This window comes from Sander vitreus, chromosome 20, assembly GCF_031162955.1.
Source record: "Sander vitreus isolate 19-12246 chromosome 20, sanVit1, whole genome shotgun sequence".
In the NCBI taxonomy this organism is placed as follows: Eukaryota; Metazoa; Chordata; class Actinopteri; order Perciformes; family Percidae; genus Sander; species Sander vitreus.
The window spans coordinates 1,407,441-1,468,388 of record NC_135874.1 but is presented as its reverse complement, the minus strand read 5'-3'; the positions used below and the strand labels follow the sequence as shown (position 1 = coordinate 1,468,388).

Below are 60,948 nucleotides of genomic sequence, written 5' to 3'. Positions count from 1 at the left end.
GCCATTGTTAGCAATACCAGACGATAACAACGCAATAGAATGTTTTTGTGCATACATACAGCGTAACACTGTCCACAGATAGAAGTTAGTAAAGTAGTGTGTGTACGACTGATTTAGTGAGACAATATAAGGACAAAAGAGCTAATCAACGGTTTGTTTCTACGGCTTTCACTACGGTTGATGCATGGAGCAGCCATCTTGGATTTTGAGGTTGGGGTACTGTGAGGTTCCCCTCACTTTCCGAGTCGGAAATCCGCTTTTAGGGGGCGTTCCAGATGACATTTTCGACTTGGGAACTCAGAAATTCCGACTTCGAATTTATGGGTGTTTGTTTTGAAAGCCCATCGCTGTCTCCTGTACCACTCTCTGCCTGAAATGTTATGCCCAGCGGGGATGCGGTTTTACTAAAATGCAAATATCACTAAAACCAATACTGAGGGGGAATGATAAAAATAATATTTTAATGAAAAGTGACAACACTTCACAATTGCGTGTCATCCTTGCATGCAGCGTGGTTTTTGATTGACATATGTCAACTGGGTATTGTGAATGATGAATGGTAGACAGAAGACAGTGACACAAGCTAGTTAATTATCAGAGCAACACGGTTTAAACATTTTTTCTTACGTACTTAAATGATAAATGGCAATTTTGTGTTGTGCATGATGAATGGAAGACATAGTCAGTCACATCACGACTGTTTGAATCAAATCGGCTTTAATTAGATCACTTAATCATTTATCACTCCATTTTTGTATGTTATTTCCACCCCTCATAGCACACAACCTCTCTGTTTGACAACACAGGCCTGTGTGACGAACGGTGTATTTCTGTCCGACAGGGTTCAGAGGTGCCACAGAACTAAATGAAAGGAGGATTGTTCTAGTCGGGAAGACCGGAGTGGGAAAGAGCGCAGCAGGAAACACCATCCTGGGAAGAGAAGCGTTTGAGTCTGAGCTGTCTCCGTCTTCCATGATGTCTGAATGCCAGAAAGCTAAGGGGAATGTCAGCGGTCGAAACGTCGCCGTCATTGACACTCCAGGGCTGTTCGACACGAATTTCACTCAAGAAGAAGTGTTGAAGAGGATCAAGATGTGCATCTCTCGGTCTGCTCCTGGTCCTCACGCCTTCCTGGTGGTTCTCCAGCTTGGCAGGTTCACCCAGGAGGAGAAGGAAACCGTCCAGAGGATTCAGACCACTTTTGGTGAAGATGCGGCTAAATACACGATGGTGTTGTTCACACACGGAGACCAGCTAAGGAAGCAAAGCATTGAGGGCTTTGAGTCCTGAACTGCAAGCCATCACTCAGAAGTGCTACCATCGATACCATGTCCTTAACAATCAAATCAAAAGACCCTAAACAAACCAGTAAGCTTCTGGACAAAATTGACAAGATGTCTATGGCCAACAGTGGTAGCTACTACACCAATGAAATGTTCGTTAGAGCAGAGGCAGCCATAGAAAAGGAGAAAATGTGACTCCTGACAGTTAGAAGCAAAGAGGCAGAAAGAGCTGGACGAACTGAGAGCCAAATATGTGGGAGAGACCTACCGTAAGGAGGAGAACCGGGTAAATATAAGATACAAGTATGAAGCCAGAGCTCAAGCTGAAAGATCAAACAACTTCATATCTGCTCCAGTAATCGCTATAGCAACAGCCTGTGGTGCTGCTGTCGGAGGTCTGCTTGGAGCTGCAGGAGGTCCAATCGGTATAGTAGTTGGAGTCGCAGCTGTTGGAGCCACCGTTGGTGTCATATCAGTGAAAGTTTCAGAGCATTGCCATGTGCAATAAGGACTGTAGATCACACAGTCAAATAATGTATGTAAATATGTTTATATATGATTATTTTCTAGGATAAATCTAGCCCTCTAGTCTTATGTAATCTCGTTGCACATATAATTTGCATTAAAGATAACTCTCGTATTCACTTTTTGTTGATAACTGAAATATTTTGTACCTGAAATAGGAGTTAATTGACTTGTATTATGCCGCACATTGAAAGGTATCTTGACTGTAGGCTATTATATTTGTGTAACATAATTCAAATTATTAATGTACTTACCATGATGTATTGTGACTGAATGATATGCAGCATCTAAATAAATAGTGGTAAACTGTATATGCTAGATGCTATTTGAGGGAGGATGCTATGCACCTTAATAGCAAAATGACCAAAATGTATGCTCCTTGTTAACCTGCCATCTCCCAGGTATAGGGGGGGCGAGGGGTTGTTTAGGTAAATACGTTAGTCTAGTCTGCCTGACTCATTGATACATTAGCTGTATGAGATTTGTTCAAGTTCAGTCTATGGCCCCAACCATGGCTCTGAAATATCATCAGACTAAAGGATTGCACACCAAGTCTGTATTTTTCTAAAACTTTCTTCCGTTTTCGGGACAGGTTTGATTTTCTGCTGGTTTTTTTCCGCATCCGGGGATCGAGGATGGTAGGTTCCGATTGCAAAACTTCTTCTATGTAAAGATATATAGGAGTAATGGAGTCATGAGAGAATGAAGTCACACTCCCTCTCTGTGTGTTGTAATCCGAGCTTCTCTGCTTTGGTTTCGATAGGCTGCGAGTGCATGTTACTGCATGTGGCCGTGAAAAAACATAGGTATTTTACGTAATGGGGAACGGTCTGTGAGAGCCATGTGGAGGATATTTGGAGAACAGCCCCTTAAAACTACAAAACTACATTTTATGCTTACTGTGCTTTTGTCAGCTTTGAATTGAATGTTTTTTTTTGTCTGCTCTAGAAATATTTCTATATTCTAGATGTGTTATTCTCATTATTATAGTGTATCCCCTGTATATTGTATAGACTTGGGAACACAGATTAGCTCAAACTCTGATTACCATATAAATTCAGGAATCTGAGTGTGTATAAGACTCATGAAACACACAGAAAGTTAGCATAAGATTTGAGTACCATATAAGTCCAGGAATTTGAGTGTATGCATTACTGTACCATATGATGAAGTTGAACGGGAAAAGAGATGGAGCATCTGCCTGGAAGACAGGGGGGAGAGAGGAGGGAAAGAGGAGGGAGGCGCTTTTAAGCAAAGAGAATAAAAGATTAGCAGTTTGGTCAGGTGGGGTGCACATTTGGACAGAGCCTGAGTGAACCTGTACCCCGTATACTTTTAATTTCACATTTTTTATTTCAGCGCTAAAACATTACAAGCAAAACATTAAACCATATTGAAACAACCCTTTAATTCCATACAAAACAGTGTAACATTGTTCACAATTATACCCGACAGCAAATGGCAAGGGTACATGTATTATGCTACATTATGTGCGCATTTGTTATCTTAATTCTTGTGTAAAACCTTTAAAAAAAAATCTAATCTATATTTAGCCCACTTAAGTGTTAATAAATTAAATTGATCACAATATTCACAGCGTGGTTTAAATCATTCTTTTGCAGTTTAAGGGTCTGTACTTGAAACCGTCAACAAAACAGCAGGATGGGATTGCCTCCACACTGCTCTCCCAGACCGTTCCCCAGTACGTGAAATACTAACGTACAAGTGCAGCCGGACCGGCTATCAAAACAAAAAGCAGAGAAGCGAGGGAGCGTGACTTCATTCTCTGCTCAGGACGCCATTACTCCACTACATCTTTACATAATAAAGCTTTTGTATTTATGTTCTGGATGTCGAGTTCAGCCCCTTTAGATCACTATTCTGCCACCACAGCAAAGTTATCAAACTGAGCCAGTTCAAATGAGTGTGTTCCTATGGCTGCCCAGCCATTCTTTGGTGTCTCAACCATAGCCTTCTTCCACAGTGGGTATCCATTTAGCAGCCCTGACGCATACGGACCCTAAAGGAGAGAGGGATCAAAGTGACAAGTTACAGGAAATGGGTTTACTACGTACACTTACCAACTTTATTAGACACAGTATGACTTTATAGACTATCTGCTTGCTCATGCTGATGGTCAGTCACATGGATGTGACAAAAAAAAAGCGTGCAAATGTGGCTGAGGGGTTCTGCTACCATGTGATTACATCGTAACCCACATTAACAAGTTAGCCTGGAAACCAGCTGAATCTGCAAGCCCATGTTTCATTTGCTATGGCCCCCCCTCCCATTCAAACAGAATTCCAGCCAAAGAGAAACTGGACGGACCAATTACAACCATTTATCTCGCATTGGGCGGGTTTAAGACAATGACAAAAGAGCGTGTTGATGGAATGATGCAACTGCCATTCTCTGTCCAGTGCAACACGGCAGGCTCACTAAACTCAGGTCAAACTGTCAAAGTAGGCGCTGCTGATCGACTATCAATCAAGATTCTGCTACTCTATTGCATATTTCTCGCCTTAATTCTCTCAGAAACACATTTTAGTGTACCGAAATTTTGAAAAAGTTTGTGACCCAGGTGTCATTTTTTTTCCTGCTTCAAAAACGGGCCGAGCACCGCCCCAAATTGCATGCACCACTCAGCGCCACGTTGTTTGCGATGCCCTGATTGGCTGTAGGTCATGTTCGTTGCTCCGATTGGCTGTAGGAAACCACCCTGACACTCCACCTTCACGCCACTGGTCTCTCTCTGCTGTAATGCTCTTTGCTCTTTATTTTTTATTTATATCTTTATTTTTAACTTAATAGATACTGTGTACATATAATTATACTTATATTGTTTATACCTATACTTATATTGTTTAATATTCCATCTAAAGAATGTGTGACGTGCACCAACACCACCAAAACAAATTCCTTGTATGTGTTAAAAAACGTACTTGGCAATAAAACCCTTTCTGATTCTGAGGTCACGTGCGTTGCTCTGATTGGCTGTAGGTCATGTTCGTTGCTCTGATTGGCTGTAGGTCACTTTCGTTGCTCTGATTGGCTGTAGGTCACGTTCGCTGCTCGTTGATTGGAGTGTCAGTACAAAACCTTTCCAAACATTAAGAAGCTAAAGTCTCCACTTACTTCCACAGTCAGTGATAAGGTGTTCCAACCATATGCTAGGGTACCAGACTGTCCCTCTGCAAGTACTGTCTGTCCAGCTGTTGACAAAAGAAAAGAACAAAACAGTCTATTTTTAGGAAGTCAGAAAGTATTGAGAGACGGACTAACACTTGGCTGTTTTTTTGTCTTTCCACGGCATTTTTTGACAATAACAAACACAGAATATTGCCTGCCTTATTTTTTAAATGTCTACCCAAAAATCGGAGAACATTTTTCTATTGAAAGATTTCCTCATTATTGGTCTCCATAATAAAAATGTGTACTACTGACCGAGATCATTGGTAACTTTGTATGTGCCATCTGCAAACACCCAGAAGAAGACTCCTTTAGCGCTGCGGACTGACTGGCCTCCTTTATCCACCCTGGCTGCTATGAACACACCACCGGTCTTAACGCTCTCCATGAAGACATCACATACAACCGTCAGATTCTGCCTGTAACAGAACAGTGAGTTGGTACATTGGATAGAAATCTGGCACACTCCTGGATTTTAGACCGTTAAGTTAGCATATGTATATGCCAAGTTATATTCTCACTGGGACACCAGCGCTGAAAATGAACACTATGAGGTCAGTATTTTCCCTGGGTTCGTCAAAGACTTTTGCATATTTTGCGGAGGGGTTAAGGGGTCCTCCCTCAATTTTTTTTTTGTGATTTTCAATAGAAATAAATCATCAATTTCACATCCTTTTGGAGCATTATTATCACCATATCTGTGTCTCAAACGCTGGAAAAGCTAGAGCAGATAGTAAATAAATAACACTCAAAAAGCTTAAAGACAACAGTCGCTGAAGAAGTCCACTGTAGACCAAACTACAACCATTAGATCTGAGCGTCATTTAGTTAGTATTGATGCTCACACTGATTTGAAATTTAATTTGGCTTAGGTGGTGCCAAAATCAGCATTGGCTGCACCTAAGCCTTATAATGGTGGGATAAACTCTGGAGGTACTTAAAGGTACATCCCCTCACCACTGATAGTCTCCTATTACACTGATGGTCTGGTCAGCATCAGCCACCCATGTGATGGGTCTCTCAGTCAGAACCTGTCGTAAGGTGAAGACGTGAGGCCCAGGGTCGGTCATGTTGATGTAGTACTCAAACACTCCCGTCTGGTCAGCAAAGTCTGGAGCTTCTGAGAAGGAAGGGGTTGCTACATGAGGTTGGATACACAGATGGAGAAGATGGAGACTATTAAGGCCTTGTTTCTTCCATTTTTTTCCCCAAAGATAACAGTACAGAGTTCAAGAATAATATAAAACATTGACAAAAATAAATTTGAGAAAGCTCAGTTTGAACTATGGCCCTGTCTTAATATGTACTAACTTTTCACAAATAAGAGCTTTTCTGTATTAAACATATATACATACTTTATTAATACAAATCTTTCCAAATGATTTAACTCTCTGGTTTCACTTTAGTAAGCCAACAAAACCTCATCTATTGCACTTAATGTGTAATATAAGTGAGGTTGTAGTTTGATCCTGTACAATTATTATTTTTCCTTAAAGTGCCCATATTATGCTCATTTTCAGGTTCATAATTGTATTTTAAAGGTTGTACCAGAACAGGTTTACATGGTTTAATTTTCAATAAACATCATATTGTTGTTGTACTGCACAGCTCTCTCACTGCTGCAGATCCTCTTTTCACCTGGTCTCTGTTTTAGCTACAGAGTGAGACCTCTTTTCTTCTTCTGTACTACCTTTGATTGCACTTGCACATGCTCAGTAGCTCAGATGTAGATCATGTCAGCTAGCTAGCTCCATAGACAGTAAAAGAAAGGCTGTTTCTCCACCTTCAGTCAGTTACAAGGCAGGATTAGCTGGGAGACTTCTTCTAAATGAGGGCGCACATGGAAGTAGTTCTTTTGGAGATTATGGTGAACTAATGTGTGTTGTAGCAGTGCTTTGCTACTGAGAATGAGGTAGCATGCTAGCATTAGCATTAGCGTTAGAATGCTGACGCTAACGCTACGAGCTAACGGTTGCAGTTAGCCAGCTTGTTTCAGCTTGTGACGTCACAAGCCGTGTCGATTTTGACCAGCTGACCCAGAGACTGAAGACAGGACACATTCAGAAACTGTATCTCACTCAGAACAGCATGGATGGATTTTTTTCAAAGTTTGTATGCGTGGGGAAGCACCAGAGACACAAAAGAACACCCCAAATCCCAGAAAAAGTGTTTTTTTCATAATATGGGCACTTTAAAGAAATGTCCTTATCATTTCCTTATCTGGTATATCAGAATTGCATGATATCGCAAGAGTTCAATGACCAAACTTGTAAATAATTGGGGTTGTGTATATGCCATACTTACGAACATTAAAGTTGTCCTTGTAGAGTTTAGGGAAGCGAGCAGAGGGAGGGCAGTCAGGGTAACTGCCTTTCTGTCCAGTTGTAATTGTGGTTAATGTGTAAACCTCATCTTCAGCAAGGTTTAGGGTCAATGATCCATCTAAAAGCTGAAAGCATCATAAAGACGTAAAAACTGTGTTAAAGTTGTTGCGTGGTGCCAACATGTCTTGTACGAAGAATCTTCCCTCTTGAATCTCTGAACTGCCTCTTTTACCTTCAGTGGAGTTAGTTTCTCAAAGAAGAAGGGCTTTTTTGTCTTGAAGTTAAACTGTGATCGCCATACTTGGAGTTCCTTAATGGAGGCCTAGGAAAAATAAATAACCTAGAATGAGACAAACACATCACTCACTAATTTTAAACAGTGTGATGACGACCTCAGAGGAACTTACAAAGGACCCCTTCAGCTGGAAAGTTGCATTCTGGGATGTCACATTGAAGGGAAGGAGTGGAGGTCGTATGCACACTGAATGATCACGAGTCTGTAAAGGAAAAGGGGAAAAACATTGAGAAATTTCAGTGGTTTAGTGTAACCGTATTTAATGCATCTGCTACTTTGTGAGCATATGAAACAAAAATAATACAAGAGGCTCCACAGCAGCTTAAACATGACAGCGACGCTTGATTTCAACACTGAAAACTAAAAATATTCTGTACAGCTACACCCTTAAGAACTTTATAAGATCTTTTTTTTTTTTAAATACGGATTTCAAAGTATACAACCAGAAGATGAAAACATTGGAAGCAAAAAGGAAAAAACCAAAACAGGACAGCCCAACTTGCCATGGTTTCTATGACAACAGTGAGGTTTCCTTTCCCGTCAGTCAGGGCTACATAGCTTCCACCTTGGGCCAGATGTCCAACAGTTTGCAGGTAGGTCCATCCTGGCTGGGTGAACTGAGTGGTGTGGGCTATAAGGAAAACAATACAGTGCAAAATTGTAACATTTGCTAATTCAACCGTTTCGGATAACAAAGAGTAAAAACAAAACAGCTGTTTGACATGATATTCTTTCACAACCAAAGAGTCATCTCTTTAAGAGCCACAACAATCAGTCAGAGAGCCCCCATAATTGTCAACTATCAATCTAAATCACTCACTCTAACAAAAAAATATAAACTCAAAAGTTAGCTTTTCATATCACTTCTCTATAGGTTCAATTTAAATGAGGTCATTTCTGTGTCACGTCAAACATGTGGCCCATCCCACATGGGTTCCCAAAACACACGTCAAACAGAAAACCTGTACAGAAAGGCACTTTCTTGCAACATATACTGAGCCAAAAGAAAGACACCAAACAAAGAAATGGTCCTGCAATTGTGCAGAATAGCAGAAAGAACCCTTTTTCTAAAATCCTAAATTTGTTTCCCAATAAAAGGGTTTGACTTCCATGTTTTGTATGGGAATATCTAACTCAACCTTGTACAGTGACCATGTGTTAGTAAGTAAACCCTTAAATTCTGCTAGTAGAAACCCCATTTATTTCATAAAAGGTAACAGGGGAGTGGCAGGTAGGTGGAAGGCTAAACATCTGTGTGCAGTGTGGCCTTGTGGCTACATGGTGTGTGATGACGCATGAGCCGTTGAGACACAGGGGACACTGACTGACAGTAATCACTGAGTGTAAACATGGGAGAGCAACATGCATTCCCACAGTGCTGGTAGTCACTTGTATGCATTATCAAATCATTTGACAGAAGTCAAAGCAGAAAGTGACAGAAAATGAGGGAAGAGAGACAGGCAATAACATGCGACAAAGGTTCCCCAGCCATGTTTTGTGCCTTAACCCAAAAGCCACATGGACGCCTCTCTGTTAAGGCTTGTTAATAGCTACGTTACTGTTACAAGCCAGGCTGCATTTCCTTAGAACCAGAGGTTTGCGAACCACCATTCAGAGCCACAGTTCTGGCAAACTGACAGTACAAAAGCAACTCAAAACTCTCCTGCTCATAATTTGATATGCGTGACAATTGAAAATTGAGAGCATTGCATCATGATCTTGTAAATTCACAGCTTTATTTTTTAAATGAGCCGCACATCTGAAAGTTCTCCTTGTTGTTTGCTGCATTTGTAAGCACACTTCTTGTATTTGTATTTGAAATACAGTAAATGTGTTTTACCTGTGATCCAGATAGGAGACTCCACCACATAGTTGCCGCTCCAGGGCTCCTCTGCTGTCATCAACCCGTCTCTGCCGAAAGGCAGCTCGTCGTAGTAGCTGGCCACCAGGTTCCAGGAGATGGTACTGGAGGAAGAACACCAGACATCAAGCAGACAGCTGCACACAGAGGCTTCACCCAGGCTTTCCCTGCATAGTTACAGTCACTTCTATACTCACCATGGTATCCGATTCTTGATTTTTACACCTTAAACATGAAGTATTTTCTCTTTTGTTTGCTTTAAACTGATAAATAAAATAAACGGATTCAAAACTATAAAAAGTTCAAACTTTTGGTAAGACATGGCTGAGGCCATGTCTATAATGCATTATAATCTGCTTAGAGCAATTTTATAATTATAGTTATAAGCACTCATAAATATTTATACTGCTTTATAACAATAATCATAACACATTATTCAATATTTTATAATGACTTCTAAGGGCAACTGTATCACAATACTTCATAACTGTTGATCATTCGCTGACTTTTTTGGCGTCACCAGCATAGCTACACTGACACCTATGTCGTTATCATAGCAACCCATGAAGATAGGTTGGTGATGTCTGGACACACAAATCCGATCTGATTATTTGCTTATAAAGGAGGAGTTGCAGAGTTCGCCTAGACCGGCGGGGGAGGGTGTGTATCCACAGTCACGGCATGCCCCCTCCCTATCTCTGCAGCTCTTAGCTATGCTGTTATAGTTTAAGACTGCCAGGGACTTCCTTTGACACACTGAGCTCCTCTCTCGTCTCACTTTTCATCTGTGTGCAAATGCTTGTTACTAACCTAGCTCTGGGAGCTTATTCCCCGGAGCCCTTATGTTTTCTCGCCCCACAGTTTTCCATGGATTAGAGTGCCACCTAAATCATGGTTGCAGCTGTCGCCGTGGTCCTGCTAGGTGCCCTGCTATGCCCTGATACGTCCTGCTATGCGCTGCTACGCCGTGCAGTGTCCTGCTACGCTGTGCAACGTCCAGCTACGCCCTGCAGTGCCCTGCTACGCCATGATTACAACTACTACCATTTCTAGTCACTGTTCCATTATCTTTATTGTGACTATTATTGCCACTATCCATCACACCCCCAACCAGCACCGTCAGACACCGCCTACCAAGAGCCTGGGTCTGTCCCAGGTTTCTTCCTAAAAGGAAGTTTTTCCTCGCCACTGTCACACTAAATGCTTGCTCTTGGGGGAATTACTGGAATTGTTGGGTCTTTGTAAATTATAGAGTGTGGTCTAGACCTACTCTATCTGTAAAGTGTCTTGAGATAACTCTTGTTATGATTTGATACTATAAATAAAATTGAATTTGAATTATAACAGGGCAGACAGTCTGTCTTAACGATCCAATTTAAGAAACAAATTAAGTTAATGTAGCCTTAAAATAGCCTTATAATCACATTACAATGCATTAAAATAGTGATAGTGCATTATACAATGATTACAATGTATAATAACTGAGAATTATATGATCCTTGCAAAATAAGTATCAGTGAGTGACCAGCTATTATGAAGTGTTATGATCTTGTGATTACAAGTCCTTGTAAAATGCTGTAAAGTGTGTTATGTTGATTGTATAACATTATGAATATTTAGGAGTGCTTATTACTATAATGATACAGTGCTATAAGCAGATTATAACACACATTGTAAACATGGGCTTCATAGAAAGTGTTTCCGAACTTTATTTTTTAATTTTCTTGCATAGGTTAAAAATGAATGGCTGGAGGAATTGAAGTTATAATCCATCCTAATGAAATAAACACATTTGGTCAGAAATGCTCATTTCTTTACAACAATGTATTGCTTTTGTATTTACTTACGAAGTCATGAGTCCGTTGACGTAGTTCTGGTTGAGGATGCGAGCCCAGCAGCCTCCTCCCACCTCATCGTTGAAAGTGCTGTAGTCCTCCGACGACCACAGCTTCTTCTTAGTCTTTACAGCCTCCATCACTGTGTTGGTGCCTGGGTAGTGGGCCCTGCATGACACACATACAACCCACAAGGAAGTTCAGAAAACATCTGGCTCTCAAAAGTTATGAGATAACACATCAGTGACTGAGCATAAACTAGCATGTAGTCAGATGGTTTAAATAAAACCTATAGGAACGAGTAGTGCAGCTACACTGTGCAATGTACTGAAGCTTTACATACGGTCACTTACTGTACTGTCTGGCTAATATTAGAGGTGATAAGAAATCAATACTTTCTGTCCAACATATCAAAGAAGTAGTAAGTATCAAAAGTACTGAAAGTTGGCAATAATGCTTTGTCGTATTATTTTGTCTCGTTTGATTTGATTATACACCATCGTAATTAATGAAATATCATTTCATTTAGCCAAGTGCCTATTTTGTTAAATGAAGACAGGTATCCAAAAATTGAAATACTGAGGTCAATACTGTTAGAGATGTTTGAAAATTAAAAAAAGAAGAAGCTAGTAATATATCTGCCTATATTTGTCTAACATAAATAAGCATTTGTGATAAGAATCCCTTGAATTTGGTTACTAAAGAATTTTGATCCAGATATGTAGTGATATACAGTTATACACATTTATACAGTTGACAAAAACATGTGCTCTCTGGTGAACAAACCATGTAACAGAGACACTGTTTCAGAATTATTTTAAACATATCTTTGATATTTCGATATGGACATGCAACTGATCAGAAATCTGTCACAGAAAATATGATTGGTGCTTCTCTAGTAGCTTACAAAACACAAAACAGATGGAAGAATACGAGCAGATCCTCATGCACACACATACAAAACAGAAGTGCTGTGACAATAGGCATATCAGTTTTATTAGAACTGTATCATACCATGCAGGTGAAGACTAATGACTACAGATTCAGTACTTGCGTATTAACCGTTGAGTATTTCAATCAAGTTAGAGACAGATTCTACAAGCTAATGTTACGCCGACTGGCAACAGAGGCTGTGTATGCAAAGGCCACGCGAGGAGGAGGAGGAGGATGATGATCCTACCCTATCACATCTACAGCTCTGCTGAGCTCTGGGTCTAGCAGCAGAGACAGGGCAATGGGCTCCCACAGGTTGTCACTGGCTATGATCCTGACACTCCCCAGACCACTCTTATCCAGAGTGTACCGCAGCAGCTGGTACAGCCAGTGACAGTCACACAGGAAGACAGAGAGCAGAGGAAGACAGTATTTCACTTTAGAGTATTTGCTGCGACCATGTAAAACTAAAAAACTTTGGAAATAAAGAAAACTGACTTTAAAGCTGATTTAATGGATTTGGCCACTTGTGGGCAGCCAGACGAGCTGAAAACACAGCATCTGAAATATTATCTTTTTAAGTTGATATGGCTAATAGGGCTGCACAATGAGGAAAATGTGTGATATGGTTGTTGAATATCCCGATAACGATATTACTTGTGATAAATCGATATTAAAAGTGTACACAGCTCTGCATTTCTGTTGATTTCAGTATTCTGCTAAAATACAACACATTGCTTGTTGAATTTAAAACAAAGGAAAGGAAATAATTTCCAACTCTTTTATTGAACATTGAATTGAATATAAAAGTCAGCACTGAGTTACATTTTAAAGTACAGTTTTCTACTGATATTCTCTTTCAACTAACACAAAAAGGGTTAGTCTTTCGCGACATGTCGCAGCCTTTCATGATGCCTTTATGGCGCCAGCTGATATTGCAATGACGATAAAAAAACATATCGTGCAGCCCTAATGGCCAACCGGTTTGAAAACTGTTGACTATTTAAACATCTTGCAGACACAGAGCAACAATTGTATTTATTCATTCATTCATTCATTCATTCATTCATTCATTTCTAGTGATCTTTCTGGGCAACTGACAAAAGTCCAATATTCACTCAGAGAACTATCCACCAACTCCTGAGAACATTTAAAATGTAGCTGCTAAATGCTGCTCTATGTTCACCAGCTAGTCTCTAACTGTGTCTGCCATCTGGGCAGGTGGTGTACGATGGGTTTATCAAAGCTTTTTGCAGAAAACGGCTGCTTGCTGCGACAGGAAATTAGGTTCATGAGAACAGAGCTTGTGGGCTGAAAATCAAAAAACAATGACCTAAGGAATGTAGCCAGCTATCATGTGATTTACATTTTGAAATTACTAGATTTCCACGATTCTGCAGTAGCATTTAGAACACCTAACGACAGCCTACATGTAACATGATACACAAATCAGGCATATGATTGGCAAAGGTCCAAAAAGCAGGAAAATATACTGAGCGCCTGCATCTAACCGCGCACAATTACTACCACGCCCTGCGTCCGCTCTGTGTGTCTGCCTGGCAGACTGTGTATAAAATGGCCAATTTAACATGCCAGTCCTCAATGAAACAGTGGCATGTGTCAACTTGCGTGTGCTAAGTTTGCACTAGCAGATTTTACAATGTTCCGAACACTGGTTTCAACAGTTTTTTCTACTTCTATATATGTATATATATGTGTATATGTATATCTGCTTCAGGCAGGCACGGTACTGCAGTGTTTACATTGCATACACTGCTACATGCTAATACCAGAGAAAGCTGTAATCTTGGCTGCAAATGTTTGTTATTTTCTCCCCACTTTCGGATCACATGTCTGGTTGTGTAATAATTGGTTAAGAAGCTTTTATTGGTGATTTTTCACAGTATAAAGTCCTGCAGTATACTCTGTTGCGATCAGTCTCCACCTGCAATGAACTGTAGACAGGCAGTGACAGCAGAGCACAGATGCAGAGACTCCCGAGAGCCAGAAACGCTGCAACAGAGCGTCTTAGACACAGTGGGAATACAGGGGCAGCAGCCATGGCCAGTATGAGAAAAATAAAGTGTCATACAGTATTTTCTGAGAGCAGAGATGCAGAGGTGGATGTTGCGATTTTAGGAATCAATACTGGATAATCAATCTAAAAAAATATGAATCAGATAATTGATTTTTCTGCCCAACCCTAGTGATTGTCTGCGGATTTGTCACTATGAGCGACACCTTTCACCGTACACATACTGTAGTAAAACATCAAAATAACCAGCTTTAAAATCTTAAGACAAAAAGCAACATTGTCTTATTTTTTTCTACATGATAGCAGCAATATACTGTACAGTTAAATACATCAAAATGTTTAGTGGTAAAAATGTCATGCTTAAGAGGAAAAGACTTTTCCATGCATATGGTACTAATTAGGTGCGGCACAGATGTAGCTTACCAATCTTCAAATCCAACAGAAAAAAAACAGCCACAAACATTCATTTTCGTCAGTAAACTCACAGCACATGGTTGAAACCCCAAACCTTTACATTGTAATTTCACTGACATTGGGTAAAATGCAGTGCCTGACTTGGACCAAAAATGTATTATAATATTTTGTTACATTATTATTGCTCCGGCCATGGGCTGCACACTGGATCTGGAGACTGGATGTGAAAGACGCACTTACGGAGCTGACGGTACTCAATAAGAAGTAAGGGTACTCATGTGGAAATAAATCAGAAGTGACTCAGTACCGGCCCATTTCCGGCACTGGTCAAATGAGTGATTATGCAGTAAGCATTTGTAAATTGTGCCACCTCTGTGTGTGACCTCAAGTCAACTGTACTTACCCAATCACCTCAACAGAAGCATTTAGGTATGGGTCAACCATTATAGAATTAGCGATGCTCCAATCACCATCTGCTGCGATGATGCCAACACCAGTGAGACCAACTTTATCCAGTGTGTCCCGGAGCACCTTGGCAACAAAGAAATGTTCTCAGAGGAACCCAGCTAAAACGTAAAATCCTCTCAACCACTCAGATTCAAATGTTGGGACACAACTCCATGTTGGTGGCTGTTTTTCTCCTTTAATTTACTGTTTAGGCCAAGCTTACCCATAATGCTCATTTGTCGATCAAATAAATGACAAGACATTTCAAGATAGGAGGTTAGACTTACCTTGATGTACTTGTTGTCATAGTTTCGCTCATTCCATATCTGAATAGATGAAAAGTGAATTTTAGTTACACAGCAAACCTGGCCAGGTTCATTTGGAATCTGCAGCTGAAACAAATCCCTTAAGCAGCACTAGTTCAATTTCTTCATGCAAAAGGGTTAAATGCCAATTCATTTTGTTGCATTGTGTAACTGCACCCGGATATTTACCCGGAACATTGTCACCAAGTTACAACTTGCGCAGTATTTTCATAGCTGGCCATTATTCCTATTTGTTATTTGTTTTCAACCGGTCTGACCCTCTGACTGCTTACGCTGGTCACGGTGTTTATGGAGCTCAGCTATTAACCTGATCACAGATTAATCTCGGTTGTTAGTTATTACATACATTACACAGGCCCCAAATATACACACATGCTCAAACAGGACCTATACATGCACTGATGGAGAGATGTCAGAGAGTGAGGGGGGGGGGGGTGTGCCCATTAAAGGCGAGCAGTTAGGGGTTCAATGCGTTGCTCAAGTGCACAAGTCCACACTCCATACTTGGTCCAGCCATCCTCCGGTTCCCAAGCCAAGTCCCTATGGACTGAGCTACTGCCACCCAATGTTGGTCTACTTATTAAAATAAAACCCAAGTTGTACCTTAGCCACACAACCGCAGTCTAAACAGGGTAAAACGCAACAGAGAACACAAGAGACAGTAAACAAGGAAACGGGGACTAAATTAACACAATAAAACAGGAAAAAAAACAGGAAAAAAAACAACCCAGGGAGGGCGGAGGGCGGAGGGGGTCCGGATGGGGAACGAACAAAAGTCAACCCAGGGAGGGCGAAGGGAGGACAGGGGAGGAAAAACAGGAGCGCTGGAACAGGCAACAGCGGGGCTCGGGAGCTGAGGGCAGCTGGGCTCGGGGACCAGAGGCTGAGGGCAGCGGCAAAGGAGGAACCCCTCTGGCGGCCGAGCAGGACGGCCAGGGCTGAGTGTCACTGGAGGCTGGACAGGCAAAGGATCAGCGGGACTGGAGCCAGGCGATGGGACAGCTGGGCTGGAGCCAAGCTAAGGCTGCCCAAACGTGGGATGGGACTGCAAAGATTAACTTGTTAGGTAGCCAGCAGCAGCGCTGGGTCTAACCTGTGTAACCTGATCCGTTGGGGATGCCGAGCTGTCCTTGGTAAGTGCGTTGTGCAACAGTAATAATCATCCGTGCAAAACACACTGCACTGTATATAGTTACATGGATTTAAAAAAATGTAGTAAGCGAGTTACTCGTTTCAGCCGGAGCATAGAGCTTGAACAAGAATGAGATTCAAAGTAAATGAGTACACACCCCAACATAGTGAATGTCCAGGTCATGGTACTGCTTGGCACCAAGGATCCAGTTCACCACGTATGCCGCAGTGATGTCTGGGTAATCATAGGGCCAGTTCTTACCATGGCCCACCCAACCAGGAAATGCCCAGGGCAAACCTACATGAAGACACACAACAGACAGACACATGCAAGGGTGAAGATGCATTGTTTACCACCAACATAATATCAATGTCAAACTAACGGCCTCAACAACGCAGTGCCGTTTTTATTCTGGATGCCCAGTAATACCATGGTGACAGTGGCGCATGCAGATGCGGTGGCTAGTAGCTCCCATGAACTTTACTACATTTTTGCTTAGTTGTCTTTTCGCCTGTTACTGAAGAACATAACATATAGCTTATATGGTAAATCCAACTGGGTGTTGTATATTTGCATAGGTAATTAAGTCATAGTTCGACATTAATCAATGTCAGTTTAAACAGCTGCTTGTTTGAGCTTACAGAATACTTTCTTACCTATAAGTGTGATATTTGGGTTCCTCTTCTTGGCCTCTTTCATTAGCCACCACTCATACCCTCGGAAGTAGTTCTCATCATTCTCATAGTGCATGTGTGAGGGCTCCGTTCCATCTTGGAAAAGATAACAAGACAACAACATTTTTTGAAACTCAACCGCAATAAGTGAGTTAATCATTGGCCTAGACTCTATTACCCACCACACCCACGATTTCACACTCAACATTGATGGCTCCATCGTCACCCCCTCTACCCAAATCCGCAAACTTAGAATCATCTTTGACCCCACACTTTCGTTCCTGCCCCACGTCAACCAAAACTGCCTTCTTTCACCTCCGTAACCTTGCCCGCCTCCGACCCTCACTGTTACTTACTGCTGCAGAAACACTCAGGCATGCATTTGCAACATCCAGGCTTGACTACTGCAACAATATCCTCTACCACAAACAAAGTCCTCAATAAACTTCAGGATGTACAGAACTCTGCTGCCCACCTACTTACCGGCGCCGAGTACCCTCACATGACCACATCACCCCAGTCCTCCATGAGTTCCACTGGTTCCCAGTTCAACACAGGATAAACTTTAAGAGTCTACTCCATACCTACAAAGCCCTCAACAACCTGGCATTTCCCACTATTTTCTAGCAATTAATAGGTTGACATATTAATCAATTAATATATATATATTTAAGTTGTGGAGTTAGGCTACCACATAACACTCACCAGTAGTCTGGGCATCTCCTCCAATCTCCACCTTCAGTATGTGCAAAGAGGCTCCGAAGTGTGGCTGAAGACGGGAAAAAGGCTTTACAGTTAGCTAGTTCCCAAGTCCTAACTTAACGTCACTTTAAATGAAACTGTATGAATGACTTGCATCGTATCATACCTTAAAAAGGTAGTCCAATATCTGGCTGCGGTAAGGCTCTGCATAATTTACTAGTAAACGAGACGTCGCCTAAAGGAAGTAGACGAAATGTTAACGTACAGGCTTACGTGCAGTTTAGTGTCACAAATTATTTTCCAAAAACTGAGTGTACCAAATGATGAGGGTCTTATTTGAGACAGGTTAAGGTTACCCAGACAGCAAGCCAACATTGAATAAATATTGATTTTCCATCTGAATCATCATTATGGTTGATATTGAAATTTCAATGCAAAATAAATGTTGAATCACCATTACCATATCGATGAAACCTGACGTTATTAATGTTGATGGCAACAACATTGGAACAACATTGATCTATTGTTATCTTTATGATTGATTAAGCATTGATATTTGGTTTACCGGGCGATATTGCCAATGTGTTGAAGGGTCATTGATTTAGAGTTGACCGTGAGATCATCAGGTGGTAGTACCAATGTACTGCACCGGACACATCTCATTTCTGGACTCTTGGGACCCATACGATCAGGTAAGCTTGTAATGTTAAATATGAATGAATTGTACCAAATCAAATACTGTTACTTGTTAACATGATGGTTAGTGTCCATCATGCGTTTGGATTATGCAAAAGACAACTTTTAAAAATAGCTAATGTTAACTAGCGTTAGCCACCATTAGCTAGCGTAAACTAGCAGTAACTAGTCTTAGAATATGATACAGATGAAGTTGGAAATGTTTTGGCAAGGAAGTGATTGGATATGACTGAATTTCCATTTGTAGTTGCATTATAGCTTTTGGATTTTGCTGAGGACAACTTTTAGAATTAGGTCATGTTAGCTAATGCTAGCTAACCTTAGCTAGCGCTAGTCTTAGCATAAAAATCTATTTTGAACTGATGACGTGACAGTATTTGTTGCTCTAATGGTGTTGTAATGTGTTTGTAGAGAAGAAAATGCCATGCCGAGAGGGAAAAAAAGATCACTTGCAGGAGGGACTGAAGCAAGTAAAAAGGTAACCTTCGTGTGTGTGTGTGTGTCCTGGGGGGGGAGGCCTCAGAAATTTTCCTCATAAAAGGTGTTACTGCAAGCTGATCCTTTTTGCCTCCCTTTAATTCGAATAAACCCATGCACATATTCTTGGGCAATTTTGAAAAGTGATTTGAATGTAGGGAGAACATGATAGGCTAGCCTACAACACTGGACAAATTGCCTTATCCTAAGCCTAGGCTACTGAATTTGTTTCCAAGTGTGCATATGTGGGTGTTCTGTTTAACTTAAAGGCTCATTTTTTTTCACCCAATTTACTTTTGCCCAGGCTGTGCAACAGTTGCTGCACTATGCGCCAGACAGGGCAGGTAGGACTGGACGGCAAACCAGTCAGACGTGAGAGGACCGTGAACTGTAAATATGCTAAAGAGGACAAATAATGAAATAAGTGGCTAATAAAATTAATTTGTTTTTACCTTAAACAGTGTGGTGTGGTCAGTGTTTTAGGCTAGGCTATAGGCATACAAGCTTTCAAATGTTCCGTCACTTTTTAACATCCTGGCCGTAGATAAAGCAGGATATTCATTACAGGCTATTTCATTTAGGGCATTACATTTTCGTATGCCTAGCAATACTTTTCTGTGGCTTAATAATGATTGAAATTCCACTGAAATCATATTGATCCTTAGTTCAGTTGAAATTTCAACATTGTTTCAATATTCCTGATAATTGAAATACCATTGAAATTCCGTTGATCTATGGACAGGATTTCAACGTTGTTTCAACATTAAAACAGGGTGCACAATTATGGAGCTATAACAGTGACAGTAACCTGTGGTATTGAAAATAAAAATTGGCACTGAAACAACAAATATTGGCACTGAAAAATGTTGAACTGAAATATAAAACCCAAACATTAAAAAGATATAATCTCACAATGCTATTCTTAGGGGTCCAAGCCCGAGTCTGCAAGAACGGGCAATAGCAAAGCTATGCAGTTCTTACAGCAGGGCTGTAGAACCCTATTGTTTTTCATTATTCTATCTATGAAAACACCAACTTTGCCATATCTCGGCCAAAATAAATGCTATCAACGCCAAACTTTAGATTCTTGTTTAGAAGGTCACCCACGCGTTTTACAAAAATTGGCCACTAGGGAGCGCTACAAGTACAAAAAGTTTATATCTCAAGAACCCCTCATCCGATTTTTACAAAATTTGTTGGGTACCATCTAGGGCCACTGAGGTCAACCCTAGAGTGGGGTACTGAGGGTCAAAGTGGGCGTGGCCTATGGGACCCACGTCTAAATTTACTACTTACGTTAACAACTTTAAATTTACAGGGTAGATATACAATGGGTCATGGACCACACCTACCAAAAAATACACATGTAGACCACTAGGTGGCGCTATAATGGTTTTTTTGCCTTTAACTCCCACATTACACATTAAAAATTCTTACATCGACGTGTTCCTTGAATCAAGCTGAATCACATGATATAGGCCACAAACCGCAAAACCAACTTTTTCGAACTCGTCCTAGGCCGTGTTCCAGATGGACGTGACCAAAACATCAGAGTTTGATGTTGATTCAATGACTTAATGACAATGGAGTGTTGATTTAACATAGTGTCAAAGACTGTTTGAAATCTGGGTGGGATTAAGGGTTGGGTAGCACAGGTGGTTCAGCAGGTTCATAATTAATTAAGAACATTGTATGACTATTTCAGGCAGCTAACTTTAACGTACGTTACGTCCTCCTGGAACATAACACCGTAAAGTTACCAGGAAGTAACGTTAGCCTAGATAAAAACTGACTGAACTCACCCCTCCGCCGCTCAAACCTCCAATTCCGTCAAAGACTCTCCCCAGACCTTCTTTATCATTCAGGAGATAAGTCTGAGACAAGCAGAAACTCAAAGACAAGCCGAGAAATAACACAGTCACCACCATCACTCGGTGCTCCATGCTGGTGAACTGGGAGTAGCGACTGTAATGCACGCTCACGCCTTCTGTAAGTCACATGACAATGCTGAGCAGTCACGTGGTCGCAAAAGAAATCACTGTTTTAATATTTCTTTTAAGATGTATATAAAACACCTTGTCCTTCCTTTAATTGACACCAAATAATGAAACTGTATAGTTTGGCAACTACCAATTACATTAATACAATACATTAATGTAATTGGTAGTTTGGCAACTATCATTTCCATTAATACAATGACAGTTTGCCCTTTGTGTGTATGTGAAAGCCCACTACAACATTTGAGATTTTCTCTAATACTCATTAAATAAATAAATATGCCTATGACATACATCCTCAAAATAAATAAACGAGGCAATACATATTTAAATGAATGTTTTCTTATTTAAAAACGGGCGTCTTTTAAATTATTACTTTTATTTATTTCAGGGCACTCTTATTTCATGAATCCACATATTTATTTATTTATTTATTGAATAACATTGACTTGTATTTATATAATTATATTTACATTTATTTATATATTTTTGCCTCATTTATTTATTTCAGGATGTATTTCATTGGCATCTTAAAATACATCCTGAAATAAATAAATGACGCAATAAATTTATAAATGAATAGGTTTTAATTATTATTTTTAAAAGATTATTTAGTTCAATTTCCTTCTCTTATTTATTTCAGGGGACTTTTATTTCTTAAGTCCGCATTTATGTATTTCAGGGGCCTGGAATGTCATAGCTCCACATTTATTTAATTATTTATCTATTTCATAATGCCACATTTATTTTACTCTGACTGTGTTCGAAACTTACGTGGTCTGTACATACTTCTACAGGTACAATCATAGACTGTTAATATTATGGGATGTAGCCATAGACTGTATAATACTAATAATATAGTCTATGGATGTAGCTAGTCTTCAGCACCCAACATTCTGGTGAGTTATGCTGCTTACATTTGTGCAACTAGCAGTGTATGTTGAATGTTATGTGTTGTGATACTACATGGAGGCTACATATTGTATATCAGTTTATCTACCTCTACCCGATAAAAACAGTTTAAATGGCTTTATTGGCCAATCTACCGTGCGTTTGTTTGTAATCTCTCAGTGCGGACTACCACACACTTCCGTTCCGTTGCGCGAAGATGCTCGTGTCGCTGGCGCGAGAGGGCCAACTCCATGGCAACGGGACACCAACAACACCTGCTGTAGACAGGCTAATATGGAGGAGCCGAGGATTGAGAAACTCAAACTGTCACCTAAAAAAGTTTTTATCAACAACATAGACTCATACGCTTCTAAATATATTGCCAAGGTAAATATACTTCAATGTGGAATATATGAATAGAGTTAGTTAAGCTGTAGCTAACGTTAATGTGAGTCAGCACTGCAGTTATTTTAACGTTAACGTTAGCTACGTGGGTTGTAGAGTAAAGATGATGAAATGCAGCTAACGTTAACGTTAGCACACACACTGATAACATGTTTGTGGACAACTCTGGTCAGCAACATAAACGAGTATACGAATTTATCTTTTCTGCAGTTGTTGTGCGCATGTGTGGCCGAAGCACCTGTTGATTCTGATGGAGAGATAAAGACCGAGGAAGAGGAGAAGAGGGAGACATCAAACCGCGGCGGGGAAGCAGCTTTTCACGTTGTTGGAACAGTTTCCGACAAATCTGACGACAACAGGCCATATGTCCTGGAGGAGTATTTAGTAAGTACTTAATCAATCAAAAGCTCTCCAATAGTTGTGTATGCCTACTGCAACGCTGCAACGCATTCTCATCAACGGATTCGTGCAAAATCAGTATGAACATATTAATCTACTTAATACGGTGGCCCTGAAGTGCAAACCACGACAGCAAATCCCACAACATGATGGCATTGGTGAGACTGAAATGGAAAAGGTAGGTACACATTATATTGCTTGTGTGGCACATAGTATATTTTGGGGTATTTTACACTGTTATTTTTTATTTTATGTATTATTAAATACAAAAATGAACGATACCGCCATTTAACTTATTTCTTATCAAGGCACGAGTTTGTCCCAGCCACTGAAGATCAGCTGGACTGACCGTTTTTTAATTATTTCTTTCAGGTGGGTAAATGTCTCCAAAGCACTTTTACATGCGTTTTAGTAAAGTAATGTTAGTCCGTCTGTTGTGTTTAATCTACTATTGTGCTTCGTTAAAGGAAATGCCTGTCATTCATTATACTAGTGTAGCTAGTTCCCTGGGGATTTGGGATTAAATAACACATAAAAAAAAAAAAAAAAAAATCACGGTGTCAAATAACCCCAAAAATATACTGTGTGCCACACAACCAATCAGGAAGAGAATCAGTGTCCAAAACGTACCTATCCTTTCCGTTTCAGGCTCACTAATGCTGTCGTGTTGTGGGATTTGCTTTTGGGTTGTGTGATTTGCTGTCATGGTTTGCACGTCAGGGCCTCCGTAACTTAAGGGTCAACTTAAATCCAGGAATTCTGACATTTCTTTTTGACGTTTTGTACGTATGCAAGCAACTTGACAGGGAGGAGCTCCTTTCAAAGCTGATGGACTGTGATGTTATCATCTACAACATTAGCCAGCACGCTGATCAGCTGGAGGAAGCCCTCTGGGCTGTTTCAGGTAAGGACTTCTCTATTGGCTGGTTGATAGCTTTACAGGCTGTTCATTCTAAGTTTTCTCAACACTGTTTACACCTGTTCTATTGAATGTCTACAACTGCATTTACAGTATGTAGGCTGACATAGGTTTGATGTTTAATATTCAATCAGAAATCAATATTATCTGTCCTGTAATGATTACTTGAGGTGCTGGAATGGTACCCATTACTCTTATTTTTAATTGCCTGTAGTGTCACATTACTATTTTTTCATAATGTTGCTCACAGATACAGTCCCTTGGGGGACTATCCGTCTGTTCTCAGAAATACTACTACAATCACTAATAATATCAAAACATAAGTCCCATCAACCACATCTGTGTCTGATGTCGTACCATGTTGTACCGACTCCAAGTTCCAGAAACTGACCTAAAGTGCTGTCTAATATATCGTTGCTGATACCTTTAAATATCTTATCTGTAGATAAGTTTTGAAAATAATATGTAACTTTTCAAGTATGTCTGAATTCATGTTTTTTTTTCTTTAACCAAACAATAGGGAGAGATTGGCTGCAGCCTACACCTCAGCAGAATCTGAAATGCATTGAATTTGTAGAAAATAATTAGATATAATAATATTAATAATAATAATTGAATTAATGAATCAGGTAATGACTCCTCTTGTATTGTGTCTGTAAGCTCTCCACAATGAAATGGGCCATTTTTCTGGACCAAAGATGTTCATCCTCGTCTCCACGGTGATGACCTGGGCCTGCAGCAAGCCACTCAGTCCTGTAAGTGGACACATACAGCACCTTTGGCTAGCCTAACATGTCATTTTTGTGTATAACATGAGGCCTTTTTTTTTTTTTTATTCCTCGTGACATATTGTAATATAAGCTGGCTGGAACCTATTTGTGCATTAATGAATTTTAATTGTATCCCTGATGGTTAAAAGCATGCACTATGTAGTCTATAACATGTATAAAATAAATAATAAAAACTAAACTGCCCATCACAGAGTATTTTCCTTTAATTGACCCCTTTTCTGACCAACAGCCTTAAAGCCCCAATATGTTCACCTTACAATGATAGTGTGAAACACAGAAAAGCCACAAATCTGATTCCTCACACTAGATAACAGCGATACATTGATTATCAAAATTGTAAAACACATTGATTCATTTTCTGTCAACAATATTAGCTATGATTATTCTTTGTTTTATGGGAATTGAAAATATTTTTTAACTTCATACATGTGAGTACCTGCTATGTGTCATTTATCTATCACAATATGTCATTTGTTTTCACTGTAACCCAATGAATTACTGTTCATTTTTACAATGTCCCCACTCTGTTTACTCACTAACTCTGGTCCTATCAGATGTATATTTAAGTATAAGTGTAAAGGATACTGTTGTTGTAAGTAGCATCCCTCTTGTTGTCTGTGTTGTGTAACAGGATGCCACTTTCACTGACGAGGAATTCAGGAAAAGAAGAGCACATCCCAACTTCATACAACACATTGACCTGGAGAGGAGGGTGGTCAAGATGGGCAAAACTGTGAGTTTTTAAATTCCTTTACATTCGGTATAAGAGAGACACATGATTCATACGTCTGGCTCTGTCACATGGCTGTTGCTTTTAGAACAGGACATTGTTCTCGACATACGTAGTGGCCTCAGGACTTCAGTACGGGATGGGAGAGCAGGTCTTCCACTTCTTTTTCAAGGTGAGATTTTCAAAACAACTGTTGCTGTTCTCATTTACGTGTCTGTCTATTTATAACTGAAACCGAAAGTCTGAATTGGAGATCCACTTGGTTCCTAATAACTCAAACCTAATCGAGGGCCGAGTCAGGCCGAGTCCAAACTATTCTAACTGTAGGGGACAAACACACTGAGGCAACATCTCCACCGCTAAGTTTTGTTTTTTTAGCGGAGTTTCGAGCCAAAAGCGATCTCTGTGCACACAAGTGTTTTTAGCTCCAGTAGAAGAACTAATCTCTGTTTAAACTAACACGCCCAAACCTCATATCTCATCAACATTCTCTTATACTGGGCATGGACAGGAGGCAGTGTGGAGGCTCCGCCCGTTGCTGGTAGTTGCCATGGTAATGTTAGTAGCTTAGGCTCAGAGAACTAGACGTCATGAGCGATAAGACCCAATCAGGCAGCGAAATGTTGGCGTTTATTAATACTAAAATAGTCACGCACTATAGCTTTAAGTACACATTTCACACTACAAACAGTGTGTAATGTGTGAATTTGCTTCCCACGTGTCACTAATTGAACTAATCTGTATCATTAGACAGCATGGCTGGGACAGGAACATGAAATACCTGTTTTTGGAGACGGCAACAACATCGTCCCCACGATTCACGTCACTGACCTGGCAAGGTTGGACACACCCGCATGATTCTTCTTAATAGCTTCTGAACAACAAAAGGCGTTAAATAATCTGACCTTACGACTTCGATTTATGACATAGACATGAGATATACAGTCATTATTTATATGCTAAAAACAATATGATTTCTTTGGGATACAGTGTGATTCAGAATGTGATTGAACATCAGCCCAAGAAGTATTACCTGCTAGCTGTGGACTATTCCAACAATACCATGGAGGAGATTGTGAAGGTGTGTGTACCAACTGATCAAGAAATCTTTTGTCTAAATTAGACATGTGTAGGCCTGTAACAATTATTACATTATTGTCTAATTGTCCATTTTTTTGACATAATCGCCGTTTTTTTGTTTAACCACAATTAATTGCTAACATTAGCTAAGGTCTTAAGGTGTGTGACTGGTAATTGTAGATTTTGTTTAGATATGCCAAATTGTATATATATATGTGATTATTGGTCGGACTTTATCTTTTTATTATTATTTCAATTGTCAGTTGTTGGCACTTGACCGTTTACAGGTCATAGCAACAAAAATGACAAGGGGGGGGGATACAGTTAGAAAAAATGTTTAATGATAATAAAGAGGTGTGGTTTACCTCATAGGCTGTGTATCTGTGTTATTATATTATCTGGCTCACATGACAGTGATATACCCATAAGATGTATCCTGGGATTCATTCAAAACTTTATTTGTTTGAAAAAGTATTAAATAAATAAACGTTTTTAAATTTGACTGAAAGAGACAATTACAGCATATTGTTAATCGCAATTCTTTCTGAGACAATTAATTGTACAGCAAAACTTGGAATTGTTACAGCTCAAGACACATGTCCCTATCACTGGATTGAAAATGTAATAAAGCCTGTTATGTAAAAACAAATATTTGAATCTGTTAGAATAACTGATCAATATAGAACTTTATTATAATATACAAACGAAACAATGTATCAGGTTTTATTACATTTGGGACACAGTGATACAGTATACTCAGCTATATTTATATAAATGCTTGATACAGTATGTTTCCTATATACAGATACAATGATATGTGCGTTCTCTGTCCACCAGGCAGTTGCCTCTGTACTTGGACCAGGGAAGATCCAGAAAAGGCCATTTGAGGAAGCCTTCCTCACACAGGACCTGAGTGTATGTTGTACCTCTTTAAATGACAATTACTTTACTGCAGTGCTCAGGAGGTATGCTCAGGTTTGTTTTTATGTGTTGTATGGCTGAAATAATCATGATCTTGCTCCAGTATTGCTATTGAACTAGAAATGAAGGCTGACTTCCTCCTAGCTCAAAATTTCCAGAGCTTTAAGAACATAGTGCAGCATATTTTAGAAACACACTTATTTGCTTTCTTTCTGAGAGTGAGAGGATATATTTATATTTATATATATATATATATATATATATCTTATGTTTGCGTGTTGCTGAAATCAGGACATGGTTAGTTTAGCTTAGCATTAAGACTTGAAGCAGTGTTAGGGAAAACCTGGCTCTGTTCAAAGTCAAAAATACACCACCGACCCACCAATAACTCTAAAGTTACTGAATAGACATTATATCTGGTGTGTTTAATCTGTACAGTAAAGGAAATGTAAAAATGCCTGTGTGCAGCTTCCTGGAGTCTCGTCATCACAGCGAGATGGCCAGGTTTGGTGTTGTTGCGTCTGTACAGAGACAAAAAAAATCCAAAACCTGTGCTCTCTGACCAAATGTGGCAACCCGTCCTACAGCAAGAGGTGCTGCAGAGAGTTGCCTGACAGATGATAAACTGCTGTTATTAATAAAATAGTTCCAGCCCAAAAACCTCAATTTGTTGTTGTTTTTGTATTTCTGATTAAACTGGAGAAATTGATTAGTGAGCTTTAGAGGTGTTGGTAGGTGCATAGGTATAATTTACAAGGGGGATGTTTTTTTTAATCATCTTTTTCATGTATTTAGAACAGCTGAAAAGAGACAGGAAATGAGGGAGCGAGAGGGGGGATGACAGAGCAAAGAGTCTCGGGTTGGATTCACACCTGGGCCACTGGCAAGGACTGAGCCTACATGGGGCGCACACTCTACAGTGAGCTAGAGGCTGCCCCGTAGGTGTATTTTTAAACTTTTTGGACAGAGCAGGGCTGGTTGATTCAGTCTTAAGCTAAGCAAGGCTGACCACATCCTGACTGCGTACTGAAGACACGGACATGAGATTGAGATCCATCTTTTCATCACACTCAGAAACAATAAGGAATCAGCTTATTTCCCAAAACGTTAAATCATTCCTTTTAAGCTCTATTGACATGTTATTTCCCCTTGACAGGTAATGGAAATTGATTCCTTGCTGGTCAACCTATGCATGGAGGCTGTCCATGTCAAGGAACTGTTCTCTATGAACTGGCTGTGTGAGTCTGGTCTGGTGGAGAACATGGAGCTCATTGTAGAGGAATACCAGCAGAGCAGGGGACTACTGGTACGTACTAAAGCACAAACATGTCCCTGTCCACAGAATACACAATAGGGGGGGGGGGGGGAGGGGGAAGAGAGAGATGTTTTTTTGATCATGCACAACATGCAAGATTAAAATCCCCTCTTCCAGTACCACGGATATAAGGCCACTCAGCCAGCCATGCCAAAAACACTTATGCACGTTTAAAATACTTCTATTTTAGGTATTTAATTAAAATATCGTCTAGGCTATTGGTGAAGTATGATCACTCTGAGGGGGGGGGGGATACATTTTGTCCCCACCGGGGATACAAATAATTCAGCAGAGGCAGGGATATGTAGACCAGAAAAGGGGGAAATCCCACACAACCCCCCGGCAAATTGCACCCTGATGACAGTTGTCTTGGTTCTCATTAAGTTGTACAAGATAATTAAGTGTGTTCTCTGCAGCCCATCCGCCTGTGTGTACTGGGTCCTCCTGCGGTGGGAAAGAGCACAGTGTCCAAACAGATCTGTCGTTACTATAAACTCCATCACATCACACTGAAGGAGACCATCTCTGAAACCATCGCACAACTGGTGAGCTTCTCCTAAGGCACACAAACACACATACACAAATAGGCATACATACATTTCCTGACCTGTGCACATATTTTAATGTCCTTACAATTCCATTTCTGTCCCTATTTCTAGGAAGATAATGTGAAGAACGCTGAGCCAGATGCAGACAATGATGACTTTGCAGCAGAGGCCAAGGAGCAGCTGAACAGCCTGAAGGAGAGTATGGAGCAACACGCAGGTACTCACCGTGACAACCAGGGTTTACTTGCCCTTGCCACTTGCATACAGTCCTAGAAACACCCACTTTGTCTGTCCTTCTCACTGATTAGTCCTTGGTTCATGTCAGCATTCAGTCCCTTCCTCTATCTTCAGCGTCAGTTTGAAGAGAGCAGTGCAGAAGAGAGACGTCAGGCGGAGCAAAACGCTCACACCATAGTGAAGAAAAGGGAGCTGTTTAATCCCTGTCAGACACTGTTGGATTTTGGGGATTATAATCCCGTTTTGCCCAGTATTTTTGTTTTGAAGCTGCAGTAGGTAGAAAGGAAAATAATGGAAGAATTTGAAGTAGAGTGAGACCTCTCTCCCTCTCCCCTCTCTGTCCAGTCCCTCCCATCAGATGATCAAGGGCATACACTAACATTTACGACTACTTGTTATTATTCTGAATAGTAAGGTGATGATGAAATCACAATAGAACTTAAAAAAACTCTGCTCCGCATCTATCTGGGCCTGTGGCCTTACCGCTCGGAAGTGCTAATTGACCTGATCACTGAAGATGGTATTATATTTGTTCTTTAATTTCATGATACAGTAGAGATCTTTCATGGACAAAGATGATGTTCAGATCCTCTCTGCTGCACGAAGCTGTACCTCTCTTTCGGCGAGCTGTTCATGCCTTTCCTTTTTTTTTTTTTTTTTTTAACAAGAGCTTCACAAGCAATTATTTTTGCCTCCTACAACTGCTTTAAAAGATTCCAACAAAATAGAATGGAAAAAACAGCACTGTTATCATTACCTGACAAAACCTTATCCATATACTGGTGAAAATGTGGTAAGGACAAATTAAGAGACATGGTAAGGGGATTGTGATCTGAAATCAAGATTCCCTGGTATTTTGTTTGCAATACATTTGAGATCAGCTTAGAATCAATAACGAAATAATCCGCGCGAGGGGATGTTTTACGCACATGTGAAAAGAATGACTAATCTTCTTCCGTTCGGTGCTGTTTACTTCAATAATTTACTAAATCAAAGGATTATAATGAGGATATTTCCTAAATAGTGATTAGATATGTACCTGACAAATGTAAATAACAAGCCCGCCAGACTCGATTCAAGGATGGTCTTTGTTATTGGATGTGATGACCAATAATGTAATAAACACCGTTACATTGGGGTTTTTTTTTTAAATCTGTCTTTCACAGGTCTTTCAACTTTATGGAAGTGCAGTACTAAATCATTGGAACGTCCAATTGCCAAAATATGTCAACTTCTTTGTCCATTAGGTCTTTTGGAAGATCAGCTGTTGGTGAGAGTGGTGAAGGACAAGCTGATGTCTAACCCATGCAGAAACCAGGGTTTTGTTCTCGACGGCTTTCCCAAGATGTATGAACAAGCCAAAGAGCTCTTCTATGGTGAGACACTGACACATACTGTGGCATGGTAACTGCACTACTGCATACTCAGTAAAACATGGATGCATATGATCTGTACATACATCAGTATGTTTTCTTTTTATTTCTTTTTCAGCTGAAGATCATGAATCAGAAGATGGAACATCCCAGATGTCTTCATACAGCAAGAAGATCATGCCAGGTCTCTGTAGTGCTATTTACCATGGAGGAAGTCACAGTTGAATGTTATTTAAGCGTACTTGTAGACCTTCACAAGGACAAACTACAAATATTTCACTCTAAACAAAGAGCAAGTTGCACAGCGCTGCGGAGGAGGATCTGGCAATGCGACACCATAGGGATATTTGTAAAAAGGCCTGAGTGTTGTACTATCTGTAATGGTTTGCCTGTGTGTGCCACACAGAGTTTGTGTTGTGCTTGGATGCGTCGGATGCCTTCCTGAAGGATCGGGTGATGAACCTGCCTGAGAGGCAGGTACAGGAGCACAACTACACTCAGGAGCACTTCCTGCGACGACTGGCCAGATACAGAGAGAGTAACGCAGAAGATGATACTGTTTTAAACTACTTTGATGAGCTGGACATCGCCCCTCTGTGCCTGGGTAATCCATGAAGCATGATATACCTGTAGTAAGGAAGGGTTCGTTGGCTAAGCTGTATGTTCAGTATTCACCACAACTAGTGCTGTACATTTTTGACGCCTTGAATGCTGATGAGTACAGAGGCCCTAAAGGGACATGGGGAATTTTTCTTTCTCTCGTGCATACAAGATACTTTCTGGTGAAAACGTGAAAGTAGCTAGCAAAAAAAAAGTACTGCTAATGTTATGTGGCGAAAGTTAATGTTCAGTTAATCAGTTAACAGTTGCCTTGTCATCTTTAAGTTTGTTGATGCCACTATCAGGTACATTTTGTTGCGTTTTCAGGAAGATGAATACCCAGGAGTGTGATTCTTCCGGATAAATCCGGAAATCCGGCTTTAACAGAAGCTAACTGGCGTAAGCTGACAGCTGACCAACGCTACCAAGTGATCGGCGGAGACAGGGAGTACATGTATTTGAAAGAGTCCGGCAGTTGTGGCAGACGAAGGTCCAGTCGGGAGTTTGGATGGAGAGTCCACTGAAGTCCACTGTGGTCTGAAGGGATAATCCTCGCTAGCGGTAACCGTTAGTCGGGAGGTTGACAGCTAACGTTAGCCAGCTGAAGCTAACAGTCAATCGATGGTAACGTAACGTACGTTACACAGGCTGGCAGCAGCACAGAGTCTAGAGTTGATAAGTGGGGGTGGGGGTAGAAAGGTGTTGAGAATGACCAACACCTAATCTTAAACTTAGGGTACTTAATTTACTACGACCCATTCAGAGGTTACTTAAATTGGGACGTTCAGTCAAAATCAAGCATGTCACCTTTAAACGGGCTCTCCGTTTACAGGGTTCAGGCTGGACCCTCCAGGTGATCATGCTGCTCTGGGGGACCGGCTGTGCAGTGAGAAGCCGCTGCTGACGGGCGCAGAGCTCTGCCGGAACTCCGACTGCTGTCTGTCCACGCGGCCATCTGACGGCATCAGTATTACATTGAGACAGTTTCATTACCGGTTCTGAGCAAGGAAAAACCCTGAAGTATAATCACAGACAGCCATAAAAACATTTAAATTGCAGAGTTAGAGTTAAAACAGATGAAAAGATGGAGAACCAGACAGACAATATGTAGTGTCAACAGAGAGAAATACGGACAATCGGACAGACAGTGACAACAAAGAACATACTGTAGAGAATGACAGTAACAGCATACAAACGGCATAAATAAACGTGCGCTCTTTAAAAAGTAGAAAGCATTGTTTGCCAGTTACATTAAATGTTTAAAAATCTGTTACATAAGGTACTGCTTATATTATTTCACCATCTGTACACAAATGTAATTAGTGAATGCACGGGTCCGTGGGTGGGGCTGCATGGGCATGGTGATATGGGCTGGTGTGGCTACAGTGCCAGTGCTGTCGCAGCGTCATGGGTGCGGCGTATATTTTCCTACTTTTTTGTCCTTTGCCAATCACACCTATGATACCTCGTCTGACTGGTACTCAGATTGGTTTCTCGTGCGCAACAGAAGAAAAAAAACTTCCCAATGTCCCTTTAGGAGCTCCGTAGATGAGGCCCAAATGAAAAATGTATTCAAGTGAATTTGCCATAGATTCAGCCTATCGCTGACAGATATTTTGATCATATTGTCAAACATTACTGTGTTCCCTGCCGTCCTCTCCAGAGATCACCAGTAGCAATGAACCTGACTGCCTGCTGCTGATGCAGAAGATCTTCGACACGGTGGGCCAGCCCAGGAACTACGGCCCCAGCAGCCAGGAGGTGGAGGAAGAGGAGAGGAGGAAGGCTGAGGAGAAGATGAGAAGAGAAGCCCAGGAAAAGGCTGAGGAGGAGAGGAGGGAGGCAGAGGAGGCCAAACACAGGGCTGTATACTGGGAGGAGTGGGTAGGTACTGGGGGGAGAGCTGTGGTTTGGTTGTTGTTTGGAGAAGGATATGTGATGCTTCACAAATCAACTAGCAAGCACATCTGCTGTCATCACAAAGATCTATTACGGATAAGACTGTTTTCTAATATGGTTTTGGTATGTCTCGCCCTTTGTACAAAGTACACTGATAACATTGTACTCACCAAAGTAGAAGCAGTCACATCAGACTGGTTTGAAATCCAGACCCAGATTAACGTATTGAAGGAAAAAAAAAAGCTGAAAAGGTAAAATGATTACCCAAAATGTCCGTTTTAAATATCCATCACAGTTTACAGACAACTCACCGCTTCGACTTTGACATTCTTCGCTTTACTTACTGTAGATGTGTTTACACAGTTTTCCTATGCAATGAGCAACATTTCAGGTGCACTCACTTTTATACTTTTCTGAATGAAAGTAAGTGGTTTAGATAATCTGGCTAAACTGCAATGTTATTATTACTAATGTTATTATTACCAAACAAAATTAAGTTCTACTCAACCAGTGTATCCTTTAAGTGTTAGAGTTTGGTAGAGAACGGTGTTTGATAGGTTTGTAGATTCAGTTTGATGCATTACTGTGTGTGTGTGTGTGTGTGTGTGTGTGTGTGTGTGTGTGTGTGTGTGTGTGTGTGTGTCTCAGACTCTGGGTTTGGAGGAGGTCAGGCAGCAGGAGGAGGAGCTGCTGGAGGCCCACTCCGTCCCTATGAGGAACTACCTGATGGAGCACGTCATGCCCACTCTGACCCAAGGCCTGATCCAATGCTGCACAGTCCAACCACAGGACCCTGTGGACTTCCTGGTATTACCCTCAGCGCTGCTTATCACCTAATTCTTATCATCTGGCTTCACTTGATTTTGATCATGGTCCTTTCTTTTGGTTTGTCTCATTCCAGGCCGAGTTCTTGATCAAGAAAAATCCATTTAGCTACTGAAAGTGGAGGTAATTTCTTCTAGTTGCACCTGCACACGTGTCGAATGCAAACAAACTGAAATAAAATATTTTTTTCGCTTAATTTTTCCAAGCTCTTTAGTATATTAAAACTGAAGTCAATTATGTGCATCATTTTCTGTTGGAGCAAAACCTCCTGGAGTCTTTTAGACTTGTCCCAGTATTTCAGCCATCGCATGCCAAGTGTCCCTCGGTTCATGCTGGGATTTTGATTAGGTCTGATTTGTAAGTGGCCCATTCTGCTGCCCCTGTTGTATTTATACACAGCTTTGTTTGGGCTCCTGTGTGCCGGCCATTGCTTAAAAGCACCCTAAAAAGGCAGATGAAAGTGTGTATGAAGCCAAAAGCTAATTAGGAAGTTAATTTGCGTAATGAACTTGGTAAACTCCAAAGTAGACACGCTCGGGCCATAATTGCTTTGATTTGGCTTCTGATATCCAGGAAGGATAAATGTTACAAATGGCAGCTAATTTGTGTCTCTCTCATGTTGCCACTCGCGACTCCAAAGTGTACATAATTGGTTGCGACGGAACACCAAATTATTTCATTGTACATACTTAATCACCACATGGGGAAATTAGTTGAGTTTATTTGGGAAACATGGTGACGCAAGCCGCTGCAAGACAATTTTCCTGCACCATCTGTGAGTCCCAGGTACAAACACTATATGGAGAGTTTTCTAAAGTGAAACAGATTTTGACAGTAAATATGATAATACAATATTGTCATAGTCTCATGTAATCGGAAACATGGAGCACATTTTCTATCTTAGTGAACAGTCTGAAGATCTTGAATGTCATTGTCAAAGAGGTTCTACACTAGCACACGTGTCATAACATCAGCTGGTGCACGCAGCTGCAACTCTGTGAAGTACTAAGATCTTACTTCAGTACAAGTAAATGTCTTGTATTCAAATCTTACCAAAAAAAGTACTTAAGTATGGGCAGTAACATACATTAAGCATCCAAAGTAAAAGTAGGCCTACTAATTATGCACAATGGCCCCATTCGTCAGCGTTAACAATTTAATAATATCATATATAATCATTTATGAGTCACAGGGACCAAGCCATTTTACTTTTGACACTTTAAGTACATCTATCCATTAATTATCTGTAACCGCTTATCCTTTCAAGAGTCACGGGGAGCTGGAGCTGATCCCAGCTGACATTGGGCAAGAGGCGGGGTACATCCTCTGGCCAGTCCCTCACAGGGCTTGTCTCGCATTGCCAGACCCTCCTCCACAGCGCTACGGAGGAAGGTCTGGCTAGTCCACACAACATTCCAGGATTAGGTAACGTGCTCTGGTTTATTGGCATTTCTTTAAACCAAACACAATCGTCATGGGCGGTGCTAAGCTCCGGACGGAGCCACGGTGCCTCTGCAAAATAATCTCAGGAAGGAACTAGTTTTGGTGGAACATATGTACGTTCAAAAGTTGTTTTAGTCGTGCAACAGAAAACTCAGATTGGACAGATAGTCTAGCTAGCTGTCTGGATTTACCCTGCAGAGATCTGAGGAGCAGTTAACCATAGTCCTCACAAATCAGCCAGAGGTTAGAACGGCAACACAAAAAAGCAGAAAAAAAGTCCTGAAAATTAGGGACCTGAACAATTCCAGGAATGAAACACCGTCGATACAGACTATCACAGGGCTAACACATAGAGACAGACAACCATTCACTCTCACATTCACACCTATTGGAAATCTAGAGTAGCCAATCAATGCCTATATGTTGGACTGTTTGAAGACACCGGAGCACCTGGAGAAAACCTACGCAGGCACGGGGACCGGACAGCACCTGCTGGGAGGCAACAGTGCTAACCACTGCATCACTGTGTCGCTTACTATTAGTAGCCTACATTTAGTTCAAAATACTTTTACTTGTAATGGATTATTACATGGTAGTGTTGGTACTTTTACTTACATAAGTATACGTTTTAAGTACTACCAACACAGCTATGCCTGATTTGCAAAGGCTAACAATAATGGACAATGAGAACAGCCTATGAGCAGTATAACAGCCTACACTTGCTCTTTTTAGAGTTATGCATATTTAAATTTTCAGTTTCAACTTTTCCAATCCATATGTGCAATTATACCTGAATTACCAGGCAACCAAAATGTAGCTTTGACAGCCATTACATGTTCAGAGAAGATACTTAGAAGAATAGATGCCTTTATTGTAAATGTATCATTATAAACGTACAACGGAATATGGAGTGCTACTCCTGAAAGGTGCCACATTTAGATGGATGGCAAGTAGGTTTCAAGTTTCTGCGAGCTGAACAGAAATTAGAAAAGAGAAAACATTTTCTCTGTCTGCCTGATTTAAAGGAAATGTACTAAAACTTGAAATCTCATTGGCATGGACCTTTTAAATCTTAAAAGTTTATCTTTAAAGGTTTGAATGCGGAGCACCTTAACCCACACTAATCGGATGATAACTGGCTGCAAATAGACTGTAACAACACTAAAAGCAATACAGTGGGCCTTTTTGTTAGTCAAATAATAGATCCATGCTTAATGCATACAATACTTTGCATTTGAAGCACCAGAATCAAAAAATGCAACAAAAATGTCTGTCTGTGCTGTAGAAATGTTCAAGGCAGGGGTCAAATACATGTTTTTGGGTTAGGGAGACTTGAAGTGTGGAAGCAGGATGCTCCAAACCAAAGATGGCCTTTGACCTTTAGGTTAGAGTCAAGCTCCTACCTGGGTTCAATGTTTGGATAGGTCTGGTTTGATTTGATTTAGTTTTACTACCAGTGTTGTTGCACTAGGTGGCAGTCTTAGATCATGTATTAGCTGACAGGAGTTAGTCCCTCTCACTGAAGAGGTGACGATTATGGGATTTCTCTGTGTTCTTATTCTCTGGATTATCTGGGATGAGATGTTTTTATTTCTTTTTATTAAATGTACAATTAGGATGTACGACAGCAGCTGTCCTTCCACACTAGTCTTAGGTCACTTGCACAAACAGCACATGATTATGATGATACCTAGAATAACAACTATTATCAAATCCAACCCATCAGGAACCATCCACACTGAACTTCGGCGAGTTGTGAATGAAAAAAAGCCAAATGAAACTCGAGTAATATGAAGGTTAATAAGTTTGAGTTTCTGTTGGTTCAGCTCTTTGTTGTCCTAGTCAAGATGAGTATCAATGCTCATGTTGACAACCCAGTATGCTTATTATTCCATACAGTATTCCATAGAAACATAAAATGAAGGACCTCCTGCAGCGGAGGACTTCCTACCAGAAACTGTTTTACCGAAGGCGTAAAAGCTTCCATGAACCGACTACAGCACGTGTTGCATCAGAGTAGATGGACATATTAGCAGACATTTCTTTTGACGGGTGCAAATGTTCCATCAAAATAAGTTCCTTCCAGAGACAAACAACTCAGAACATTTTTCTGACGGCCACATTCTACTTCATGATGAATCATGCATACATTGAATTGAGCTGATGGGATTACATTGCACGGGAATTGTACCTCTACGATTTCATGTGTCAAATTAAATTGATTGAATAAGCTTTGTCAAGTCGGAAAAAAATAACTGTAAATTGTATAGGTTCAGACTGATCTGAGAAAAGATGCTGTACAAAAGAGGGCTGGCTATCCTGTGTGGTTACAAGTATTTGATAGCTGCTGGCGTGTATGTGTATGCCGAGAATATAGATTGTCAGTCAAGGGTGGTGGTTGTTGGCAAAAACAAAAAAAATCATAAGAAAGGAAGAAGTATTGATAAAAATGTAGAATAATAGACGAGTTTGAAAAGAAATGGGAACAAGAAATATATACTGTATAAAGGCCTACACATACATAAATATATGTATACATTCATAGTAGAAAGCTCAAGTACCTTACCCACTTTCCTGTGTAGACATCCAATCTGGCAAACCGTTTATATGATATCTTTTTAAACACCAACGCCATATTATTTAAATTCTTAACATTTAATAGTCATTATTTTATTGTGCTATATTTCTGTCATGTCTGGTTCTTTCACATAGTTTTTGCCCTTTTAAACCATTTGAGTGTCACGTCCAGTGTCAGCAATTAGGTCATGTTTTCATTTTTCTAGTCAATATTTGAAACTCAAACTGTGTCTTCACTTCCGCTCTTTGTTTGCTTTCCCACCTGTGTGATCACCTGCCCCGCCCTAATGTGTTTCACCTGTGTCTAATTGTCTCCCCGCCTCCCTTAGCCTAACCCTTACTTTTTAATGATGTTATCATAGCACTTATTTCTAGCCACCCTTATGAGTTTTAAGTTTACTTCTATAAATTATTCCCTTTTACTGATAGTGGGAAATGGTCTGTCAAAACCTCCTAATATATTTTATTTATTTGATATTTTCCGGTATCTCTGGGAGCTGAGGGGCTGCATGGCTGACACTTCCCTGGCCTGCCCAGTGTTGAGTTGTATAATGTGGAGTTTTATAGTGTTGAGCTGTGCTGTGATTTGCTGTTTGGTTAATGAAGTAATGCATTTAAGGATTGGCTCCTGTGCTTTCTGTTTCGTTGTTGACAGTGACAGTCATTTTTACAGTGATATGTGTTCTGTAAAAAGGTCTATCCATTGTGAGATAAAGTGAGTTCAAGATGATAGTCTCCTTTACGTCAGTTATCGCAAACTTTGGTACAGTGTTTGGGAAGAGTGACTGACGATAGGTTACCTTGTATACAAAAGGATGGGGAGAGTGGAATCCTGCAGTCCAAGGTGAGGGACAATTTATCAGCGACTTCCTTCCAGAAGTTTGAACAGGTATGTATGTAATCCTCTGAAGTGTCAGGAGTGCAGAGTGAGCCATTTGGAGCATTGCTTGACTGGGATGGTGTTCTGTGCTTTACTGTATTCTAAATTTTAGGTTTATTTGCCATTAAGAACAATTTTGTACAGATTTTGGTTCGGGAGTCAAGATCAAGTGATTATATTTTCTCAATTTTTTTGTTGATAATATTTAGTTGTTAATCTGAATCTGCAGAGTTACTAATGTTATTAAATAAATGTAGGGGAGTAAAGAGTACAATATTTTCCCTCACAATTGTAGTGCAGTCAAAGTATAAAGTAGCAGATAATGAAAATACTCAAAATAAATTAATAATAATTAACTTTGCTCGAGTTTCTGCGCAGGAAAGTCACCGGACGCCACAATCTTCTGAACATAGTCACACAGAAATACAGAGAGAGTTGTGTGGAGCTGATAGTGACGTGCGTTACTTTGTAACACGTTATAATGCTCGCCTAGCTGCTAGCATGGCACGCCCTCATACTCTGCTTCTGACTGGCTAGTAGTCCTTACCTAGGTACTGTCAGGGCACGCCCTCATACTCTGCTTCTGACTGGCTAGTAGTCCTTACCTAGGTACTGTCAGGACACGCCCTCATACTCTGCTTCTGACTGGCTAGTAGTCCTTACCTAGCTACTGTCAGGACACGCCCTCATACTCTGCTTCTGACTGGCTAGTAGTCCTTACCTAGTTACTGTCAGGGACACGCCCTCATACTCTGCTTCTGACTGGCTAGTAGTCCTTACCTAGGTACTGTCAGGGCACGCCCTCATACTCTGCTTCTGACTGGCTAGTAGTCCTTACCTAGGTACTGTCAGGACACGCCCTCATACTCTGCTTCTGACTGGCTAGTAGTCCTTACCTAGGTACTGTCAGGGCACGCCCTCATACTCTGCTTCTGACTGGCTAGTAGTCCTTACCTAGGTACTGTCAGGACACGCCCTCATACTCTGCTTCTGACTGGCTAGTAGTCCTTACCTAGGTACTGTCAGGACACGCCCTCATACTCTGCTTCTGACTGGCTAGTAGTCCTTACCTAGGTACTGTCAGGACACGCCCTCATACTCTGCTTCTGACTGGCTAGTAGTCCTTACCTAGTTACTGTCAGGGACACGCCCTCATACTCTGCTTCTGACTGGCTAGTAGTCCTTACCTAGGTACTGTCAGGGACACGCCCTCATACTCTGCTTCTGACTGGCTAGTAGTCCTTACCTAGGTACTGTCAGGGCACGCCCTCATACTCTGCTTCTGACTGGCTAGTAGTCCTTACCTAGCTACTGTCAGGGCACGCCCCTCATACTCTGCTTCTGACTGGCTAGTAGTCCTTACCTAGGTACTGTCAGGGCACGCCCTCATACTCTGCTTCTGACTGGCTAGTAGTCCTTACCTAGGTACTGTCAGGGCACGCCCTCATACTCTGCTTCTGACTGGCTAGTAGTCCTTACCTAGGTACTGTCAGGGCACGCCCTCATACTCTGCTTCTGACTGGCTAGTAGTCCTTACCTAGGTACTGTCAGGGACACGCCCTCATACTCTGCTTCTGACTGGCTAGTAGTCCTTACCTAGGTACTGTCAGGACACGCCCTCATACTCTGCTTCTGACTGGCTAGTAGTCCTTACCTAGGTACTGTCAGGGACACGCCCTCATACTCTGCTTCTGACTGGCTAGTAGTCCTTACCTAGGTACTGTCAGGACACGCCCTCATACTCTGCTTCTGACTGGCTAGTAGTCCTTACCTAGGTACTGTCAGGGCACGCCCTCATACTCTGCTTCTGACTGGCTAGTAGTCCTTACCTAGGTACTGTCAGGGCACGCCCTCATACTCTGCTTCTGACTGGCTAGTAGTCCTTACCTAGGTACTGTCAGGGCACGCCCTCATACTCTGCTTCTGACTGGCTAGTAGTCCTTACCTAGCTACTGTCAGGGCACGCCCTCATACTCTGCTTCTGACTGGCTAGTAGTCCTTACCTAGTTACTGTCAGGGACACGCCCTCATACTCTGCTTCTGACTGGCTAGTAGTCCTTACCTAGTTACTGTCAGGGACACGCCCTCATACTCTGCTTCTGACTGGCTAGTAGTCCTTACCTAGTTACTGTCAGGGCACGCCCTCATACTCTGCTTCTGACTGGCTAGTAGTCCTTACCTAGGTACTGTCAGGGCACGCCCTCATACTCTGCTTCTGACTGGCTAGTAGTCCTTACCTAGGTACTGTCAGGGCACGCCCTCATACTCTGCTTCTGACTGGCTAGTAGTCCTTACCTAGGTACTGTCAGGGCACGCCCTCATACTCTGCTTCTGACTGGCTAGTAGTCCTTACCTAGCTACTGTCAGGGCACGCCCTCATACTCTGCTTCTGACTGGCTAGTAGTCCTTACCTAGTTACTGTCAGGGCACGCCCTCATACTCTGCTTCTGACTGGCTAGTAGTCCTTACCTAGGTACTGTCAGGGCACGCCCTCATACTCTGCTTCTGACTGGCTAGTAGTCCTTACCTAGGTACTGTCAGGGCACGCCCTCATACTCTGCTTCTGACTGGCTAGTAGTCCTTACCTAGTTACTGTCAGGGCACGCCCTCATACTCTGCTTCTGACTGGCTAGTAGTCCTTACCTAGCTACTGTCAGGACACGCCCTCATACTCTGCTTCTGACTGGCTAGTAGTCCTTACCTAGTTACTGTCAGGGCACGCCCTCATACTCTGCTTCTGACTGGCTAGTAGTCCTTACCTAGGTACTGTCAGGGCACGCCCTCATACTCTGCTTCTGACTGGCTAGTAGTCCTTACCTAGGTACTGTCAGGGCACGCCCTCATACTCTGCTTCTGACTGGCTAGTAGTCCTTACCTAGCTACTGTCAGGGCACGCCCTCATACTCTGCTTCTGACTGGCTAGTAGTCCTTACCTAGCTACTGTCAGGGCACGCCCTCATACTCTGCTTCTGACTGGCTAGTAGTCCTTACCTAGGTACTGTCAGGGCACGCCCTCATACTCTGCTTCTGACTGGCTAGTAGTCCTTACCTAGGTACTGTCAGGGCACGCCCTCATACTCTGCTTCTGACTGGCTAGTAGTCCTTACCTAGGTACTGTCAGGACACGCCCTCATACTCTGCTTCTGACTGGCTAGTAGTCCTTACCTAGGTACTGCACATGTGTGACTCCCAACAATGATGGAACAGAAGTGAGATGCCTCACTCTGTAGCTAAAACAGAGAGCTCAACACACAGCTGCAGCAATGTGCAGTACAACACAAATATGTTGTTTTCTGAAAATTAAACCATGTAAACCTATTCTGATATAACCTCTAAATACAATTATGAACCTGAAAATGAGCATAATATGAGCACTTTAACTCAATAATTAGTTAACAGAAGAACTTTAGTGTATGGGATTGTGTGCTGTTGCTATTTATTAATGAACTGACTTATTGACAGTATACAGCGACAGCACCAAATCCGGTGAGAACCTTTAACATTCGGCCACAGATGATATATGTTCCTTCATATAACTAATACAAGCCATCAGCTGCAGTAAGCCATGTATGTATGTATGTATGTATGTATGTATGAGTGTGTGGCAGCATCTGGGCTGAATCCACTCTCTCTGATGCTGGTCACTGTTCCTTAACACCCCTTAATCCCCCCACACACACACACACACACACACACTGAATCAAGCACCAGACACATGCATGCTCACACATACAGAACTGACAGACAAACATTGACAACCTGGCTGACAGACAAGTACACACACACACACACACACACACACACACACACACACACACACAACTAAAACTACAAATTCATAGCCAAATAGACAAAGACACACTTTTTAGAGACAGAATGACACACATCAAACTGCCGGTTTAAGTTGTCAGTGCCCCAAGCACACACCAAAACACACACACACACACACACACACACACTCCCAAACATTCTGCCACCAGCCTCGTTCTGAGCACTCAGAGAGGGAAAATGTGTTTTGTTGCTTAGGAACAGTTTGCCTTGCATCTCGGCAGGGGGTCTCCTTTTGAATATCATTATGTCCCCCTCGATTGGGAAGGACGACACATTTTTCTTTTCTGCCAATATTTATCTTCGGCTCCACTCGCTCTCCGGAGGCCCACAAAAACGTTTTTCATTGATTAAAGGCAGTGGAAAGCAGATTCCGCCCCCAGACGCCTCACCTCTTTTAATGTAAATTTATCAAAACGACTGCACGGCGCCATAGCAGGTGTCAAGGTTAGGAGCAGCAGCGTTTTGCTTTTCTTTGAGTGGAATCCTGAGGAGGGGAAAGGATGGTTATTAGGATAAAATGAATGTATGGTTGTTTGAGAGCCTTCATCTGGAAATACACAGCTGCTACAATACGGAGCTAGACAGAATCAGAAAGCCTAAACTCATACGCACATACCCATTCAAACATACATGCTGACTATGGCCAGATGAACTAAGTCTGGGGAAGAATGAGCTGTGGGTCCCTATAGACCCAATCGTAAGGTTTGTTTACAAGAACTTCCAGGGAGAAACCTCCTGCGTCTCGTACAGACAATTTACCAGCGCTGAGCAAACACGGGAATCAACTGGATATACTCTTATCTCCTCCTATCTCCTCCTCATATGTCAACACTTTGACTGACATTAGCTTGGAGAGCTAATTTACCTGTTGGGCCACAGACTAAAGGCCAATTTATGGTCCTGAGAGGCAGACCGTAACAACTGTGATTGGTCTGCTTGGCCGTGGCTTGGTACCATTGCATTTCCCCCCTAAGGTTTCGGAAAAGATTGTTGGGTGGTATGGCCGGGTTAGCTCAGTTGGTAAAGCAGGCGCACGTATATAGAGGTTGATTCCTTGACACAGAAAATCCAGGGTTTGAGTCCGACCTGTGACGATTTTCCTGCATGTCTCCCCCCCCCCCTCTCTCTCTTAAATAGCGTAGATTTAGCATATATTTTTTGCAGAGCTGACAGAGAGGTAGCTGGACATGTCCACGCCTTCAAGACCTAACTTTTTTTTCTTTATATAAACTTTGCATTGCAGTTTTTAGGCTCTCAGCTCTCATTAAATCCGAATCGGACCTAACGGCAGGAAACTGTCCAACTTGACCGTGGCTTTTTGTCACCGCCCCCGGCTGCTGCCGCCTGCTCCCGTCTACTTTACAGGCAAGGAACAGTTCCTCTCAAACGAGCCTAGTGTCTTCTGTCACGGCTAGATTTCCTAAAGCCTGGGGCACGTTCAGCCCCGACAAACCGTAGCAAAACGTGTACTTAAACTGAACCAGCGGTGCGTTGAACCCCCTCCATAGCACGAGTTTACATGCATGTCGCTGCTGATTAGGTAACACCTCTGACAAACCAACCAGATGATTGAAAACATATCTCAAAGCCTGTTGCACATAGTTTTACACCGTTTCCAGGACACATGTTCAACCTGGAAACCGTAGCAAAATGGTGCACATCGCTTTTAGAGTGAACATGCCCCAGACAAAATAGCCAAGGAGGAGGTGCAGATGTATAGTTTTCTCTCAGACCACTTGAATTACAATAAGCTGAAAGATTATTATGGAATTTTTGCCCAATGATGCCAAAAATATACTGCTTCCTGTAAGCAAGTTGCTTACGTCAGTTAAGTAGTCAACATAAAAACATTCAACGTTAACTTTTAGTTTCGTATGGGACACAAACAGCGGTCTCCTGTGTGAAAGTATGACCTAACATGGAGATGTATTCTACTGCCAGGTGAAAGCTCTCGTACATAGAGCTGTCCACTTGTGATCGGATCACTCAGGACGGATGTTAAAACCAAGTCGGAACGGGGCCTCTGTCCACACAGACCCAGACCCCTCGCATGGTTTTGGTGTGTACAAATTGTTTATACATCTGGCCCCCTGGAGTCTCATTGAGGGCGCTGACATTTTCTCACATCTCTATATTCAGCGGCAGTTGGACAGCATTTGTGGACAAGCCAAATTTGAATTTCATTGGGAGTATACAATACATGGAGCCTCAACTCGCCTGCTCCCCACTTCCACTCCCGTCGTCTGTTTCCAAAAAGTTGGCACAGCCACAAGAGCCCTGCTGAAGCATCCCCTCCTCTCCACTCACTATCTCTCCACTAATGAATGGGCATGTGTCATTCCAACAAGCAGGCCAACTTGAGAGAGGAAGAGGAGCAGTCTGCTTCCTCTTCTACCATAATGAGTACCAGCAGCTTCTTGGCTATTATCGAAGGAGAATGTATTAAGCCACCAGTCAGCGCAGTGCTGCGATACATTCATCTTTGTCTATTCAACATGATGTATATACAGTATGCTCTTGGTATTTAAAAGTGGGTATTATGGTTTCCAAATGATTAGAGCACCTTTGACTTTTTTTTACCAAGTGCTGTTAGGCTGGCTGGCACAGAACCGACAAAAACCCAAAAGCACAACTCAAGACAGGAAGTTAAGAGTATAGGCCGATTACACAGCGGGGGCGTGAGGAATAAACGACAGGAAAATGTGAAATAAACGCCTGTGAATATTTCGCATCAAAACTATTCATACCAGCAGCGATGCTATTTTGCGATAGTTGGTTAATATAATGTTAGAATATTCACGTCAGCTCATCTACCATGTCAGTGGGACAGTTTGTGGTCTTTCTGGTAGTCTCGCTTTGCCAGACCCTCCTCCAAAGCGCGCTGAAGGAGGGTCTGGCTACTCCACATAGCATTTGGGGATGGGAGGAAAAGGTGTTCTGGTTTAATGGCATTTCTTTAAACCAATCAGAATCTTCATGGGCATTACTAAGCTCCGCACAGAGCCACTCCAAAAGTCGTGGGAGAGAAAACTCAGATTGGACAGATAGTCTAGCTAGCTGTCTGGATTTACCCTGCAGAGATCTGAGGAGCAGTTAACCATTAGTCCTCAGAAATCCACTGAATTTAAAATTCCAACACAAAGAAAGTGGAAGGAAACAGAAAATACATGCATCCGGCGGAATTTCCTGCAGCACCGGAGCAATCCCGGAAAGTGACGGAAGATAAGGTGTGTGCAGACAAGAGAGAGCGATCAGAGCAGGAGAGTTAAAGTTTGGCGATGAAGAAATCAAGTAGCTAGGGTCTGCAGTTTGAGCACAAATAAATACTGCTGCTCCTCAAAACTACCGTAGGTGTAACATTACTGTGTCTTGTTTCCCTGGCTGCTGAATTGAGTGACGGGGTTTAGCGCTGGAGATCTCCCCCTGTGCTGTCCCACCACGGTCGGGAAGCTAACATGCTAATCCAAGATGGTAAACACGGTAAACAACCTGTGGACTACTAGTCTTGTTATTTTGGTGACTGTGAGGTTCCCTCTCATGCCATCCCCAGGCCAAAATATCAGTGTGATGCAAAGGCATAGCATACTTTGAGAAAGCAAATTGACATGAAATGTGCTGTGCATATTCACGTCTAGAAGCTCTCTGTCAGCTCTGCAAAAATTTATGCTAAATCTACGCTATTTAAGTAATTTCTTACGTATACGTAGTTGCATTTTGTGCACTCTGAATGGGTATTGTAGTAGTCTCCCTTTGCCAGACCCTCCTCCACAGTGCTGCGGAGGAGGGTCCTGCGAGTCCACACAGCATGCAAAAACGTGCTCTGGTTTATTGGCATTTCTTTAAACCAATCACAATCGTCTTGGGCGGCACTAAGCGCCGTACTGAGCAACCGTGCCTCTGCAAAATAGTCTCAGGAAGGAACTTGTTTTGATAAGCTAAACCTATAGTATCATTAAATTATCCAGGAGGAATTCACAGTACAGAAACATAGTCCCGAAACCACTTTGGTAGTCGATAGCAAATGTGTCACAATGTCTGTTGCTCGATCCAACACGTATGAGTATGTGTCTCTAGGGACTGTTGATTGGGTTAAGGGTTTTAGTCTTGTTGTATTTCACGTTTAAGCCCTCTGACCAACTACATGTAAATCAAGCCTTAAACAAAGCCAAATAAATGCACAAGTATTGACTTCACTGCAGACTATTATTAACAATGTGAAAGCTTTGACAATGCCACAATAGACCAGCTAACATTAGCTTAGTATGACAGACTTTGGACCAGCATTGTTGTCACTTTGACATATGTTAGGTTATAATGTTAAGATTTGAGACTAGTCAGGGTAAAGCTAATAACTAATATGGAATTATGGATATAGAGAACTGATGTAATAAATCAAAGGTGCTAACTGGTGTCCAACGGCAAATGTGAGTGGTTGCAGTTGGAGAGGGGGGAGAGGAGAAGCAGAAAGCACCCAGAGGACGCTGCAAGGGGTGGATGGGCCCCTGCCGGGCCCGGGCCTCAGGACGGATGGATGGAGGGATTGTGTTGACAAGGGGGAAAGACGAAGAGGAGGAGGAGGAGGAGAGGCAGCCACACATTCAGCAGGGAGGCTGAGAGCATCGGCCAGAAACTCATCAAAGTGCTGGAAACACCTCCAACAGCCCAACAACAGCAGGACCCATGTGTATGTGTGTGTGTGAGGTGGATGCTCATTTTAGGGAGCCAGCAGTTTGTGTATGTGTGTGTGTGTGTGTGTGTGTGTGTGTGTGTGTGTGTGTGTGTGTGTGTGTGTGCGCGCGTGTACGCTTGTGTGTGAGCTTGGAGAAGTCAAGGATGTTTTTGGGTGATGGATGGGAGCGTTGAGGGAGGCTTCGTTCAACCATTGTTCATTAGTAAAGTACACAACTGTCCTGCCTAATTGCTCAGCCATAATGTCAGACTGCGATGAATGATTACAACCAGTGCTGACCTATTCCTTCATCAGTGTGGAGCAAAACTTCACCTTATCATCCCCCAGAGGGACAACATACTGTGTGCATACTTCAACAGCCTAGTCCGGGTCTTTATTCTAAGGTGTAAAAAACACTTTCTTATCCTTAATGTGAATGATTACATCTTCAATGCGATCCCTATGTCATTTTGTTGATGTGTGGGTACACATGATTACTTATGTCACATAACATTGTTTAAGCTGTAGTCTATTTCTGTGTAAGGACAAAACCGGAATATTGTAGCCTAAATAAAGCTGATTCTGACATTGCAGCCCTTCTTGTGTATGCTTTTATTATGATTTTTTTCATGAACGATACACAGTAGGGCTGGGACGATATGCTTCTGTATTTGTATTGCAATTTTCATTTATTGCGATTCTAGAAGTATTTTCTACTTTAACAAAAACAAAAGTTGAATAATACACTTCTAGAGACATTACATCACAGATATTTCTAAAAACTAATAGTTTTCTACGAATGCACATCACATGTCAGTCAGTCTGACATTTATTTCATTTGTAAAGAAGAACATAACATGTATTTTCTGCGTTTTCTGCTTTCATTCTGTCTTGCAGGAAACAGATATGATGTAGTCGCCGTCAGCGGTACCGTATCACCAGAAACATTTTTGATCAATCAATGGTAAAAAAGGGGAAAAGAATCAATTTTAAACATCATCGCAAAAAAAGTTACGATACATACGACGGTGTCATTTTTCTTGTCACTGATGCTGCCATCAAATGATAAGCATATGAAGGCAGATCAAATTCAAATACATGTTTGTCATTTCAAATCAATTCAACTCCACTTTTTCAGTGGCCATGGATCAGACCAGTTCTTGAATTAGTACACTTCTCACTGGTATGGAGAGTTTCTGGCAAACTGGGTACCATTTATCCTTATTACCACCACTTTCTGACTGTCTGTATAACGCAATACAGTTCAACACCACCACATATCATAAAGGGAATCAACACAAGCCTAACATAACCTTCATGGATGGAGGATTTATTGCAGGACTGTTTTATTAGAATGCATTAGTGTTACTAGGTGGCCGTTATAAGTTAATTTCAGGGTTTAAAGATGCATGCTGCTGGATCAGAGCTCAGAGTCCTGCTAGCACACCTAAAAACCCAGTCCAGGTATGAAGTGTTTTACTTTTATAACACAGAAAACAATTTTGTTTGACTACTTTCTACATTTCAGTGGAAACAAACAGTCAAATTACATTTTATGAGAACTCGCAGAATACTTTGACCGTGCTGCTTGCTGTTTTCATTCAAGCATCTTTCCCTTTAGTCCTATCATATGCTGTGCTGTCAGCATGAATTTATAGTAATACTGTAGGAATTATACAACATTTGCATCTTACACTAGGGATTTACCTGACTGCATCAGCACTGTCACTCACTGAAAAACACTTTTAGAATTAAAAAGGTTGCTTTATTCTGCATTGTGTGTGTGTGTGTGTGTGTGTGTGTGTGTGTGTGTGTGTGTGTGTGTGTGTGTTGTATTTGTGTATACTGATATTCATGCCTTGCCCTCACTCCTTCCTAACTATGATAAAGTAGTCCCGGTCCTATCATGGACGCTGCCCTACTCCCACTGCCCAGGCATCTGCCTCCTCTGCCTCATGCCATCAGCACTGGATCAGGTTCAGATCGCCCGGGCTTCAGGGAGGGTTGGAGTGGTGGGGGGGGGGTCCAATGAGTGGGCTCGGGTTTGGCCCTGAAACCAGTTCTGGGCCCGCTTTGGCTGGAGGAGATGGAGGTTGGGAGGCCGCCATGCCCACATGGGTTATGATGGAGGAGGTCGAGGAAGAGGAGGAGGTGGATGAAGGCAATGAGCTGAGACATCAGGTGAAGTTGGTGGTGGGGGGAAGGGGGTGGTGGGGTTGAGTCACATTGGCAGCCACATGCTGCTGTCAGTCTGCTTCCACACGTACACAGAAAAATCACATCCACCTCCCATTCCAGCTCCGGGGCAGTGGAGTGTCATCTGGGAGGATGTGTGGATTGTGTGTGTGTGTGGTGGGGTGGGGGTGTTTGAATCTCCGATCCCACAGAGGAAAGGAAGAGATCTCCCCTGCTAAATCCACTCGTCTGATCTCATCTGTCAATCATTGGCTCTTTCACAAGTGATGTGTTGGTGAAGGGGAGGCGGTGCAGGTGGCTGTGGATGTGTTAGTCATGAGAGGGATGAAACTGATATTGTCACATCCAGCACAGCAGATCGCAGCACTTTAAGCCTATTTTATCTGATCACACCTTAGCTCTTAGTTTGATGCCCTGCAGCCTTCAGGCCATAGCAGGAAGTACAGATCCGCAGGGGCTGCAGCAACGGAATAAGGTAGTTAAGACAGGTCCCAGTGCACGCTAGTTACTAGTTATGAAAAACACACACACACACACACACACACACACACACACACACACACGGTTGCAGATGTGCTTAGTACCCCCCATGAGTTCTTTGAACACAAGTGTATTTCTGAGGTGGCAATCTGAATCACTCACAAGTCACTCTCACTCTCTGCCCAACACATTGTTGGAAGGCCTAGTCTGACTATGGGCCCCCCACCCCACGGGCCCCAGTGCAGCCACACTGCCTACACTTTCTGTATTTGTGCCCCTGGGCTGCATGTACAACTAACACACAACTCACTGCAGACTGAGTCAAAATGAAGTCGTTGATCCAGACTAACATTCACATAATAATCTATTCTGGGTGAGTTGGTTTAGGCAAGGACAATATCAGTTCAAATATGTGGTGGATGTTTCATAATAAACCCAACTTTAAAGACCTGATATTATGCTCAGGTTCATGATTGTATTTAGAGGTTGTACCAGAATAGATTTAGATTAAGTAGTTTAATTTTCCAAAAATACTATATTTTTATTGTACTGCACATTGCTGCAGCTCCTCTTTTCACCCTGTGTGTTGAGCTCTCTGTTTTAGCTACAGAGTGAGACCTCTCACTTCTGTTCCATCTTTGTTGGAAGTCACACATGCACAGTACCTAGGTAAGGACTACTAGCCAGTCAGAAGCAGAGTATGAGGGCGTGTCCTGACAGTACCTAGGTAAGGACTACTAGCCAGTCAGAAGCAGAGTATGAGGGCGTGCCCTGACAGTAGCTAGGTAAGGACTACTAGCCAGTCAGAAGCAGAGTATGAGGGCGTGCCCTGACAGTACCTAGGTAAGGACTACTAGCCAGTCAGAAGCAGAGTATGAGGGCGTGCCCTGACAGTAGCTAGGTAAGGACTACTAGCCAGTCAGAAGCAGAGTATGAGGGCGTGCCCTGACAGTACCTAGGTAAGGACTACTAGCCAGTCAGAAGCAGAGTATGAGGGCGTGCCCTGACAGTAGCTAGGTAAGGACTACTAGCCAGTCAGAAGCAGAGTATGAGGGCGTGCCCTGACAGTACCTAGGTAAGGACTACTAGCCAGTCAGAAGCAGAGTATGAGGGCGTGCCCTGACAGTAGCTAGGTAAGGACTACTAGCCAGTCAGAAGCAGAGTAGGGCGGGGCCTGACAAGCAAGCTAGTGTGATCCAAAACAAACCTGTCTGTCAGAGTCTGTCCAAGGTTTCTCCCTAAAAGGGAGTTTTCCTCACTACTCGAGCCTAAAAGAAAAAAAAGATAATACATTTTATTTTTATTATCATCATCATCATTATTTATAGTTCAGTAAATTATACCAATGTTCAGGACAGTTCGTCCTGTCTCGCAGCGTCGAGTCTGTTCTGTGATGTACAGGGTGATTTCAGTCTGGTTGACAATCGCCCAGATCGCTCGGATAGACTTTCACGTTAAGTCATTTTTTCTCAAACTGCGTGCACTGCAATGCAATCCCTATGAGTTCCGGGAGGGCTCGCCCTAACGTGTTTTCGTCATACGTTACCTGATGCGTTCATGCGCTCCTCGATGGTCCAATTACCCGATTTGGGAAGTCGTATAACCGGGGATTTTCGCGAAGCTGGTATGAGTGGAAAAAGTAGCTAGCGGGATGTGAAGGCTAACGCTTTATTCTGCTACCCCTGCATTCTGTCCCATCCTGATGGCAGCACAGACACCGCATGGACAACTACGGGTGTCACCGACATGCATCATCTCTCAGAGAAGGTAAAAAAGCATGAAACATCGAAGATGCATATGGACAGTTGCCTGAAACTTTCGGCTTTCGGGAGGGTCAACATTGCCAAACAGTTGGATGAGAGCTACAGGATAGCTGTGCGTCGGCACAACGATGAGGTGAGCAAGAACTGCCGCATTCTAGCCCGCCTTATGGACTGTGTGAAGTTTTGTGGGGTGTTTGAGTTAGCCTTGCGAGGCAAAGATGAAAGCGAGGGCTCTAGCAACTCTGGGATTTTTCATGGACTGGTCAACTTAGTGGCGTTGCTAGACGAGGTGTTTGAGGAGCATTTGAAAACTGCCACAGTCTTCAAGGGAACGTCAAAGACTGTGCAAAATGAGCTGCTGGATTGCACGTTATCAGTCATTAGGGAACGTATCGTGTTGTAAGTCAGCAAGTTTCGTAGCAATCCAAGCAGATGAGACCACAGACGTTTCTACACAGACTCGGCTGGTGCTTGTGTTGAAGTACATTGACGGGAACCATGCTGTGTAAGAATCTTTGAAGAATCAGTCTTCTCACTGAAGACAAAGGCAAACTCATTGCGCAAGCATACAACGGGGCCAGTGTGAGGAGAGAGAGGGCTGGTGTGTAGCAAAAGGTGCGTGAACATTATGAAAATGCCCACTATGTGCATTGCTACGCACACCAGCTGAATTTGGTGATGCAGCAAGCTACTTCTCACATCTCAGCAGTAAGAGTTTTCTTCTCTGACTTGGGTGGCATTACTAGTTTCTTTTCCCGGTCCCCCAAACGCACCAGCATTCTGGACCAGATTGTTGCACAAAGGCTGCCATAAGCATAGTCCACTAGATGGTACTTCAACAGCAGAATCGTGAACACTGTCTATGAAAACCTAGATGACCTTATAGAGTGTTTCGAGTCCATCAGGACAGACCACTCATTTGACAGCAACACAGTGAGAGAAGCGTCTGGCTTCCTGAGGATGCTGCAGGATGATCAAATCATGCCTCATGTTGACATGATGTACCAGCAGCTGCAGAAGAAAGACATTGACACGGTCTTCATCAAACGTTCCCTCCAGCGCTTCACAAGCAGTGTGCAGGCCATAAGGTAAGTTCAAATTATATTGTCCATACCTTCTCAATATAGAACCTTGTCATACTAACCAAATGTAGTATTTATGCATACATGCTTGACTCCCAGAAGTTGTAAACTATTTTGATCATCTGAAATGTATGAAGTGTTGAAAATTGTAATTACACTTAGTTTAACAAATATAAGCATAGCCATCAACTTTGACAGTTCAGAAAATGACATCATTTTACTGTTGCAGTCTTTTAAACCAGGAAAAGACAACACTTGTATCATATTACCATATCCAAAATGTAAGACAATATCTAGCCTCATATAGCTATATCGATATGATATCAATATATTGCCCAGCCCTGCTCTCACCTTGAGCAAGAGTGCTGCGTCATCCTTCTCAGGAGTCTGAACTCACGTTTGGTGTTGTCTGTCTTGAGAAAGTTTAATAGATGGACGCCACTAAGCAGCAAACAGTGGTGGAAGAAGTATTCAGATCCTTTACTTCAGTAAAAGTACTAATACAACACTGTAAAAATACTCTGTTACAAGTCAAAGTCCTGCATTACATTTTTTGTACTTAAGTAAAAGTATGTAAGTATCATCAGGATATGTAGATAGATAGATTTTTATTGATTCCAGTGTTGCAGCAAAATATCAGACACACAGCACACATACAGAATATACATGAAATAATAGGGTACAATATACATGAAATAATAATAGAATATAAGAACAAATAATTTAAAATATATACAAGTTGGGAATAAAAATGTACAACTGTTTAACTAGTAATGATAAAGCTGTAGATAAACCTATTGTGCAAGGTGAACTTAGTGCAGTTGTGATGTCTATGAGTCTTATCTCAGTGAAGAAGTGTTAAATAGTTGTATTGCCTGCGGCAGGAATGATTTCCTGTAGCGGTCCGTGCGACATCGAAGCTGTCGGAGCCTCTTAGAGAAGGTGCTCCTCTGTTGGACCAGTGTGGGGGGGTGGAGAGGGTGGTCGGGGTTATCCATGATAGATAACAGTTTGTTCAGTGACCTTTTCTCCACCACAGCTTCAAATGTACCTAAAGTATCCAAAGTAAAAGTACTCGATGCAGAACTCTCCTCCCATTGTAGAAAGTGTAAAGGATCCTAAAACAGTTGTGTGTTTAATGATCTAATCATCTCAGCTGGACTTGTAGGCCGTTATATTGTAGCCTCACCTGCAGACAACGCAGCCATGTACAGCCATGCAGACCTCCTGCACCCCCCGCCCCTCTGTTGACTGTAGCTGTATGCACTGTGCTCAACTGTTTCACATTGTATTGCTGTTGAACGTCTGCCTGTCTGCGCTGCTCAGTTGATTAATGCAGATGGAACTTGGCTGAGTTCATGGCTGCTGCCTCTGTCAGAGTAATGACGCTACATCCCCACACACACACACACACACACACACACACACACACACACACACACACACACACTGAGGAGTGTCCCGCAATGTATCACTGTGAACATTAAGTGATGATAGAACACAAGGAAACAGGGATTTGCGACACAGACACACACACACACACACACACACACACACACACACACACAGAGCTCCAGTGTGAGCGTTGTAGGAAGGGGAGGGGGTGATGGTGGGGGAGTTCAGAACGATGACGCTGGGAAGGGCAGTTATCTTCATTTCTAGGTGATTCACGTTTGAAGTGGGCCTGCAAAATTGCTTTATGGAAAGTGGCGAGCGGCTCGGCGGGAACATTAGGCGGGAACATTAGGCGGGAAGCAGTGGGGAGGCCGGCGTTTCATTAGGGAGCTCTACTGTGCCTTTATTACCCGGATTTGGAGTTTTATGGTGATCATTATTTGTGATAGAATTATTATTCGCATATATCTGGCAGTCAGCTGTTTAGGTTTGGGACACTGGGACACAGCGTCTGTATGACTGAATCCATAAGTGGTTTCTGAGGTGATCTGTACAAGGTTAGCTGTGTTTCCTCCTACTGTGTGCTGTGTTTGTGTGTGTGAGCTCAGGCGGGAGTCAAGCTGTCGGCTGGTCCGTCGGCCTCGGCGGGTAAAGTCTCAGAGGGGTCCGGGGCGAGGTGGGAGCGGCTGGCGTTGGCCAGACAGTGCTGGGTGATCTCTGACTGAAGCCTCGTCTGAGTCTCCATCAGAAATTCATCCTGTTGATCACACACAAACATACAACCATCAAAATCAGGCAACAGGATTAGCATGAGAAGGGAACCACCAACTTATTTGACATCTTGATTGCAGTACTGTACAGTTTACCTAGGTTTTTACAGTGACATTTGTTATATACAATATATACAGTTATTATAGTAACGTCACTGTGAATCTGAATCCACAGTGTAGCCAGTAAGTTATTGTAAAACCCTCTGAAATGTCAAACAGTGTACTTTTATACTTTCTTTACCTCACGTCAACGTTTGCTCCTCTTCAGTTAGTGATTTCATACATGAGCTGACAGAATGTGCCTGATGACACCTTATTCCCAGAAAAGAAAAAAAAAGGAGCCCCTCCAAATAACAAAAGGTCAGAAGGTCGCTGCACAACTTGTGTTTTTAGTTAACAAACTAAGCGTGGATGGGAGGACAGGAAGAAGAGAGGAGTCACAGAAGGAAGACATTAAAGTGTGGAGAAGAAAAAGGACAGAGCAGAGGACAGGTAGTGTGCCGACTCCTGGCTCGCTGCTAATTGCCACAACCACTGATGCACTATCCCGCCTCATAAATTATCGCTATGACGATGGCTGTGATGATGTCAGGAAAGCCCAGCATCCCAAAACCAACAGCAGCCTCTCTACTCCTGTCACCACTCTCTGCTTGGTCTATTTAAACACATGGAAATAGATAATGATGCCAAAACCAGCTGGGTTTTTTTTCTCCAAAAAAGATCTATTTATGCAAATTTAAAATGTGGAAAATGCTGGCTTAGCAAAGGGAACGAAGCCTGAGGAAGGTGAGGGACATCCAGCCGAAAATGAGGGAAAACGCCACCGATATAGACTAACCAGCGACAAATAAACAAATATACAACCTACACAACAACACAAAGACATAATTAAAAGGCAACAAGTAATAGGGATCCAATTCAATTGTATTCCATTTTATTTATAGTGTAAAAACATAACCGAAGTTATCTCAGGACCCTTTACAGGTAGAGTAGGTCGAGTTGTGACCTCTGTGGGGTCCTGACCCCCATGTTAGGAAACACTGCCATATTCCCTTTCCGTCATTAATAAAAAATGGACCATTTTTTTTTAATCAGGCCTTAAAAAGGAACCTTTTTTCTTAACAAAAAACAAACTCTTAACTTTCAAGCTGCAGCGAGCTCTTCTCTGTTCTCCTCTCTCCCCTCCTTTCAGTTCACCCCCCCCCCCCCCCCCCCCCCCCCCCTCCTCCCCTCAGTGGCGGCGGTCTGCAGCAGAGCAGTTAATAAAGAGATTGATTATCGGCCTGTCAGGAAGTGACAGTTGGACAGGGCTGCTCTGCGTGAATGACAGAGGGCACGCTCACCACGCAGCAGCCCGCCCGCCTGACACACACACACACACACACAGAGATACTTTTGCCAACACCGGGGGTAGGTGAGGTGGTGGAGGAGGAGGATGTGGGGGGGGCTGCATGGGTGAGAGGCAGGCATGTGGAGAACAGCAATGCAACCTTCTGCTGGTGAAAGGCTTGTCTGTGTGTGTTGGAGTGTGCGTGTGTGTGTTGGTGTGTGGGGGTCAGGGTTCACAGCTACTGCCTTCTGGAGAGAGAGAAAGAGGGAGGCCAATGATGCCATACACAGGAGCCAAAGGGATCAAAAGAGACTCAGGAACACACACACACACACACAGATAATACAACATAAACCCAGGATACAGTGGATTTACACACTCACATCCTAGCAGCACACACACAGGTGCCCTGCTTATTGCCCCTGGCTTGTTGGAATGTTGGATTTGTGTCTCTCAGCACCAAACCACCAGGGATCGCTCTGAGCTGTCAGGTAGTTTTGGTGTAGGATTTGCTGATCATCTGGTCACCTGCTGGGGACCAAAAGGAAGTTTCTAATACACAATCATTATATAAAAAAGCAGCTGTAACACAATGAATAAATTTTTCGGAGCGTCACAAATACCGTGTCGTGACTCTTTGAAAGACGGACTCTAGTGCTCATGTTCTATTGGCATTATTATTCTATAATGCAGAAGGCCAATGAACCTTTTTGGGGCGCTTAGTGAGCAACTGTGACTGGAATAAAAGGAGCGCCATGTTGAAACCCTTCCCTGAGTTCATTTAATCCATCTGTAGACACCACACAAGCAAGCAGAGATGTGGTGACATGTGCAGGGTTAGGGTGTAAATGGGGAGTCTTCTGGGTTGGTCAAATATCTTCTGTTCTGTTACATTTGTTTGTTTTATTATAATAACTTACAGTAAAAGGCTACAAGTATTAGTTCACAGACTGGTTCAGCAATTGGTCCGAGTCCTGATTCATTCACAGTTTTTGGGGAAGACATGCTGGAAAATTGTCACAGGTCGGATTCAAACCCTGGACCTCTGCGTCGAGGCATAAACCTCTCAGTATATGTGCGCCTGTCCTACCCACTGAACCAACCCGGCCACTAGGTTGTATATTTTTGACATCATATTTAAGGTTTCATTTCATATGTATTGCTTAGCCTATTTCATTGGTCACTTTTCTAGATGCATTACTTATGATTTGCCTTTCCTTCTTAACTGATGAACTATGTTTGCATTGTTTTTTATATTTGTATTTTTTTTTATTTAATGTCTAAGCGGGCTCTTCACTTATATCCTTTGTGTAATAGAGTTGGCTCTGTTGTGTCAGTATGACGGTTATGAATCGTCTGCTGTTTAACTCTCTGACTAATATCTCTTGTTATTTATCACTGTGCATGTGTGACCAAACTATTTTCTATAACTGTACTCTCATAGCATCATACAAATGCTCAGAAGTAAAAAAAAAAAAAAATGTTAAGGTGTTTTTTGGAAGGGAACACAAAAGTTCAAAAAAGAAGAGAAGTCCAAGGCACTCTTCTGGCAAAAAAAGTTATTAAAGCCTTTATTTATATGGCTATTTCATATCAAAATGGTTAGTACATTAAAATAGAGTTGAGTAACAACCCAAGCACAGTTTCCTCTTTTGAAGATACAATATGGTTGCAAACACCACATTGGTAACAAATGCCAAGTATGACCACCAGATGGCTCTTATAGAAAAGAAAAGTGTGTATATATATATATATATATATATATATAACAACAATACATAACAATGTTCCAGCATTTTTTTGGGCAACAGCATCAGACCACATCCATCAGAACAACTGCAAAAAAGGGCCGTAATCAACAAGAAATAACAGCTTTAAACTGAAAGGAACTTTTTAAAGGAACAAACAACAAATGATCTTTCTCTTACAATAAAAAAGGTCAATTCATAAGCAGTGAAACTTATTTTGCACACATAATTTGATGTAGTGTACCAATTACTGTATGTATTTATCAGAGAGGAACATGCACTCTGACTCTATCTGTTCACCCTGATGGACTTTGCACCTACATTAGAGCATACATTAGAGAACAGTGTTAAATGTCGGAGTGTCCCCAGCCTGTCTCCACAGTCACATGGGAACATTTTGGCAGTGCTCTGGCACAAAACAACCACCCAGTCAGCATATAGTGAGCGGCTGGTGTAGCAGTAAGGAGCATATGCCATGTAATGAGGCTGACAAGCGTCCCTCCACCCCATGGCTTTAGCTGTAGCTACAGACAATATATCTGACCTGAGTAAAGCATGACAGGTCACAGGTTATGTTGCTTTGTGAAATGATCCTCTATGTTGATTATTATGATATAGCACTTAGAGTTGGTGAAATTCTATATTTGTCTGCTTGTCAACCAATCCCATGTGCAGATCCGACAGTGAATGTCTTTACTAACAAGTTCTGTGTGTGTATCACAGCCTGACACACACACACACACACACACACACACACACACACACACACACAGTCCTGCTGCCACAAATACTCACTACAGCACCAAATGTGGATTAATCCGCGGCTGTGACCAGTTGTGTTTGGAAATTACTGAGCCTTTACATTTCTTTTAAAGATGTATGTCTTCAGTAGGAACTAGTGCTGTTAAATGATTAAAATATTTAATCGTGATTAATCACATTAATGTCAGAGTTAACTTGCAATTAATCGCACATTTTTATCTATTCTAAATGTCCCTTGATTTCTTTTTGTCCAATTATTTTTTGTCATTTTAATGCTCTTATCAACATGGAAAAGTGGATCGGCCTGGCTTTGTGCTTGGCCATCAGCTGTGTGCTTGGCCATCAAGTGGTCTTTCAGACTGGACGTGCTGCGATGATAGCTCAGTTCACAACGACCAAACACACAGATCACTTTGGTCTCGTCAATGGAACCATTTGGCAACTTTTTAAAAGTAAACTTTCCATTCAGAATCTTATTGGCATCCATTTTGGCGTCTCGCGCTCGCCATCCACTCAAAACGTAACGTTAGCCTACTACTCTTTGGCCGGCTCGCAAGCCCAAACATGTCTCCGGCGTGCCTGTTATTTTGTTTCCGGTCTAGCTTGATCCGGTGTGGTGTTGTAGTTTTTCTAACGTTACTAGTTGTTGCAACAGCATGTGAAAAAAACTACAAAGTTTATAACACGTTTAACTGACAGCACTAGTAGGAACCAATGGGCTTGGAGCTGAGAGCCACAGACACAAAGTCAGAAAGTACTGAGAGATGGACAACTTCAGGGGTTTCCAAACTTTTTGTGTCTGTGATCCTTTACAATTCTATGACACATATGTTAACTACATCTGCTGATGTAGATGATTGAAAGCCCTGGCACAGGTGCGGTTTCTAAGGTCAATAAACTTTAAACCTCAGCTGACACAATAATCTTAACTCAAGTGCCACTAATAGCTTTGTTTCTGCATGCTTGTAAGGACTTATCCTGTTTGAAAAGAAGAACTAGTTACTGGATCTGAGTTAAGATGCTTTTGTCACACTACTGTTCCCGAAGACAAGACTGAACTGACAGCTTCATGTTAAATATGTCTTTTTAAAAATGTGCTTATATCTACGGGGCACAGTGGGGGTTAGAATGAGTCAGGGGGGTATGCATATTTATTGGGCCTTATGCCTTTAGTGCAGTTTTATCTTTTTTTCTCCATTTAGTTTTTCCTAATTGTTGTTGTGTTGTCAAAAAAAACCTTTTTTCAAGAATTACATTAATAACCATCCACCTGACATTCTGACATTCAACTGAACTCATTTGGCCTTTCAGTTTCACTGCTTTCTTTTTAAATGTGTTTTTGCCCATTCCCCCTAGCTGTGCTTCTTGCAGCTTCCAAAAATACATTGGTGTTTGCACGAAGAAGTCTTTTTGACACCGATCATTGTTTATGTGCAGAATGTTCCACTTTCTCCCATTTTCTTAAAAATCTGACATGCTATTAACAATATTTTAGTGTCTGATTCCTTACTTGTTCATTTCGCTGTGCAAAATTGCTGTACATCTCATGGGAATGCCATGCTGTAATATCTTCCTACATAGGATCGAGGTGCCAGACTTTCAGCAAAGCCAAACTAATTTACTGATTTCACACACACACACACACACACACACACACAGTCCCCTAATCTACACTACATTTATTTGCACTTGATCATCAGTGGAACAATCAATACCTAGACTGAGTAAGTGGACTGCTGAGCCTCGTATCAAGATGACCCCCCCCCCTCCATCTTTCACACCCAGAGAGAAGGAATCAGAGTGGGGGAGGAGGAGCGGGAGGACGAGGAGACGCAGATGGACAAGTGCTTTTACGAGTCTTCCTCTGGCTCGGTGCCACAGCCACAGACTCTCTTTGTTTGCCCGGCTACTAAACTAATAGAGATAAAGGCAGGTTCCTGCTGG

At 42.0% G+C, this 60,948-nt stretch overlaps 3 protein-coding genes and 1 pseudogene across 4 annotated transcripts in view; 2 read left to right on the top strand and 2 right to left on the bottom strand.

Moving 5' to 3' along the window:
• Nucleotides 1-831: 831 nt before the first annotated feature.
• On the top strand, nt 832-1,863 carry LOC144534913 (GTPase IMAP family member 9-like; annotated as a pseudogene).
• A 1,258-nt stretch (nt 1,864-3,121) lies between these two features.
• On the bottom strand, nt 3,122-21,128 carry galcb (galactosylceramidase b). Of its 2 annotated transcripts, none has more exons than XM_078277039.1 (17): nt 20,951-21,128; nt 18,142-18,210; nt 17,979-18,042; nt 17,256-17,369; nt 16,757-16,896; nt 15,429-15,467; nt 12,493-12,623; nt 11,325-11,480; nt 9,457-9,581; nt 8,120-8,247; nt 7,729-7,818; nt 7,554-7,643; nt 7,302-7,446; nt 5,955-6,135; nt 5,253-5,416; nt 4,944-5,020; nt 3,122-3,828 (listed from the first exon to the last, which is right to left on the bottom strand). In XM_078277039.1, the coding sequence occupies exons 1-17, from the start codon at nt 21,089-21,091 to the stop codon at nt 3,685-3,687; spliced, it is 1,998 nt and encodes a 665-aa protein (XP_078133165.1). In that variant the 5' UTR covers nt 21,092-21,128; the 3' UTR covers nt 3,122-3,684. The 2 variants fall into 2 exon arrangements, with proteins under 2 accessions (XP_078133165.1, XP_078133166.1); XM_078277040.1 differs by lacking the exon at nt 12,493-12,623 and adding an exon at nt 15,098-15,225 and having other exon boundaries at nt 20,951-21,127.
• Nucleotides 21,129-22,330: 1,202 nt separating this feature from the next.
• On the top strand, nt 22,331-34,268 carry ak7b (adenylate kinase 7b). Its single transcript, XM_078277419.1, has 18 exons — nt 22,331-22,423; nt 22,652-22,825; nt 23,636-23,744; nt 24,420-24,514; nt 25,182-25,283; nt 25,369-25,452; nt 26,031-26,119; nt 26,271-26,361; nt 27,198-27,275; nt 28,438-28,587; nt 29,013-29,141; nt 29,256-29,361; nt 30,629-30,757; nt 30,873-30,938; nt 31,161-31,358; nt 33,018-33,238; nt 33,902-34,060; nt 34,155-34,268. Exons 1-18 carry the CDS (start codon nt 22,331-22,333, stop codon nt 34,191-34,193), a joined length of 2,112 nt encoding a protein of 703 aa, XP_078133545.1. The 3' UTR covers nt 34,194-34,268.
• Nucleotides 34,269-54,538: 20,270 nt separating this feature from the next.
• LOC144535273 (protein phosphatase 1 regulatory subunit 37) overlaps nt 54,539-60,948 on the bottom strand; it is a 65,432-nt gene continuing 59,022 nt past the window's right edge. The window contains exon 11 of the mRNA XM_078277655.1: nt 54,539-55,151. Within this exon, the coding sequence (XP_078133781.1) occupies nt 54,999-55,151 (153 nt within the window). The 3' untranslated portion in view covers nt 54,539-54,998. The remainder of the gene's footprint in view (nt 55,152-60,948) is intronic.

Bases quoted from the DNA above. Each gene is read 5' to 3' on its own strand.
- ak7b (XM_078277419.1), top strand. From the start codon at position 22,331: ATGGAGGAGCCGAGGATTGAGAAACTCAAACTGTCACCTAAAAAAGTT. The intron at 30,758-30,872 runs GTGAGACACTGA...TTTCTTTTTCAG, and splicing joins AGCCAAAGAGCTCTTCTATG to CTGAAGATCATGAATCAGAA. The intron at 33,239-33,901 runs GTAGGTACTGGG...TGTGTGTCTCAG, and splicing joins CTGTATACTGGGAGGAGTGG to ACTCTGGGTTTGGAGGAGGT.
- galcb (XM_078277039.1), bottom strand. From the start codon at position 21,091: ATGGAGCACCGAGTGATGGTGGTGACTGTGTTATTTCTCGGCTTGTCT. The intron at 18,043-18,141 runs GTATGATACGAT...TCCCGTCTTCAG, and splicing joins TATTGGACTACCTTTTTAAG to CCACACTTCGGAGCCTCTTT. The intron at 3,829-4,943 runs GTAAGTGGAGAC...TCTCTCCTTTAG, and splicing joins CCTTATCACTGACTGTGGAA to GGTCCGTATGCGTCAGGGCT.